Source organism: Primulina eburnea, chromosome 13 (genome assembly GCF_022965805.1).
Source record: "Primulina eburnea isolate SZY01 chromosome 13, ASM2296580v1, whole genome shotgun sequence".
Taxonomy (NCBI): domain Eukaryota; kingdom Viridiplantae; phylum Streptophyta; class Magnoliopsida; order Lamiales; family Gesneriaceae; genus Primulina; species Primulina eburnea.
The window spans coordinates 27956418-28020128 of record NC_133113.1 but is presented as its reverse complement, the minus strand read 5'-3'; the positions used below and the strand labels follow the sequence as shown (position 1 = coordinate 28020128).

General features: G+C 34.9%; 7 protein-coding genes across 8 annotated transcripts; 4 read left to right on the top strand and 3 right to left on the bottom strand.

The window, feature by feature from the left end:
- The first annotated feature begins 17862 nt into the window (after positions 1-17862).
- Positions 17863-19110, top strand: LOC140810758 (uncharacterized). The gene has a single exon (XM_073168639.1). The coding sequence runs from the start codon at positions 18119-18121 to the stop codon at positions 19025-19027; it is 909 nt and encodes a 302-aa protein (XP_073024740.1). The 5' UTR covers positions 17863-18118; the 3' UTR covers positions 19028-19110.
- A 3967-nt stretch (positions 19111-23077) lies between these two features.
- Positions 23078-26814, top strand: LOC140810438 (uncharacterized). Its single transcript, XM_073168297.1, has 4 exons — positions 23078-24876; positions 24967-25819; positions 25892-26371; positions 26653-26814. Exons 1-4 carry the CDS (start codon positions 23078-23080, stop codon positions 26812-26814), a joined length of 3294 nt encoding a protein of 1097 aa, XP_073024398.1.
- A 3802-nt stretch (positions 26815-30616) lies between these two features.
- LOC140809225 (stress-response A/B barrel domain-containing protein At5g22580-like) lies at positions 30617-31352 on the bottom strand. Its single transcript, XM_073166757.1, has 2 exons — positions 31104-31352; positions 30617-30996 (listed from the first exon to the last, which is right to left on the bottom strand). Exons 1-2 carry the CDS (start codon positions 31220-31222, stop codon positions 30798-30800), a joined length of 318 nt encoding a protein of 105 aa, XP_073022858.1. The 5' UTR covers positions 31223-31352; the 3' UTR covers positions 30617-30797.
- A 5018-nt stretch (positions 31353-36370) lies between these two features.
- On the bottom strand, positions 36371-43583 carry LOC140809479 (lysine--tRNA ligase-like). 2 transcript variants are annotated; one of them, XM_073167119.1, is made up of 18 exons: positions 43422-43521; positions 42194-42309; positions 41486-41551; positions 41167-41332; positions 40987-41080; positions 40552-40637; positions 39826-39938; positions 39673-39735; positions 38952-39077; positions 38568-38850; positions 38387-38483; positions 38145-38301; positions 37579-37722; positions 37402-37470; positions 37179-37322; positions 36997-37052; positions 36724-36761; positions 36371-36614 (listed from the first exon to the last, which is right to left on the bottom strand). In XM_073167119.1, the coding sequence occupies exons 2-18, from the start codon at positions 42245-42247 to the stop codon at positions 36586-36588; spliced, it is 1785 nt and encodes a 594-aa protein (XP_073023220.1). In that variant the 5' UTR covers positions 42248-42309; positions 43422-43521; the 3' UTR covers positions 36371-36585. The 2 variants fall into 2 exon arrangements, with proteins under 2 accessions (XP_073023220.1, XP_073023221.1); XM_073167120.1 differs by lacking the exon at positions 42194-42309 and having other exon boundaries at positions 43422-43583.
- Positions 43584-47452: 3869 nt separating this feature from the next.
- On the top strand, positions 47453-47890 carry LOC140810437 (dehydration-responsive element-binding protein 1A-like). Its single transcript, XM_073168296.1, has one exon. It carries the CDS (start codon positions 47453-47455, stop codon positions 47888-47890), a length of 438 nt encoding a protein of 145 aa, XP_073024397.1.
- Positions 47891-50659: 2769 nt separating this feature from the next.
- Positions 50660-58328, bottom strand: LOC140808764 (tRNA dimethylallyltransferase 2). The gene is made up of 12 exons (XM_073166006.1): positions 58121-58328; positions 54592-54829; positions 54361-54415; positions 54166-54245; positions 53724-53792; positions 53514-53586; positions 53261-53385; positions 52531-52605; positions 51792-52169; positions 51618-51693; positions 51368-51528; positions 50660-50935 (listed from the first exon to the last, which is right to left on the bottom strand). Exons 1-12 carry the CDS (start codon positions 58228-58230, stop codon positions 50816-50818), a joined length of 1560 nt encoding a protein of 519 aa, XP_073022107.1. The 5' UTR covers positions 58231-58328; the 3' UTR covers positions 50660-50815.
- Positions 55383-57381, top strand: LOC140808765 (UDP-glucosyltransferase 29-like). The gene has a single exon (XM_073166007.1). The coding sequence runs from the start codon at positions 55739-55741 to the stop codon at positions 57062-57064; it is 1326 nt and encodes a 441-aa protein (XP_073022108.1). The 5' UTR covers positions 55383-55738; the 3' UTR covers positions 57065-57381.
- Positions 58329-63711: the final 5383 nt, after the last annotated feature.

The window sequence follows — 63711 nt, the reverse complement described above, 5'->3', positions numbered from 1 at the left end:
ACATACGATGGACAAATATTTTGTAATAAAAATGTGTAAACTTGGGATGCGCATGGTGGAACTATTGGAGAAGGCAAGTTGTCGTTGACACAGATACGAACGAATTAACAATTTAATGATCGATGAACCCAATAAATAAATATATATTAGTTAATAACACAGAAAAATGACTTTGGCCAGCAACTGAAAGGAAAAAAAAGTCGAATATTTTTGTTCAAAAAATGGTCCTCGAGAAATTCAGAGGGTAGATTTTATTTGTGTGTATTTATTGAATATCTAAATATATAAATCTACGATAAAATGTTAGAAGGGAAGGGGGAACAATCCATACAAACGCTTCTCAGGAACTTGATGTTGTTCTCAACATTTGCAAAATCCATGTCTGCACAGGTTGGAACTTCCAACACTTGTTAATCCATGTTTTAAGAGGTGATAAAGAATTGTATATTTGTTTTTTTATGATCGTCTGTATAAAAAAAAATGAGTCTTAGTTTCGTATTTTTCAATTTTTCGACAGTTTTATTAAATTTTTTGTGTGGAAGTAATGACATGACATTGAGAACCATTAATGAGTATTTCATCGGATATACCAGATGTGTAAAGAATATATATTTTACTATCCATCACAAATAATAAAGTTTGTGGAATCAAAAAATACAAAATTTATTGAGAATGCCTTAATTAGTGGGAGCAATCAACTTCATGATATTGATCATTATAATGCTTATCTATATACACAAGTTATATAATGATTGTTATTTACAATATCACTCAAGTTAAAGTGTGTTGTATAACCAATCATATAAATTTCACAAATTGTGAATCATGGTCACGTGGATTTTAATGCTCGTCAAGATATTGAACATTCAATCGAACAACACGGTTAAGCTTCACTGGAAAGTGTCGATGTAACGTTAAGAAGATTTAATGGAATTGAGAGATCAACTATTACTGCTGATTGTACTATGTATCTTAAATAATCTAACTATTTATTCTTGAGGCAAAAAACGAGATGTTTTCACAAGCCATGAATAGTAAGAAATCTAATTAGTGATATAATGTAATGAAATTTTCTTTGTGTTCATGATATTAATAACTAATTTGATTTAGATTTTGTATTAGAGGGATATGAACGCAAAATTCCTCAATGATAGGAATTGATGATATAGAGTAAGAATGTTAACAAAAACTTGTGTGAGACGGTCTCACGGGTCGTATTTGTGAGACGAATCTCTTATTTGGATTATCCATGAAAAGTATTATTTTTTATGCTAAGAGTATTACTTTTTATTGTAAATATGGGTATGGTTGACCCATATCACATATTAGAATCTGTGAGACGGTCTCACATGAGACTCACTCAAGAATGTTATATCAACAAACATTTAGATTTCTTCTCTAGTGATGGTGAATGTTTGATATTACAATAGTAAATATAGACTGAAAAAAGTTGTATAGATTGAAACAAGTCTCACATTAGTGATATTTAAGATTTCACGATATTATCTCTTTATTAAGTCTTGTTGAGAAAATTGCGGACCATTATGTAAATCAGAAGGTTAGTAGGAGATAATTAGGAAATTATCAGAGTGAACTAAGTATTGACCACTAGAAATTTGCAAAATATTACAAGACACCTTCGTGATACTAAAGTTTTACATGCTTATGTATAAATGAATTGAAAATTTGGAACTAATTTATTAGTTCTATAATGGACCATAAGTCCGGCTCTTATTTTGAAGCATTATTGTATGATATATGGTAAGGAGTTTCATTTTGGGCTTTATAATTGTGAATTTTCTGAACCATTAAGATTAAATATGACAATTTAGTTATAGCTCTTGTGACTAAAGTGACAATCTAATTAAGTATGTCGACATAAAGTATTTTAGTCGTCGCAGAACATGTTAGTCAAAATAAAGTTGTCATTAAATACGTTATCATTGAATTAATTTTCTTCTACCTAGAGTCATGCAAATTAAGATGCTCAAGGATCATGTGGTAATTAATGACGGGCACGGTTCCTAAAAGAATTTATCGCATATATATTTGTTTTTTATTATGAAACTCATTCAATTGTAATATTTCTCATATTCAATTATGTATATATTCAATTATCTTGTGAAAATTCCGATATCCCATTTAGACTTTTAAATCAAATTGGGGTGGGGCTTATTGAAGTTGCCTGGCACATGTTGCATAGATGTCACGTCGCATTTGTTCAATCGATTAATTTAGCATACAGACAACAAAATTTAGTTAGGAAATTCTTTCCCAATTCTCACAATTAATATACATTTCTTAAGTAATATTAGTGTATATATACACTAGTTGAAAATATAAACAGTATGGATCCAAGTGTTTGTACTTTGACAAAATTTATGTGAGACGGTCTCACGGATCGTATTTTGTGAGAGTTGAGACATATATTTTATTTAGGTCATCCATGAAAATGTATTACTTCTATGCTAAGAGTAATACTGTTTATTGTGAATATCGGTAGGGTTGATCCGTCTCACAGATAAAAAATCGTGAGACCGTCTCACAAGAGACCTACTCTTGTACTCAATTCACGGCTCAAAAATATTTCTTTCATAAAAGAAAACTAGCTACTATTTCGTATTTTTAAAAAACGAAATTTCATTTGTAACAAACCTCACCCCTAAACTCAAAAACTCAGAAAATAAAATAGAAAGTCCATATAAGAATAATTCAGAGAAAGTTATGCGACTCTTGTGAACATAATGTCTCTTCTAATATTGATTTGAAAGTCTTCAAGCAGGTTGGATTAAAACTAGTAAGGAGAATTGGCAATCTTTAAACTTAATTAAATAAAATTCGCATCATTCAATAAATTTTATAAGAGTAGCTAGACTAGTTAATAACTAATTTGATTACGAGGCCATAAAATAACTTAATTAACATGGTAATTGAATGCAGAAGATGAATCAGGTGTTATCTCCGACCATTGACCTTGAATATCTTCTAAATATTTGAGAGATTTCTAAGCACTACAAACATCACTATAGATGATGTTGTGCCACTTTTAGATGTGCGCTTAGAGACCCAAAACGCCACAATTTATAGGCAACACATATCATCTTCGAGTTAGTTTGAATTGATTGAAATGTATCTTGATGATAACTATCGGGGATATGACAAATCAAATCTCGAGATATTTATCATCTTAATCCATATGGTATTCTCGATTTATCTTCTTTTAAAACGTCATTAATTATAACAATATGACACTCCTGGAAAGTGGTTTCTTCCGTTTCTCCCAACACTCAAACTCAGAACCTCTGGGCTAAATACTTAGATTGATGAGAGGCATGAATTTAAATATTTATCACGGAGATCTAATGTTCGAGTGTTAGGGGAGACGAAAAGAATATATTTTCCAAAGATGAAGATATTCTATGGGTAATGACATGTGAGAAAGACCGTGAAGGAGAATATCCTGAAGATAGATCGTTTACAAGAAAAGACCCATATGGAGCCCAAGATCAAGATAGATCGTGATATTTATAGTTCATCGATTGAATAAACCGTTAAATTACAAAGTCGAAAGAAAATCGAAACTCATATTTCTCTCTCTGTTCGATATTTCTGTCGATGGAGGTGAAACGAATTCCACCGAATTAACATTTTCTTTTCTTTTTAATATCATATATAATATTTAATCTTGTCAACACTAATATATCCGTTCAGACCAATAAAAAATCATATATATCAAAACTCAAAACACGAAACTTGTATATCTCCGAATTTTCTACTTCTTATCCAAATTTCAAATCATTTGAACTTCATATAAACAAAATATGAAATATTTCATTATTTTAACATCGTTAATTATTTATTTATTTTACAATACTAAATTAAGATAAATTGTTATATTTCTCCGGACATTATACTGAGCCATTTGACACGAATATCTTAGGTAACTTGTTTCTCACTTAAAAGAAAATGTTAATAATCAAATGAATACTTTTTTTAATAATTAATGCCACAAAAAACAATTGTTTAACTACCCATAAACTTTGTTTATTTTATAAGATATTCTAGGAGCATTAATATATTGTTCTTTTAGTTCACATCATTAAAATATGGAAGCCATGTGAGAAGGAAAATGCCAAAAACCAAATGAAGTACCCAATATATATAAAGTGCATTTATTTAATTAAGTATCTAATTTTTTTAAATAATTGTCTGATTTATTGTGTATATTGTTTTTTAAATCAATTACACCCAACAATGAATTAATGTGTAATCAATACAAGGACCCGAAATTGTCTGATGTTTTTTAAGCTCCCAACACAACATTCTTGTCACATGTGTAATTTATTTATATGTTTCAACAATTTGTAATAATTATTCATTTCTGAAATAAATTACTTTTATTCAAATCCCCAATAGATTTGTATTTTTTTTATTATTTATTTCTGTTTTGGTCTCTTTCATATTCATTTATTGGTCATTAATAATCACAGCCCACTCGTTGGCCCTGACTGGCTCGATCACAGCGATCTGCAGACTACATATCGCTTTCGCTGATTAATTTAGGATAATGTCGACTACCCCCAATCGATACGAGTAATTGATGATGAATTTGATGATCTCTAATTAATGAAATAATAAGTCAATGTGATTCAAGTCGACACTAAACCAATCTGAGCATAATATGAACTATTCAGAAATTTAAACTGTATCAAATTTATTAAAATATGATTGAAACATCGATTAAAAATAATTTAGTATAAAATTTGTCAATCGTCACATTGCAATCACGAGTTATTTGTAATCTAGTTAAGTCGAACTTTTTTTAAAAAAAACTTGAATCATAAATAAGAGGTAGAAATATTCTGAGTTACGATCTCTAACGATTAACTGAAATATCAGTACTATTAGATTATTCTAAAATCGAATTTGAAAACAAGGGTTTTCGTGTGAGATTATGAGTCGCTCCATTCGTCGATCTTTGCATATGTTTAAGTGAAATGATAATATAAAACATGAGCAGTGTTTGAATTTCCAAAGCTATCGATCTAGTAAGACCACGATCATCATCCAGATCATTAACTGCACTCGACGGTGCTGGAAGAGCGTTCGAACTATAGTGTTTAAGCTGTTGTACGGTTTAAAATATTTCAGTTGTAATGTTACCACTAGTTATAATGTTCAGTAAAACGACAAGCGTTCGATCTTATAATTGGTATAAGGCCCAAAGTCACATACTCTATTATAATTGATGACAATAAGTGCAATTATTGGTAGGTATGTTGTTTGGTATAATAATTGTCTTTGCTGTTAAATCGATTGAATCGTAGTGTTTGCGTTGTCGAACGATTTAAAATATATATGTTACGTTTTTAATATCAGCCATAGTTTTTGGTAAACCGATAAACGCTCAATTTTATAAATAATCAAAATAACATCTATATATATATATATATATAAAAGTAGAATTTTTCCTAAAAATAGTAATTTTCCGTCAAAATGTCATTTCTAAAAAAAGAAAGATTTATTACTGCAATAAATGATCACTTCAATTATTGTTTGCATTGATTATATCAATTCATTTAATTCAATTTTGAATTTAATTTAATTTTATATTAATTCAAATGTAATTTATGTATTATATGTTTTTTTTATTTTTTTACTCAAATTAAAAATAAACTCTATTGAAAACATAAACTATATTAAAAATTCTGCTATGATTATATCAATCAGTTTAATTAAAAACTGCATAAATAAATTTAAAATACAAATGATTGCAATATTCAGTATCACTCATAGGTAAATCATTCAAAAATAAAATTTTCTATTTTAAGTAATTCATGCCCAAATTACTTATTAAAAAAGAAATATAATATTTAATTAGTTTATTTAATTTTTCTAAAAATAAAATCGGTTTAGTTTTAAAAATTATCACTACAATAAGGTTTTCCAATGAACAATAATTTACTATTTAATAATCATAATTTTTTTTTATCTCAAATACATATTATTTATAAATCTATATATATATATATAAAAGCAGCTTTTTTGCCAAAAATAGTAATTTTCCGCCAAAATGTCATTTCTAAAAAAGGAAAGATTTATTACTGCAATAAATGATCACATCAATTATTGTTTGCATTGATTAGATCAATTCATTTAATTCAATTTTGAATTTAATTTTATTTTATATTAATTCAAATGTAATTTATGTATTATATGTTTTTTTTTATTTTTTTACTCAAATTAAAACTAAACTCTATTGAAAACATAAACTATATTAAAAATTCTGCTATGATTATATCAATCAGTTTAATTAAAAACTGTATAAATAAATTTAAAATACAAATGATTGGAATGTTCAGTATCACTCATGAGGTAAATCATTCAAATTTTTTTTTATATTTTAAGTAATTCCTGCCCAAATTACTTATTAAAAAAGAAATACAATATTTAATTAGTTTATTTAATTTTTCAAAAATAGATCGAGTTTCGTTGATTTATTTAGATTAAATATGCTATGATAGCACAACACACCTAATCTATTGCTACTCATGTACCAATCGTTCATGACAATTACGGATCACTGACTTCATGGATAGCAGTAGAAAATCATACATCGAATTAAATTGTCAGATTAACCAACATACAACTTTCATATAAATAAATAATAAATCAACAAATACTTGAACAAAACACGAATATTAAATTAAATCACAAAAGCCTCACAGTGATAAATTGAAATAGTAAAAATATCCCTTGAATCAAAAAATAAAACTTAGCCTAAAGTTGTAGAGAGAAGTCGGAGAGAAAATCCTTGTCCTTTTTTTTTTCTTCTCTGCGTGAATTGTTGGAGAGGTTGGAGAGGAATCTTCTTTCGCTGCCGCCTCCCTCCTTTGTTTCACGTGAGATTGGTGGTTTTTTTATTTTTTTGGGTCTAAATTATTTAAGCTAAAAAGGCCCACTAATCTATTATTAACCCTAAATCTTAAATATAAAATAATATATAATATCTCATCTAGAATTTCATTAATTCTTTCAAATCTTGCATTTTTTGGCAGCTGAAGTATCGTCATAAGGCGTGGCCACGCCTTATTCCAGGACTTCTTCTGGTTTGGTCATTCACTTTCAACTCTATCTTGGAAACTTCAAATGTGATAAACATCACCTTTTTAGCTCAAATTTGCTCCAAGACTGTAAAAGTTCCTCCAACAATAAAATTACACAAAAATGTATCAATTAAACATATTGGAGGTTAAAATAACGGGAAATATGAAAATAAAATATTAACTATTACTAGCCTATCAAAATCTCCCACACCTAAACGATGCTTGTCCTCAAGCATAAAATAGATCAACTCATTATCTCAATTTTTCGTCATCCTTCCGCTTCCTTTACTTATCTAAAACATTTTTCATGCAACAAAAATTTTAATTTCAGAGTATATCTCAAAATAACATCATGAACAATCACTGCAATCAGATTGTGTAGATATTAAAATGCATGGGATTTAACAACTCCTCACAAGGTTCGCTCATTCCGCTCATTAGTGTCTAGGATATATATATCAACAAACTCTCACGTCAAACGCATTGAAAAGTTTTACCATAGGCTTGCAAATATATCACATCCTTCCACTAAATGAATGAATTAAAATACACAAACAAAAAGGGCTATAAATGGGTTGTAACGTGACTTGGGGTAAGGTAGGATAAAAGGGAACAATGAGCTATGGAATTGGAGAAATCATATGCACTTTTCACAAAAACAATTGCATCCAAATAATAACATCTTCAACCTCATTATAACATCAAGAGCAATTTTTTATCACTTCGTCTACTTCTCTTCTTTCTCTTTTTTTTCTTTGCTTCTTCTTTTTTTTTTTTTGTTTTTTTTTCTTTTTCTTTTGTAGACAGTGACTATAAGGATTCGAGATTGAATGAATTCCAACAATTCACACTATTTTGGATTGACTGATGCTATTTGTGAAAAGTTTACATGATTATCCAATTCAAGGTTCAAAAAACAGGGGTTAACCAACAAAAAAGGATTTATCACGGCTTGTAATGTGGTTATTTTTATTCAAAGAAAAAGACCGAGGCTCAAACTTGGTTAACTAGGGGTCTAAGAATCAGGGTAGGCTCAACGAACGGCTCAGATGATGCGAAAGAAAATGGTTTTAACTTAATACCCTTATCATGTTGTCTATGCACCCAATTCACCACAAAGTGTTGACAAAGACATGTATAACAATGCAAGTTCTAGAAAAAATTAACAATGCAATGACAACACACAATCAAAGAAAATGGAGCAAGATATCATGATTGCTCATAAGCTCAAAGCTCACCAAAGAAAAAAAATATAGCAATTGTGTTAAATCCCACACACTTGTCCTCTCTAACAATCATCAAGAACAACTTATTCATAATGCAAAAGTGAGAATGCAAAAAAAATTGCACGCGAAGAAAACATCATTTTTTTTTATTCGCAACGGAGGCAATCAAGATTCAGAAGAAAAAGATAACAAATGAACTAGATGCTAGGAACTAACAACGTCACTATTTTTTTTTTTACTTTTATGCAAAAAATGAGAAGAAAAAAGAAATTAAAACGAGAAATAAGGCAATATACCCTCCCACACCTAAATGTGGCAATGTCCTCAATGACACAAAATTATATGCACAACATAGACAGTAAAAGCAAGCAAGGGAAGTTAGAGAACTCCCCTGAAAATTGTTGGGCATCATAGAGCAAGGTGTCCTATTGCTGTGGTGGACGCTGCTGTGAAAATGAGGGAAATTTTTTTTTATTAATTTTTTTTTTTGGAAAAGGAAAAAAAAGAATCTCCCAGCAGTAGAGGTATTTGAATAAGGCGTGGCCACGCCTTATGTGAAAACCTCTACTGAATTTTTTTTTAAAAAAAAAAATCAGTAGAGGTGTTTCAACAAGGCGTGGCCACGCCTTGTGAGAAAACCTCTACTGGAATTTTTGTTTTTTTGTTTTTTTTTTTTGAAAAAAATCAGTAGAGGTGTTTCAACAAGGCGTGGCCACGCCTTGTGCGAAAACCTCTACTGGAATTTTTTTTTTTTTTTTTTTTGCGCAGAAGTGCTATTCTTATAAGGCGTGGTCACGCCTTGTTAGAAGACATCTTCTGCACAAAAGTAATAAAAATTGTACTATGTGAAAAAAATAAAAATAAAAATAAAAGAAATTAAAAGTAATAATGAAGGGAAAAAAAATTGGGGTTGCCTCCCAAAAGCGCTTGATTTTTAGTCGTCGGCTTGACCCTCAAAAGCACTCATTCAAAGAGCGGCTGCCGCCCAAAGTACGTGTCATATGACACCATATATGGGTCTTGGTTCCATGTGCCCTCAAGTTTGGCTTGATGTATGCAATGTAAGCTCGTCTGCTCAACAAAACGTGACTTTGAATAATAGGTATGAGATGAGAGTATCATCGTTGGCTCTTGAAGAACAAAATCTGTTGAAATCGGCAATGGAGAAAGACGAGGATCTCCTAGATGTATGTATGATAATATTATCGACGAGCTCAAATCGATAGTCTCAGGAGCTTGTTCATCTCTCAACTTCATTGGTGTCTCATCTTCGTGTGATATTTCTTCCAAAACTTCTTCAGACTGAGGTTCAACAGTTTCCTCATTCAATGCCACACGCTTGTTTACGATATCATTCAATCGACTTATGATTATTTCAAGACTATATCCCTCATCTTCTTGATGCTCGAAAGGTTGGTCTGTAAAATCAGATTGGCTAATTTCTGGAGGATATTGGTGGCTCCAACTCTGCAGCGAAGGATTCCAATATTGATGGTAGTCAAAGTCGGCCATATCATTCAGCAAATATATCACACCGTCTTCATGTCGACTAAGTAATGGACTACCAGTTGTCAGTGCCCCGTAAAATACCCATCTTCGTGTAACTGTATCCAAACCTTTAAGGAAAAGTCGAATAAGAACATAGTTAGAAAAATCATGATTCCTGAATGTTGTTATTAAATTATTGAATCTCTCCCATGCTGCGTAGAATGGCTCTCCGTTTTGTTGAGCAAAAGTTGGGAATACTTGTCGATGAAACATCTCGGAGTATTTCACAACAAAAAATTCTAAAATTCTTCTTCTCTTGATGAATCACCTGTAAGAGAAGAACCAAGCATAAAACAAAAAACAAAACAAAACTCGAAAAAAATTAACCTTGCACCGTTCCCCGGCAACGGCGCCAAAATTTGGTGTGCTATCGTTGACCCACCAAAATTAAATTTCTACTCTGTAAATAAAATTAGTGTAATGGTGAGCATGGTCGAATCCACAGGGAACAGGAGATTTATTTCTTTCGAGTAAAATGCAAATAAAGGGGGGATTTGTTTGATAAAAACTAATAAAATACTAGAACTAATTTAACATGCAAGAAGAAATAACAAAATCAAGATGAATAACTAATTAAATGTAAATTAATATTACCAAGCTCGATTCAAGGGATTTCTACTATTCAATTGTATCACTGTTCATCGGCTAACATATATTTATTCATGCAATTACAAGCAATTAACTTTAGAATTATAGGGATAGCCGCTAAAATTCTTGTGTTTTCCTAAAATAATTGACCAAACCCAGCATCCGGTCAAAACTTATTAATAATTAACTGGGCACGATAACGTTCCATATTAATTAAAAATAGCATTTTCGTTTTGTTAAAACAGTTAATCCTAAATATAACAACCGAGATAGCTGCAATTGATAGATCGAGTTTCGTTGATTTATTTAGATTAAATATGCTATGATAGCACAACACACCTAATCTATTGCTACTCATGTACCAATCGTTCATGACAATTACGGATCACTGACTTCATGGATAGCAGTAGAAAATCATACATCGAATTAAATTGTCAGATTAACCAACATATAACTTTCATATAAATAAATAATAAATCAACAAATACTTGAACAAAACACGAATATTAAATTAAATCACAAAAGCCTCACAGTGATAAATTGAAATAGAAAAAATATCCCTTGAATCAAAAAATAAAACTTAGCCTAAAGTTGTAGAGAGAAGTCGGAGAGAAAATCCTTGTCCTTTTTTTTTTCTTCTCTGCGTGAATTGTTGGAGAGGTTGGAGAGGAATCTTCTTTCGCTGCCGCCTCCCTCCTTTGTTTCACGTGAGATTGGTGGTTTTTTTATTTTTTTGGGTCTAAATTATTTAAGCTAAAAAGGCCCACTAATCTATTATTAACCCTAAATCTTAAATATAAAATAATATATAATATCTCATCTAGAATTTCATTAATTCTTTCAAATCTTGCATTTTTTGGCAGCTGAAGTATCGTCATAAGGCGTTGACACGTCTTATTCCAGGACTTCTTCTGGTTTGGTCATTCACTTTCAACTCTATCTTGGAAACTTCAAATGTGATAAACATCACCTTTTTAGCTCAAATTTGCTCCAAGACCGTAAAAGTTCCTCCTACAATAAAATTACACAAAAATGTATCAATTAAACATATCGGAGGTTAAAATAACGGGAAATATGAAAATAAAATATTAACTATTACTAGCCTATCACAAATACATATTATTTATAAATTATCTTAATTTGAAAGAATTAGTTCGTTGTAGTTTTCTTCTAAAACCATATGTTTTTTATATATCTTGAATTGTCTTCTTAAAAATTCAATAAGAGTGCACAAAAAATTAAAAGAGTTAGAATTCAAAAGAGTTTCAAATGGACATTAAATTACTCTCAATAAACTTGTATATTACTTTCAATAATCAGAAATATTTGACACCCAACATGCAATTCGAGATTTCTATAATTTGAAAGAGTTAATGTATGATATAATTCTGTCAAAAACATCCAATGTATAATTTCTGTCTCTTGGGATGTCTTATTTGAATTTAAAATTATAAATAATACAATATTGCATATTATATTAGAAACCAATTTTATTCTATTTATCTTACAAAATTTATTTACTCCAAAATTGAATTCTGAAATGACTTCTCTTTCAGCACCATATATGAGTTGAATCCTTCCAAGATGTAATGTTCATTTAAATTTAGATTTATTCGTTGTTATGAACTACCTACATATGGAAACAATGAGAACAATAAGACACTTTGAAACCTGTCTTTCATTATCGAGAAGTAAAAAATATTATTCATCTATTTGTACAAAATTTTAATTATTATGTATTACTATTGTGATAATTTTCTTCTATATAACAAAGTTCACGGATACATGATAGTATAAAATTTCCAGTAATGGATATGATTAACCAATTCTAAAGAAAGTAAGCATCTTATTAGAAGACACCTTATAAAATTTATTGACATTGTTTTGGAATTCACATAATAAATGTTAATTAAATAACTTTTCTGATTTATATATCATTTACTTATGATCACATGTTCCATTTTTCTTTCGAAATAATAGGCTGTTGTGTATATTATGAAGAGATTTTGTAAATAAATCACAACCTATTTGGATAAAGATATTGATGAAACAATTATTGTTATCATTCAAATGTGTTAGACACGTGTCATGTCCCAAAATTTTTTGTGAATGTGGATTTAGATGAAATTATTGAATTTTTTTAAAAATATTTCTCAATAATTTTATTGAATGTGATTTAAAAATATTTTTTTATCATATGTTAAAAAATAATAATATGTAACTTCTCGAAAATTAAAGAAATTAAATATGTATTAAGGTTGGTGGCCGACATCTATACATTAAACACGATAAGCTTCATTTCATTGTATTAGGCTAGCACAATCTAAAATTTTGAGATATGATAGTGACTATTAGCTACAAAATTAATCGACATGCGTTGTATTTAAGAAATTTTTTTAAAATTAGCGAAAAAATGGTTTTTATTGTTATTTTTTATAATTATATTATTTTTTCAATTTAAATAACTATTTATTTTCACTAATTTTTAATAATATCATCCCGTGCATCGCACGGGTTAAATACTAGTTACAACTAATAAATAAACAATAAAAAACATACATTCGAAATTGACTTAAAACGAGGGCTTGAGTCACTCAAATTAAAGTCAAATTTAATATTTTATACAAAACATTCAAGATAGTTCAATTTATTTACATTTCACTATTTCAAAAGATGGGCGTGGCCGTGTCCACCCTTTGGGGTTCAATGTTTTGCAGCAATTAAGTGCTTATTCATCTGTATCCAATTAATACAAGCAACATTAAAAATAAAAAAAAAAATTACCTATAAAATAAACCAAATTCTTTGTCTTGGTATAAAATGTAAATAAAAAAGGACCTCATTGACATTAAAGATAAATTTATTTTTCTCCCAACTAACTGTAAATCATTCCAAGCCATAATTGTCTACGCGTTTGGGCAACTCTTGCCGATATAGAAAGGATAACTGTGGAATGAAAGGAAAAAACAAGGGCCCGTGAGAAAGTGGAAAAGGGCACACTCAATTAGAAAGTAGATTATTTTAGTTAAAAAGTTGGAATATTGTACATAAATTATTTTGTCTAAGAAATTAATTGAATTATTCTAAAAAATATATCATTATTATCCACTTCTTTGTGCAATGTCAATTGGATTTTAGTGTCATTTTGGGACTATATTTTTGTATTATCGGGGTTTTTATAAATCATTATATATAATAGATATCTAGTTTGATATTCATATTACTATTACCCCAATATATTAATAGGATTTAAAATACGAACTAGACTTTGAAAGGCAGTTGTTAAGTAAGCACATAACATGATACACTTCCAAAAAGCATTCTACCATCAATCACAACAAGGACCACAATATATAATTGTTGGGTTCATGGTTTTTTCGTGTCCAAATCGGTTTAGATTTTTTTATTTTATTTTGACAATTCAAAATATTTGGACATTCATATAATTTAAATTAAATAAACATACTTAGAATGTTTAGTAATATACTTTTAGTGAATTTTCACTTGGCTCCAACTACGTCGGTATAAGGGAACGTAGATATTGTTGTATATACCTACGTACGTTCTTCAAATCTCCTTTCGTCAATCTTCCAATTCGGTCCACGAATAGAAGATTAGTCCATCTTCTAAATATATAGCATTAGAATATTTAGAAGAAGTTTTCGTTGAGATCAAAAACTCGAGAGGTGGCTTAAAACCCTAAACTTTCTTTTGAGGTGGCCGAATTCTTGGAGGAGAGTGGAGGAGTTTTCGAAAATTTGGAATTGTGGAGGCTAGGGTTTCAAGTCTCCTACTTAAATCATGTCTTCATGACCTAATTTTCATAATATAAGATTTAAGTTCCATAATTAACTTTAATGGCTTGTGGAGTACAAGTCAAACATATTAAATAAATAAAGTTCTTAATGGTGATTTGAATAATTTGAATTTAGTTCCTCCATACTAATTGGACTAATTTGAATTTATTCTCTCAAAATTTAATTATCATAAATTCAAATCCTTGAATTTACTATATCATAATTTTATATAAATTCAACTCGTTGAATTTATTCTCCCAACGAGAACAAAATGATCAAGTGCTTGTGTGACCCTCAATAGTTCAGGGATATAGCTAGCCGTAAGTTCACAACTCTTTGTGATTCAAGACGTTTTCCTTTTTTCGGGCTTACCCCAATTTTCCCCATTTCATGCACCAACATTTGGTCATGAGAATGTCAGAAACGATTTTCTGATTAAACCCATCGAATCATGGTAAGAGCGTCTAGTAGTATTGGCCCATGATTCCCTACGTATACGTGATAGTGCCTGCAGGAACCAGTCAGTTATGATTAACGTACAACACGGTCCCTTCATCTCATATATCTCGATAGAATCTGCAACCATTGGTTCATCGAGGGTTACGTATTAGATTCGATAGCTATGCGATACGTTCATGAAATATTCATAGTATCATCGCATGCACAACTAGAGAACTCCTTCCCTAATGTACATCTCACACTATGGCCAGAGATTTCATGTACTATTATCTCGTTAGATTACATATGATATCCACACTTGTAGCTGAGAGGTTAATTCCCGACTACAATGTATTGGCTCCTACACATTTCGCAATTGCACCCAACCTCGCCACCTAGTGATCTTCACGGAGTCATTAAACGAGTCAAAGTACAATCCTAGTATGTAGAACCTTAGTGTTGTCTCGGATCGTAAGGACTAATCACATACAATCACAACCACATACTTTTCCTCTCGATGAATAGGGATGTTCGGTACAATCATCGTATGATTAGGGATGTTCAGAAACGAAAGAATATACATGCTTTTTGATATTAAAATTTACCGAACCGACGATACCGAAGCGGAGACGGAGTGAGGGTTGATCCGGGATGAACGTGGCGCTAAAATCCTTGAAGAAAACACACGAAAATTTGTTGGAATTGCTGAGGAAATAGGGCGGCTGCACTAGACACCAAGAACCCTAGTTTTCTCTCTCAAAAATATTAAAAAATCTGAAAATAGAGCGTGAAGGAATTGTGTGTGTGTTTGTACGTGAGTGTGTGTGTATGTGTGAAAATAGGTGTGCGCGTGAGTTTGGGTAGTGGGGAGGGGATTAGGGATGTTAATTAGGAAAATAAATTGCTTAATTAGTAATTTAAAACTAATTAAAATGCTAATCCACCTCTAACTTTAACAAAATCCCTTAAATTAAAATAAAATGCACATGTAATAAATCTTTAAAAGTTTTAAAATTCTAAAATCACTAAATAAATAATCAAGCTTTAAAATGCTAAAACTTAATAAATTATTTAAAATGTCCCATCCTTAACTTAAAATAATATACCACATTTAAAAATTGCCAAAATCGTCACCAGTCTCTTTTCCTCGATCTCGCTTCGAATAATCGTCTGAAACATTAAACTCAAGAAAATATTTTAACGTACATCACATAAACATAAATAATTTAAAATAATGCATTTAAATAATTCACGCATCGTTAAAACTCATTTTAAAATTAAATAAATAATTTAACAATTAAATAAATGCATGGGGTATACGTGTACTGATTTTGGGTACTACAACTTGTGTGACCCGCAATGGTTCAGGGATACAGCTAGCCGTGAGTTCACAAATCTTTGTGGTTCAGGACATTTTCCTTTATTCAGGCATACCCCAATTTGCCTCATTTCATGCACCAACATTTGGTCATGAGAATGTCAGAAATCATTTTTCTGATTAAACCCATCGAATCATGGTAAGAGCGTTTAGTAGTATCACCTCATAATTTCCTAGGTATCAGTGATAGTACTTACAAGAACTAGTCGGTTATGATTAACGTACAATATAATCCCTTCACATCATATATCCCGATCGAATATGCAACTATTGGTTCATCGAGGGTTGCATATTAGATTCAATAGCTATGTGATACAATCATGAAATATTCATAGCGGCATCGCATGCACAACTAGAGAACTCCTTCTCTAATGTACATCTCATACTCTGGCCAGAAATTTCATGCATTATTATTTCGTTAGATCACATAGGATATCTATACCCATAGGTGAGAGGTGAATTCTCGACTACAATGCCCTGGCTCCTACACATTTCGCAATGGCACCCGACTTCGCCACCTTGTGATCCTTACGGAGTCGGTAAACGAGTCAAAGCACAATCCTAGTATGTAGAGTCTCAGTGTTGTCTCGGGTCGTGAGGAGTACTAATCACGTACAATCACAACCACAAACATTTCCTCTCGATGAATGATAACCACTTGGAAAGTCCGAGGGAGAGATGTTCAGTACAATCATCGTATGATTATCCATCTGCATGATTTGACATCTCTATGCTCTTATCACGAAACATGGTACACAACATCACAGATGCTAGTCTTAACCTCAATCGGCCTATATTCTTATTTTTAGGCGGCTGAATTAACTAGGAAAGAATTTAGAACACAATATTTACAAATGAGTTTCACGATCAAATTACGATTCATTCATATTAAAGTATAATCAAAGACTTTATCTATGCTGATTGCATGAGTATTCTGATAAAGCAAAATGAAACCATAAAAATTTAAATTATATTTAAATAAAGATTGTTTATTACACTCGATTCAATAAATTCTCTAGCCAACCATTGACTTGACGACATTTACTCTAATAATAATCTCTTTCGAAATTTGAATTTCAAATATCTATAAACCCACTATAATTTATTTGGAACATGATCTTAACCAAAAATACGTGCGTGTGTAATAAATAAGATAAATTATCATTCTACAATTTCACAAAAGTTTATTTGAGATGGTGACACATTTCAATTTGTGAGATGAATCTTTAATCTAATCGAAATCTTGAAAAATTATTATTTTTTATACTATAAATATTACTTTTCACTTTAATTAAGAATCAAGTTGACCAATTTCACGAAAAAAATCAATGAGACTGTCTCACAAGAGACATATTCCTATTATTTTGTATAACTATATTATGACAAAATATTAAGGAGTGCCTATTAGTTATATACTTTGAATGACTTTTATGGAGTTTAAAAGTCAAGTGATAAAATTCCACAAAATTCGGTGAAAATCTTTAGAAATACATAAGTTTTTGCAAAAGACAATAAAAATTTGTAAATCCATAAAATCTTTTATTTAAAAAAAAAAATCAACAAATATCTAGTACGAATACAACATAAGTAGGATGGTTGGTCCTAAATTGACCATTTTTCTCCAAAGTATACTCGCTTATTTACCATGTTTCTTTTTCGACTTTATGTTTTATGATTTCTAGTTACGACCACTGACTAATGACCGATTCTTAAGAATACCTAAAAAAACAGTTAAAGTAACATTATTTATATATCTGTATAAATAAAAAACAAAGCAACGCTAGCTGCCATTTTCATTACACTGCTGCATTAAATACATTCTGTCCATATTCCTTATATTTATGCATCGACAGTTTTTATTCATTTTTCATAACATTTTATCTGTCTCTAATGAAACGATGAGAAATCAAGCAGCAAAATTAGAGATTTTCTATTCCAAAATTGTACTATGTCCCTTCGTTCCTCTTCCTTGAATTCCCTTTCTCCAAAACATCTGATTCCAAAAGTTAGAAGATCTTTAATATCTCCCCGGGAAACATGATAAATTTTGCGTCCTGTTTAACTGAATATGCAGTCCAAGTCACTGAAACTTCTTGTTCTGCTTACTCAAACAGCTCTTGTATTTCTACAAATTTAACTCCTTCAATTCAAAATGCTGTCACTTGTATATATAGGATAGTTCTCTCCACTCAAAAACAGATTTTAGTTACACTCACATGGTGCAAGAACAGTTTATTTCAAGGCCTGAATGTATTCTTTGGCATAGATCCATCAAGCTCTATCAAACTCAACACGAATTCGCGGTTGTTTCGAAGGTTGAAAGGCAGCAAATCGATTGAATTTGATAGCTGTAAAATTGAGCTTTTCTGGGATCTTTCAACCGCCAGGTACCTAACAGGGCCCGAACCCGTGGATGGCTATTATGTCTTCATCACAGTTGATTCAGAACTAGGCCTGATTCTTGGTGACAAGGTGGAAGAAGCTACAAGAAAGAAGATGAAGACTTCCTGCAACAAAATGGCTAAATTCTCATTGATCACGCGTCAAGAGCATTATTCAGGCAACACCCTTTATTCGACCAAGGTTCGGTTCTGCGAGACTGGATCTTCTCATGAGATTTCGATACGCTGCAGCGGGGAAGATGAAAGATTTAAGTACCCGGCGCTGTCTGTTTCCATTGATAAAAAGATGGTGACTCATGTGAAGAGACTGCAATGGAATTTCCGGGGGAATCAAACGATTTTCTTGGACGGATTGCTCATTGATTTGATGTGGGATGTTCATGATTGGTTCTACAATCCAGGATCGGGGTGTGGGGTGTTCATGTTCAGGACTCGAACTGGGTTCGACAACAGCCGATTGTGGCTGGAAGAGAAGATGGCGCACAAGGACGAAGATAAAGTAGAGTTTTCGTTAATGATCTATGCCTGCAAGAAAATCATTTAGTACGAAAATTTAAAGTTTCTGCTTATCTTAATTCACATGTGAATGCTTCTATATATATATATATATATATATATATATATATATATATATATATATTTCAGATTAGCTAGAAAATTTAATGATAAAAAGTACATGGTATGAGATTCATTCTGATTTTTTAAGAATAATATCGAATTCCATCACGTTAATTTTTTTTCCTAGAACTGTGAAAATTGTAGAATTCAGTACTCCTGTTTGCAAGTACACAAAAAACTACTCAGTGGCGGAAGGGAGGTGAATAAATATTTACCAATTACCACAAATTTCTATTATCATTAATGAGAGATGTGACAGGGCACGGGCATCCCAACATAGAACTTGGTATTGACTATTGATTTCGAGATTTCGAGTTGTAATCTTCCACCCCAAAAATATCATAAATAAATAAATTTGAAAGGACGAGGTCACAATGGCACCAGGTCCCAAATATAAGACGAAGTGTCGGAGTTCGAGACTCCGTGTTGCAAATCTTCTCCTCAAAAATATAAATAAATAAATAAATAAATTTGAAGGAGTTGACAGATGAACATTCCCATCTGCATAACCTTGGTCCACAAGTCACGGGTCCATCGAATTTTGATCTGGAAGACTCTTCCGGCTACACAGCTGGTAGTTTTCGATACAGTAAACGGATGTAACCCATTATTTCTTATGTGTTTTTAATGTTCATCTATCCCAATCTTGACAGACATACACTTCTTGTTTATACATGGTGATAACTTGGAAAGAGCTCGGGTCATTTTTAGACTCGCGCGGAAAAAAAAAACTTAACCAAGCCAAATTTTCATTTGCTGCAAATAGTAGAGCATAAATAAAATTTAGATAGGGTACTCTAGCCCGGACATAATACTTTCGCACGATCAGGGTCCAGAGGCGGAGCCACATGGTTCTTTACCCTAGCCCAATTTTTTTTTTTAAATGTCTATGTAAATTTTGTATAATTTTGGAATAATATGATATTAGCCCGGATATATCAATTTAAAATATTAAAATATTTTAAAGTTTAAAATTACAGCTCGGACGGAGCCATATTTCTGGCTCTGCCATTACCAGGGTCCTTTAGCACGGACATGATACTTTAGCCCGAACATGGTACTCTAGCTCGGCCAGTGTGAGGACCGGATTTTATCCACATTATAATTAAATAATTGTAAGAAAATGTTAGCATGAGATTTTATTTTGTGCATGGGAGAATATTTTATGGGATATGTAGAGATACTATTGGACATGCAATATTATAGTGATATATTGTGATTAAGCATACAATTTTCGAAAATTAGGAAGGAGATTTTCTTGCAAGAGTTGAATATTACATAAGTTGAAGAATTAAGGTATAATATGATACAAGAATTTCGAAAATTTCCCTAGGATAAATGCCAAGATTGGTGAGGATTATATGCTTGGTTAACTTGGACAAGAATCATCAAGACATTGCACCACAGCCGTTGAATCGGGTAACCTAGATTTTTCGAATTTATCTAGACCATTGGATTAGAGTGTGAATCTCCTAACTTAAGTAGATATATTTTCGAAATATGGAAGATGAATCAACATCTATGGCAAGGGAATGAGAGTCAAATATTGAGAGATTATGCAAATTATGGTATGATTTGAACACCATATTTAACACCCTTCCCTCCACCTATAAATACCCCATCACCCCACTCATTCCCCACCCTTCAAATTCTCGAAATTTGAGCTGAAAACCAAGGCGAAACCCTGCTGAAAAATCGTCTCTAAACCGTCCAAAAATTTAAGCCGAGGCACCGCCCGATCGAAGAACGAGTAGCGATCCAAATCCTGAAGCCGAGTACCCACGTTTTAGCAATCAATATATACTGTAAGTGGGCTATTTTCAAACTTTAAAATTTCAGATTCGAGTATGCATGTTTTCAATTTTAAAAGAAAATAAATAGTCGAGTACAATCTTCTTTCTACCTTTCTTGCATTGTCATACGATTTTAAACGCACTGTGAGGAGTCAACCGTATATGGGTGGGAATCCCAACCATGACGTACCCTTACGCGGTGGGGGATATAACCGCTATACGGCCTCGCCCCCTTAGAGGAGTAAAAATTAGGGACTGATATCAGTAAACCATAGAAGGTCGATAAATTGCAGTGCTTGATATATGTTTATGCATGTGGTACGAAAATGTTATGCAAGTCATATGATTAATTCGAAATTTTACATGTTGATTTATATTGTGCTCGATATCCCCCACTTGCTGAGTATTCCCAAATACTCACCCCTTACAACCTTCCCAGATAAGTCGTCCGAAGAACAGGTTGAGGACGAAGAGTCCGAACAGTTTTGGGGATGGTGATCCACGCGACCCGTACTAGTAGTAGTATAGTTCGAATTTATGATTTAATAAGTTGTAAGACGTTTTCGCACTTAATTCTGTCATTTGTTGATTTTCGGATGTAAAAGACAATTGTTTATTTCGTTTGAATTTATGATATAAACTGGTTCGGTTTATACTGTGCTGCGAGAAGGCTTGTTGTTTCAATTGGGTGATTGTAAACGACGCCGGTGTCAAGTCCCGAGTTTCGGGGCGTGACATTTAAGTGGTATCAGAGCCGCCAGGTTCATAGTCCGGTTGGGAAAAATCGATTTTCAAAAAAAAAAAAAAAACCCTAAAATTTTCGGTGGAATTTTAACTCGAGGCCGATGGTATCCCCTCCGAAACGGCCCAACGATCAAGACTCCCGACCCTAATCGGGAGCCCCAGCGAAAAATCGCGAAATTCCTTCGTTTAGGCCTCCGAAACCTCGATTTTGCCGTTTTAGGAAAGTTTTGTAACCCCTAGGACTTTTCGTAGGAAACTCCAAATTCGATTCCGTCAACTGTTCTGGAATCCTCTCGACATATGCTTCGAACCCATATGTCTAATTCCAAACTTTCCATTTTTGGAAAAAAAAAAAAAAAAAAATTTATATATTCATTTAAATTTCGAAAATTTCATATGTATTGCATATTTTCACTTGTTATATACTGTCTATTTCGGATTCTGAGCATTTCCGTTTTTGATTTCAGGAAATGGCTCCATCTACTCCCCTGCGACCCCGTACTCGTTTCCAAGCTGCCCTTCGTCTGAAGGAGCTTGCCCTTCACTACCAGTCACGCCAGATTCGGCGACTTAGAGCCCGATTAAGCGAGAGGAGGAGTGAGGTCGAAGCCTTAACCGCCGAGAAAGAAGAGATTCAAGTCCACCTTAATCAGTCTATCTATCAGGGGGAACTAGTTAGGGGAGATAACATGGACCTACGGGATGTCATAGAACAGTGTAAGTATCAAAATGGGAAGCTACAAGAGGATGCGGATCGCTATCGCAAGGAACTTGAAGAGGAGAAGCAGCAGAATGCCAGAGGTAAGAGAAGGCTAGAAAATTCTTGTGAGGCCATGAACAGTCTAGCATATGTGAACCAGCGCTTGGTCCAGCAAGCTGAAGCTCTAAAGAATAAGATCAAGGAAAATAAGGAGGGTTACGAGCTACGCTACCAGAGTACCGTAGATCTGTTGGACGAGGCAGAGGCAAATGCTCATGAGTGGAAGATGCAGGTGGCCCAGCTCAACGCAGCAAACGCACAGCTCAGTACAGAAAACGCCAATCTTACTCACATGGTTGAGGTACTGCAGGAGGAAGAGCCGGAGGAAGAGCCAGAAGAAGAGGAGCCTATTGAGATAGATGAGCCGATAGCTGCAGTAGGAGATGGAGAGTTAGACGATTAGATCATCTTAGTGACTTTTCCTTATTACTAGGAGTTTATCCTTCCATTGTTGCTATTTTATTTTCAGTCAGCAATACTTATTTCCATTCAGTACAATTTGTTCAGTCAGTTGTTTCTTCGAATTCAAAAATTAATAAAGTATGATTATTATTTATCTCAGTCGTGCATTGATATTCAAATTATGTTTGCTTATTTACTCAGTTGTTCCAGCATAACTTATCTATTCAATCTTGTTGATTTATACAACAAATTCTTAGAAGCGTTTAACTTGTAGGAAATGGCCGGTAGACCACCGAGACAGAACCGCAACCCCCGTTATGCTAACAACAACAACAACAACGACGACACTAATGAAGAAGGCAACGGGCCTCCACCCCAGTTCAACCTCAACCAGGCAGACTTAATGGCTATAGCCACGATCGTGGCAACTACACTTCAGGGGTTGGTGAACCCCAATGCTAATCAGCAGCCCCCACCTCCACCACAGCATGGGGTCAAGTTTCATTACGAGTCTTTGCGCAAGAATAGGTGCCCAACTTTCAGTGGCGCTGCCGATCCTGAAGTTAGCCAGAACTGGCTAAAGAGTGTGGAAACTCAGTTAAGACTATTGGAAGTCCCAGATGCCCTAAAGGTGGACGTGGTAGTACCTTTCCTGGAAGACAAGGCAGCTAAATGGTGGGAAGCAGTCTCGCCAGCCATGACCGCTGCGGGGCCAATCACATGGCGTATCTTCCGAGAAACATTTCTGAAACAGTACTACCCGGCAGAAGTCAGACTGCAGAAGTTAAGTGAGTTTGAGAATCTCAGTCAGGCCCCAGATATGTCAGTAGTGGAATACACCTCTCAGTTCAATGCCCTGGGTTCTTATGCTCCTGCAATTATGGCGGATGAAGTTCTGAAATTACACCGATTTAAGAAGGGGTTGAACAGCAGAATCCAATCCGCTCTGGCAGTCTACCAACCTACCAACTTTTCAGACTTGATGGGGGCGGCTATCCGAGCCGAAGCTGATATTCGTCGGAGAGAAGGGGAAAACAGGAACAAGCGACCCCCTGTCAGCCAGCCTTCCCAGGGAAAACCAGTGTTCAAGAGGCCCAATCAGTCAGGTGGACCTCCCTCAGGGAAATTCCCCGCCAATAACTACCAAGGACTCAAGCCATGCTCAACATGTGGCTTCAAGCACTCGGGGGAATGCCGAAGGGCAAGTGGTGTGTGTTTTGGATGTGGGAAAGCGGGGCACCGAATTGCAGAATGTCCTACCGCTGCCAACCGACCAGCAGGGCCAAACAGAGGAACTGGGCCAAATCCGGGAGCAGGCCCTAGTAAACCAAAAGAGGATAAACCCAATGCTAGGATCTTTGCCATGACTCAGGAAGAGGCTGATGACGCAACTGAAGTCGTGTCAGGTACCATTCTAATTCAATCAGTACCTGCCTATGCATTATTTGACTGCGGTGCTACCCATTCCTTTATGTCTAAGAGATTTGCTAAGAAGTTAGGACGTAGGCCTGATAAGCTAACCGAACCATTCCGAATAGCCACACCTACGAGTAGAGCTATAGAAACTGAGGAGATTTACAGAGATTGTGAGATCAGTATTAATAATCAGACTTTTAGCGTCGACTTGATACAGTTGATCATGGTCGATTTCGACATCATCTTAGGGATGGATTGGTTAGCGAGAAACAGTGCAATAGTAGATTGTAAGGGAAAGGAAGTCAAACTCCGAACCCCAAATCAGGAAGAAGTCGTGTTTCACGGTAAATCCAAGGGACGTAAATCACTATTGTCAGCCTCTCAAGCTTGGAAAGCCATGAAATCCGGAGAAGATATCTACCTAGCAATGATCAGTGAGGTAACAGAAGAAGTCGAGCTGAAACTGGAAGACATCCCGATAGTGAGAGAGTTCCCCGATGTTTTTCCAGAAGAACTCTCAGGGACAGTCCCGGACCGCGAGGTGGAGTTCGAGATCAACCTGGTTCCCGGTGCGGCACCAATCTCTAAGGCACCATACAGAATGGCACCAGCCGAACTCAAGGAGCTGAAGGAACAACTCCAAGAATTGCTAGATAAAAGGCAGATTCGACCAAGTGTGTCCCCGTGGGGAGCTCCAGTACTCTTCGTAAAGAAGAAGGACGGTAGTATGAGATTATGCATCGACTACAGGGAATTGAACAAGATCACAATCAAGAACAGGTACCCTCTACCTCGGATAGACGATCTGTTCGATCAGCTTAAAGGAGCCGCCGTCTTTTCTAAACTGGACCTGAGGACCGGTTATCATCAGTTAAAGGTCAGGGCTGAAGATATTCCCAAGACAGCCTTTCGAACCAGATACGGGCACTACGAATTCACAGTGATGCCCTTTGGTCTGACCAACGCACCAGCAGCATTCATGGACCTTATGAACAGAGTATTCAAGCCATTTCTTGATCAGTTCATAGTGGTATTCATCGACGACATTCTCGTCTATTCTCCTGACGAGGCAAGCCACGAAGAGCACCTTCACCTTGCTCTGCAAATCTTAAGAGAGAATAAGCTCTATGCTAAGTTTAGCAAGTGTGAATTCTGGCTAAGAAGTATGTCATTTCTAGGACACGTGATCTCGAGAACAGGAGTGTCAGTAGATCCAAGGAAAGTAGAGGCAATTACAGAGTGGCCGAGACCGAAGAACGCCACTGATATCAGAAGCTTTCTTGGATTGGCAGGATATTACCGAAAATTCGTCGAAGGGTTCTCCTCGATAGCCGTGCCACTGACGAAGCTCACACAGAAAAATTCAAAATTCACCTGGAGTGAGGATTGCGAGAAAAGTTTCCAGACGCTGAAAGAGAAACTCGCGTCCACACCAGTGCTGATCTTGCCCGCAGAGAATAAGGATTTCACGATTTACAGTGACGCCTCTAAGGACGGTCTAGGATGCGTACTAATGCAAGAAGGAAGAGTGATCGCCTATGCGTCTAGACAGTTGAAACCGCACGAGCAGAATTATCCTACTCATGACCTGGAACTAGCAGCGGTTGTCTTCGCCTTAAAGATTTGGAGGCACTATCTCTATGGTGCTAAATGTGAAATCTTCACAGACCATCAGAGCCTCAAGTACTTGTTCACCCAAAAGGAACTTAATATGAGGCAAAGGCGATGGATCGAACTTCTGAAAGATTATGACTTGACCATAAGTTACCATCCGGGTAAAGCAAACAAAGTGGCTGATGCGCTAAGTCGGAAGGGCCCAGGAAAAATGACTCTAGCTTCCCTCTCGGCCTGGCCATGTCTGCAGGAGACCGTCAAGTTAAACAAAGATCAAGACCCGGTACTGACTAAAATTAAGGAACAGGTCAGAGAAGGGAAGTCTCAGGATCATCAAATTGATGACAAGGGAATCTTATGGATGAAAGGAAGACTGTGTGTGCCAGACAGTGATAACCATCGCCGAGAGATAATGACAGAAGCGCACAAGTCAAAATTCTCAGTCCATCCAGGCAGTACGAAGATGTACATGGATCTCAAGAATAGCTTCTGGTGGAATGGCATGAAGAGAGATGTAGCTGAATTCGTCTCTAGATGTCAGGTATGCCAGCAGGTCAAAGCAGAACATCAGCGACCTGGAGGATTACTGCAACCTTTGGAAATCCCCGAGTGGAAATGGGAGCATATCTCCATGGATTTCGTGGTAGGATTGCCAAAGTCTAGGCAAAGCCACGACGGTATATGGGTAATCGTGGACAGACTCACCAAGACTGCACACTTCCTACCCGTCCGCATGAATTACAATCTCGACAAGTTGGCTTCACTGTACATGGACAACATTGTCAGACTTCATGGAGTACCAGTGAGCATCTTATCTGATAGAGATCCGAGGTTCGTCTCGCGCTTTTGGAAGAGCTTTCAAGAGGCCATGGGGACGAAAGTAACCCTAAGTACTGCCTATCACCCCCAAACCGATGGGCAAACGGAGAGGACCATACAAACTTTAGAGGATATGCTGCGAGCATGCGCTCTGGAATTCAATAGCAACTGGAGCACTCATTTACCCCTAATTGAGTTTGCTTACAACAACAGCTATCACAGCAGCATCGGAATGGCTCCATACGAAGCCCTGTATGGCAGAAAATGTCGATCACCACTTTACTGGGATGAAGTGGGAGAGAAAGCTATAGTGGGACCCGAGCTAGTACAGATGACAGTAGACAAGGTTAAGATTGTCCGAGAGAAACTCAAAGCAGCTCAGGACCGACAAAAGAGCTGGGCAGATCTGAAAAGAAGGCCGGTAGAGTTCAACGTGGGCGAGAAGGCGTATGTGAAAGTCTCGCCTATGAGAGGAGTTGTCCGATTCAGTAAGGCCGGAAAACTGAACCCTCGCTATGTTGGACCCTTTGAAATCTTGGAAAAAGTGGGCACACTAACATGCAGACTGGCATTGCCACCGAACATGTCAAGGATCCACAACGTATTCCATGTTTCTCAACTAAGGAGATACGTCCCAGACCCAAGCCACATCCTGGAAGTAGAACCACTCATAATGGAAGGAAACTTGGGAAAAGAACTGAAATACGAAGAAGTTCCTATCAGAATTGTGGACACCAAGGAACAAGTGCTTAGACGACGTATCATTCCCTACGTCAAAGTGCAGTGGTCTAACCACACAGAGAGAGAAGCAACTTGGGAAGTTGAAGAGAAGATGCGAAAGGAATATCCTTATCTGTTTGGAGACCAAGCCGACTCAAGTTTCGAGGACGAAACTTCTCATAAGGAGGGAGGGATGTGAGGACCGGATTTTATCCACATTATAATTAAATAATTGTAAGAAAATGTTAGCATGAGATTTTATTTTGTGCATGGGAGAATATTTTATGGGATATGTAGAGATACTATTGGACATGCAATATTATAGTGATATATTGTGATTAAGCATACAATTTTCGAAAATTAGGAAGGAGATTTTCTTGCAAGAGTTGAATATTACATAAGTTGAAGAATTAAGGTATAATATGATACAAGAATTTCGAAAATTTCCCTAGGATAAATGCCAAGATTGGTGAGGATTATATGCTTGGTTAACTTGGACAAGAATCATCAAGACATTGCACCACAGCCGTTGAATCGGGTAACCTAGATTTTTCGAATTTATCTAGACCATTGGATTAGAGTGTGAATCTCCTAACTTAAGTAGATATATTTTCGAAATATGGAAGATGAATCAACATCTATGGCAAGGGAATGAGAGTCAAATATTGAGAGATTATGCAAATTATGGTATGATTTGAACACCATATTTAACACCCTTCCCTCCACCTATAAATACCCCATCACCCCACTCATTCCCCACCCTTCAAATTCTCGAAATTTGAGCTGAAAACCAAGGCGAAACCCTGCTGAAAAATCGTCTCTAAACCGTCCAAAAATTTAAGCCGAGGCACCGCCCGATCGAAGAACGAGTAGCGATCCAAATCCTGAAGCCGAGTACCCACGTTTTAGCAATCAATATATACTGTAAGTGGGCTATTTTCAAACTTTAAAATTTCAGATTCGAGTATGCATGTTTTCAATTTTAAAAGAAAATAAATAGTCGAGTACAATCTTCTTTCTACCTTTCTTGCATTGTCATACGATTTTAAACGCACTGTGAGGAGTCAACCGTATATGGGTGGGAATCCCAACCATGACGTACCCTTACGCGGTGGGGGATATAACCGCTATACGGCCTCGCCCCCTTAGAGGAGTAAAAATTAGGGACTGATATCAGTAAACCATAGAAGGTCGATAAATTGCAGTGCTTGATATATGTTTATGCATGTGGTACGAAAATGTTATGCAAGTCATATGATTAATTCGAAATTTTACATGTTGATTTATATTGTGCTCGATATCCCCCACTTGCTGAGTATTCCCAAATACTCACCCCTTACAACCTTCTCAGATAAGTCGTCCGAAGAACAGGTTGAGGACGAAGAGTCCGAACAGTTTTGGGGATGGTGATCCACGCGACCCGTACTAGTAGTAGTATAGTTCGAATTTATGATTTAATAAGTTGTAAGACGTTTTCGCACTTAATTCTGTCATTTGTTGATTTTCGGATGTAAAAGACAATTGTTTATTTCGTTTGAATTTATGATATAAACTGGTTCGGTTTACACTGTGCTGCGAGAAGGCTTGTTGTTTCAATTGGGTGATTGTAAACGACGCCGGTGTCAAGTCCCGAGTTTCGAGGCGTGACAGCCAGGGTCCTCTCATCTAGACAGGGTCCTCTCGTCTGACCAATGTCCTCACTCCTGACTAGGGTTCAGGTCACTTAATCACCAGTTTGGGCCTACCAGTATGGGTCACCATACCTAATGACAAAAGACATGGCATGGACAGTCGTCAAAGGACAGGGCATGAGCATATGTCTAATCATGAATAGTGTACATGCATTGTAATCGATGCATATTAACCCCTATTAATACACATGTATGCTCATTTGAGAGACATGAAAATTTACTGTATTAAATAAATTCTCTCTCTACTTGGTAAACTGTATGCTAACTTTAGTGTCGGAGTGGCTACGTCAGGAAACCCTTCTGGCGTCCCACTGACATTATCTTGTTGAATGTGTGTAGATTGTCTGATCTGAGGTCATCCCACCAAGGCAGGCCAGAGCACCTTGGAGATCAGGGCCATACCACTCTGGAGACCATGTCAGATCACCTGGGCAAACCAGGACAGGCCATACCACCTGGGAGACCAAGCTTGATCACCGGGGAAGACCAGGACAGACCACCCAGGGTCATTCCATCAAGGCATGCCATACCACTCGGCAGACCAGGCCAGATCACTTGAACAGACTAGGCCAGACCATCCGGGCTCATCCCATCATGTCAGGTCAGACTCATTCTATCAGGTCAAAATCTTCACAAAGATAGTATACATCTTTGCTCGATAGATTGACCATCCAAGCTCACCTAATCTACCAGAGCATCATCAGTGCACAATCTTCTCCTAATTGTACGAGAGGACAATGTTCTTGGTGTCCCCTTCCATAAAATAAATAAAAATTCGCCACTAAATTTTTTTATGATTGTAATATTACAAAAAAGGTCTTGTTTAATTTGGTCTAAACATCGTGTTGTAGTTTTCGTTATTAAGGTTTTCGTAAGACCACCATGGGCAAGGATCTTGTCTTAAGCTGCGCCTTAAAATTTTTGCCTTAAAAAATTGTGTATGAATCTCATATACTTTTTTGTACAAGGGCTTAATGTTTCACCCTCCCCTCATTTAATGAAAAATAAAATAAAATAAAATAAAAGTGTATGTGATATTATGTAAAATTCAAAATTTCGAATCCTCTTGACTATAGTTAGGCTTTTATTACACTGTTTTCTTTGGGAAGAAAATCTCTATTCTACCTCGACAAGAAAAAATAATTTTAAAAAATCCAAATTAGCACCAGTGGTCGAGCATTTGAACTATATAATGCAGTTTCTTCAAAAAAAAAAACTGGTCAAGAAGTACATTTTAACATATTGATATTGATTTTGAAAGTGTGTGTATAAAAATATACCAAGTTTTGTTTGATAAAGAATCATTTCAGATACTTAAATTTCATCAAGTCCGTCCGTCTCTCTTCCAAATATGTCCACTAAATTTCATGATTGCAAACCCTATTTTGAAAACAAAGCAATGGTTGGGAGAAAGAAAGAGTTCCTTTGCCCGTTTGAGATCAGTGAACTTAGAACATTTATCTCAGGGATACAAGACAAAATATCAGAAGTGCACACACGTGGGAAAGAAATGTAACTTATTATTGGCAAATGCATCACAACTTGGTCGAGCCACAGAGACAAAAACCAGATGCAAATTTAAAATCTGGTAATACCAAAATACGTTGTCATGTCATACTAATGAAAAACAAACTCTCCACGAAATCACGCACAAAAGACACACTTGATATCATATAACATATGTAGCAGTACAAGTAGTAGTAGTCCAACAAGCTAATTAGGTTGTCGATCGGGTAGCTAGGCAGGAGATTTGACTGTGACAACCGGGAAATCAAGCAGCACAGCCTTTTCGATCACGGTCGAGAATTTTGCGGAGAACTCGACGTGATTCGGGTGGCTGGCAAATGCAGTGAAATCATCCTTCTTCTCAAATGTCATCAAGAAAGCATGTGTGAATCCTTGTCTCAGCATTTCCAGGCTTTCTATGTCTTGTCCCCTGTAATACCAAAACTTACAGTTTGAATACTCTTCCTTCTTTTCCTTTTTTTTTTTTGTAGATGGAATCAAAATATATACATACAGCCATCAATTAGGAAAACTCACCACACAAAGGACTTGACAATGTCCATCTCAGAAACAAGCTTCTCCATTTCTTTTAGAACATCTTCCACCACCACTTCTTCTTTGAACTTCACCAGCACCAAATGCTTGAACTCAGCCATCCCCAAAGTTGCTCACGACAACCACTCAATATATACACGCAAATCAATTTCTGTGTCAACTTCAACAGTCAAATTTGTCGCACACCACACCCTTTCATTGTACCATGAAACTCAGTCTCTTCTTTACATGACAGTATCTGAGCTACGATATTAAAGGTCAAATTTTGTGGGACCGAAGTACCACTAGCCCAGCTGCATTACCATTTTTTTTTCAAAGGAATTGTGTTGCCTAGATAGCTAGTTCCACGCCCTTCCTCAAAACTTTTTGCAGTTAGAAAGCCACTAACTATTATTGTCCAACGTAAATCTTTAATGTAAAGTTTAAATGGATGAAGAAAGGAAACCAGGAACTAGACCCATAGGATCCACCATCTTTCCTAATTTTATTCGTGTTAACTGTCCGGCTTAAATGTAAGGTACTACGTTTTGATTAATGTAAATAATTATTGCTCTCTCATAAATTAGTCGCAAGACATATGAAAAAACAATATGTTTATCTATTATTAAATAATCATACATAGAATTTGTTGGAACTGTGTTTGTTGGAAATAGTTAGTGATAACTATATAAAAAATTGGAAAAAAAAAAAAAGGGAATGAAATGCTCATAAGTGGAAATACATGAAACATGTCGTATTTGAGTGTTGATTAGCACGTAGAGAAATCTCCATGGTTATATTTAATAGTCAAGTATAAGAACTTGAGTTCAGATTTCTTGTTTGAGTACTTAATTAAACCGAGCCCGAACCCGACTATGAACTATCCATAAAACTCTCAAACCGATCCCGAACCGACTGATTATCCCGATTTTGATTTTTTTTCAATTTTTTTTAAATAATTAAAAAAAGTTCAGTTTTTAAAATTTAACACACAAAACCTCGTTATATATGATTTAAATTTAAAAATCTAATTGTAGAATATTAAAAGTATATTAACCAAATCAAATAAACAAGTAAACAACTGTTTAAAAAATTAAAAAAAATACAAAAGAAATGTTAAACGATGGAAATTGATGATATAAATATATAATAATTTTTTTTCCAAACATACAAGATATAAAAATGTAGACAATATTTATTAATTATATATTTTAAAAAAAAATTTCTAGTCAATCCGATTACTTTTTTCGGTTAAACATCGGATTAAATCGGATTTGACTGAACCCGAAAACCCCAATCAAGACTGATTTTCTCGGATCGAACTGAATCGGGTCAGAATTTGACATCTCTGCTTTTCGTTTCTGCAAATACTCTGAATTGGAACACTATTTTGAGTACTTGAGGACTTGTCCGCACAATGTGCTGAAAAGTCTGAAGTACTACAAACGTAAACAAAATTCATGATATAACATCACTTGCCAGTCGCTAAGTCATGAATGTTTTTCCTTTCAAGAAGAAAAAAAGATCGTGGGGGGCAGAGGGGGGGGAGATGAAGTGACTGAACCAAACATTTAAATATATATTTTGAAATATTTCAATTCAGAAATCCTATAATGTCACCATTGGACATCATAATATTCTATTATGTATTTGCAACCTCTAAATATAAGTGCTTCTTTATTTTTTATTTTAGAAATTGGTTTTTTGTGTTACTTAATCCGAAATTATGATTCTTCTTTTAAAATGATTATAATATGTAAATAAATGACACTTTTTCTAAACATTCTTACCATAATATTTTTGTATAATCCAATATTACACTTTACAATACACAATCAAATTATATCTTTTGCAAACATTTCAATAAGAGTATTTTTGGTATTTTATTAAAAAAACTAGTATTGAAATAATTTATTTACCATATACTCTACTTTGAAAAAATATCAGTTTTTATGTTTGGATCAAGCACTTATCACTAGATCAAAAATTATATATGTTAGCAGACGCTCAACTTTATCCCCAAACAGAAATAACTCTTATCCATTAAGATCTGATGTCACTCTTTTACGGCTCAATCAGACAATCAAATCATATAGAACAAGGTCAACAACTTGATGCATGAGATCTTCCTCATGAAATCACTCATCATAGTACTTCTCTCCATATGCAATACACAATCTTAACCTAACATTTTCACTTTTATTTTCAAACACCACCAACTTCTTATTTTGTTTTCAAACGTTATTAAACACTCCTTATCTTAGTTAGAATTTGTTTGAAAGTTGAAATAATAATTAACTAAAATAGGGGAACTGTACATAGTAAATATGTGAAAGTTGAATGGAGTGGAGACAAGTTGTTTGCTTGAAGAATAGGCCAACCCCTCAACGTGCACATTCGTGGGTATGTGACCAACCACTCTGCATATTTAGAAATAATTTAACCAACATTTCCAAAAGTTGGTGGTTTTTAAAAAGAAAAAAAGAGGACAGTGAAAGGGAAGTGTCATTGGCATAGCCCCAAAATAATTCATGTGATGCACATTATTTGACCCGGGATAGACACTATAACCAGAACATAATCTGGTCAAAAAAGAAATTATGATATCTTTAGAATGATATTAATTATTATTTTTTTAAAAAAAAATTCAAAGGTACACCTTTGTTTCATCTCTTCACTCTCAATATTTAATTGGTAGAGTTTCAAGATTTATTTAGTTACCTCAAATCCTTCAAGAATTGAATTCATTATCAAACACAACTGGCTTATACGATTCGTTAGTAATTATTGATGTCGTGAAGCGATTGAAATCTATGATTTATTCGATTCGGTGTATGAAATAATTGTTACGGATTGTTTTTTTCCTCTTCGTTAGGTGTTCTTTGGAAATTATTGGGAGGCCAACATCCAAATCAATTATCATCAAAATTTTAAGCCAGAAAATGACTACACACTTTCCTTGCGGAAATCATTTTCAACTTGTCCCATTGCTTTTGCTTCATGTCAAGACTTCTTTTCTTTTCTTTTTTTTTTTTTTTTAAATGAACTTAAATAATTGTATTTGCACCATTTTTTGTAATACAAAGAAATTTACGATTGATGGGTAATGATTATTCAATTCATTATTGATGTTCAAATTAATTATAAAGGCATTAGCCCGCTACGTACTCCGAAAAAATCTATGAATAGGAGAGGATTCTCATTATTTTGGGAGAGATGATTTTACGCTTAAATCTTTTAGCTCTCAATTAATATCTTTAAATTGTTTTCTAACTTAAGCAAACTCTTAATTGTTCCAAACTTAATTTTTAGTAAAATAACAAAAATAACATATATAATAATTTTTTTGATTATCTAAATTTTGATTCACACCGTCTACAATATATTTATATAATTAAATTATATTTCGATTATTTTGTATTAAAATTAATTTTATAACATGAATGCGTGAAAATTATATAAGAAAAAAATAATTATAAATGCACATAATTATATAAAAATGCATATTTTTTAAAAAAATTAATGTTTGTAATAAAATACTATTGGAATTTTATGAATTTTATTAGAAACTCTTAAAAACGCAGACATAAATAAAATTGAACATTTTAAAAAATCTCCAAAAGCATTTATAAAAAAAGAAGAGCAATTGTAGAATACGATGAATTTTTTAAAGATACAAATTTAAAATTGTAACTTTAAAATATTAATAAAAAAATAGAAACAGGAGAAAAACATTTCAAACTTGCTTCTAGCTTTTAATTAAAAATCATAGAAATCGAAACAAAATATTCACAAACACCCCAAAACATTTCGAACCGTTTTGAAGCCAAAAAGTGAATCCTAGACGATCTCCGAAACACTCCATGAGTATACGTCTGCAAAGAATTTTCGGACGTCGGAGAGCCCTAATCCATCATCATCTAAGACAAGAGAATTAACCCACGTGGAAGAAACTTGTCTGATTGATAGTAATCAGGTTAATGATGCCAATTACATTAATTTGTAGGGATAATAATAATTTATATATATTTTATTCCTTAGTTTTTAGATTTTATTAGATAAATATTTTATTCGTATTCGAACTTATCGAATTTGAACCGAACTCGAACATGTTCGAATTTTTTTTATATCCAAACTCGAGTTTAAATTATTTTATTCGATAGTTCGCAAACCACTCGTTGTTTTTAATATTTTATTAATATAATATTATTATATATTAAATATATATACATTTCGAGCTTTTCACAAGTTTCGAACTTTCGAAGCTTCATTCTCGAACATTAATGTCCGAGCAATAGTCTAAATAGCTTCATTCTCGAACACTAATGTTCGAGCAGTAGTCTAAATAAGCTCGCGAATAGGTCAAACATTTCTTGTCGAATCCTAATTTTTTGGCTTCGAAACGATCTCGCACTCGAATATACTTAATGCAAACCTTAAATTTTTACTAATATTCAGTTCGATTCGTTTACACCCTCTAGTTTGGATTGAAAAATTTGGATTAATTGAAAGAAAGATTTGAAATGACTTTATATTATGATGAATTTGAAATTCACCACAATAAATCAAAAATAACTAAATGAAATTTGAAATCCATTATCAAGTTAATTACACAAAGAAACCAATGAAACTTGTTATACATTTGAAATTTTTAGTTTCAAATTCATCAATTCAAATGTAACTTCACGTTCACATATTTAGTGAAAGAAAACTTTGTAAATCCGAGGAAAAATGTCTGACGTTGAGTTTACTTGAAATGCATTTGTGTATACTATTCCACCTACGCAGTAAAGTGTTTTTTTTAAATAATTAATTTGATTTATATTCAAATATAATTAATATCATAATTGTGAAAAAATAATAATAAATCATGTTACAATTTGAAATAATAAAATGAAAAAAAAAAGGATAAAAAAGGGACCAAACATATTCTTAATATTAATAGATGTGGAGAAGATAAAATAACGAAGAAGCATCGTTGGTTGTCAATTATCGAGACTTTTCTCCTCGAATAGTGCAAGCACCTCAAATTACGACCTCGGCTGCAAATTCATTATCACGGTAGGTATCATTCTAAATCCAAAGGATAGTTTGTGCCTCCATTTTTTTCTCTTCTTTCTTTTACATAATCATCCATGCAACGTTCTAACAGTTTTCGTTTTAGGTCTGGTCCAATCATCATACATAAAAGTTGCCCAGATCTTGAATAATTTTATAAATTAACAAGTCAATGAACAAAATCAACACTTAACTTATACATAAAGGTAGGATTTCAGGAAAAGTGAATTAAATTTCATTCTTTCATCATCTGGTATCCCCTGGACATGGAATGCATGCACAAGGACTTTCAAATAAATATCGGAATCACCGAAAAATGAGTATGTATATAACATAAAATTTATCCAAAAAGTAACCTTTTTAGAACACAAATTTAATACAGCAGCCCCTTTCACAAAACTTTGAATCGTGTTTTGTCTGGTCGTTCTTAAGATAGAGCGACGATCTTTTCAAGTGCTGCGTTTGTGCAAATAAATTAGGTTATATGAATTCTTTCGGGAAACTCAAATTTCATCGCTTTTGGCTTTCATTAAAGAATATTACAAATCATAAATAGATTCCATACCTTCAGAAAGAAGAGGCCCAGCCTGTGCTTTTGCGTTGCTGGCAAAGAAAATTGTAGAAATTACAGATTGTTGATATAATTAAAAATAGAATGCTTAATGCAGGCTTTTACATGAATATTACTTGACCAGGTGTATATTAAATTACAGCTGAAGGACAAAAAGTAGGCATCAAGTTCTGGTGTAGTGAGGCAGGATCAAAGTGGAGATGACAAACAGAATTAGAGAATAATATACAGATGCAATAAGACAAACTCAGAGAGCTAAATTTGTACCTTTCTTTGGTCAAAGGTTCATCTTGTGGTTTCATTGCTGGGAAAAGTAAAACTTCCTGTTCATAGTGATCAAGTAAACAATTTATAAAGGCAGGCCAGAGTATACGGAGATGAGTAATAAGTTAAAGATGAGGAAGTCAAATAACAAATTATTGTTCTGGAAAATAGGTGGTGTCACTAACCTTAATATTCTGTGAGTCGGTCAACAACATTGTGAGTCGGTCAATACCCAATCCCCAACCACCAGTGGGAGGTAAACCATATTCAAGAGCAGTACAAAATGTTTCATCTAAGGCCATTGCTTCATCATCACCCGATTGGCGATCCTAGTTAAGGAGTAGAAACTCTTTCAGAATCCTACTATAGCCAATTTTACATAACTTTGAGGGTTCATCATTATCATACCTTGAGCTGATCAGCAAAACGCTGCCGTTGTACGACAGGATCATTCAACTCAGTATATGCATTGCAAAGCTGTCAAGTTGATGATCGAGATACAGTAATACAAGCAAGTCAGAAATGCAACACTAAAATAGAAAAGAAGAAACGGATGAATGAGATATCTCTGATTATATCACTTACTTCATGCTTGTTGATGAACAATTCAAATCTCTCAGTTAGGCCTGGTTTTGACCTATGCCATTTTGCCAATGGACTCATGATCTCGGGATGATTTATAATAAAAGTGGGGTTCGTACATGTCTCCTCAAGAAAATGACCCACAAGCTGTATTTTTATAAAAGCTTAAGACAGTTAATGAGGGAGAAAGAGAGGCAAGTAAGCTGTAAGGCAGTGATGGACATAATAGAAGAGCACATCCATGGATATTCGCAAGCCCAACATTATGGTCTGCATATTTGCTCAAATATTCAGTGACGAATGTAATTCAAATTTTACTTGAACGGAGTAATATGAAAATAATAACAATGCCAAACTTAAAATCACATGTCATGGTCTCACAGGAGAAGGAACTGACAGGCCCTAGAGAAAGCAGGTGCATACGAAGACTTTCAAGTTTACACCAGGCATGACCCATCAAGAATATTTTTGGCCTCAACAAGGCCATTGTGCTAGGGTGTGAGATAATAGTTATGTTTTTCTCATCTTGTAAATTCAAAGAAAAGAAAAAAGAAAAGAGAATATCTTACTTTGTCCAACAGCCTAGTAGTTGTTTGCGGAGGGGGGCATTTGATGTCGAATTTTGAACATGCATCAACTAAATATTTATTGGCTTCTTCACTGGAGAGGTCCTTGGGTATGCTAAGGTTTGCCACCTTTTCTAACTCATCTATCATATCAATTCTCCTGTAGAGGTAAAAAAAATATAGCAAGTTAAATGTAAGTGATATTGAAAGGAAAGGTATGTAATTGAACAACCAAATCAAGAAACCTGAAAGGAGGAGTGAAGTCAATCTCAATGGGATCCACATCCAACCCATTAGCATGATATTTAATTTTATAGCTACCGGTAACTTCCTTGATCATTCCTGTTGCAGAGAATTTGTTCATCAGACTCCAAGACAGAAGCAACATCTTCTGTGAGTCATTTATAACCTATATTTGGCACTAACCGCTGAGCATTTCTTCTGTCAGCTTCATCAAGTCGTTGTAATCCGCAAACGCCATATAAAACTCACAAGTAGTAAATTCAGGATTGTGAGTTAAGTCGATCCCCTCATTCCTAAATTGTTTGCCAATTTCGTATACACGGTCTAAGCCACCGACAACCAACTCCTTGAGATAAAGTTCAGGTGCAATACGCATATAAAGTTTCATGTTAAGATCATTGTGATGGGTCACAAATGGTCTGGCAGCAGCCCCCCCAGCAATCATGTTCATCATGGGTGTTTCAACCTTAAAGAAAACAGACAAGAAAAATTTATAATTAAAGTGTATAGGCAAGCTGCTGACAGAACATCATTTTATGCTAAAGGCAATAATGAATTGAAGTATACCTCCAAAAAATCTTGTTTATCAAGAAAACTTCTGATGTAAGAAATAATTTTTGACCTGGTCTTGAATATTTCCCGAACCTCCATGTTTAGCATCAAATCCAAGTAGCGCTGCCTATATCGTGTTTCCTGGTACGAAATGTTCCACTACTCATAAACAGATCTCACATAGATGGAGACATGATCAAATACATTTGAATTACACACAAATCTCTAAACGGAAGGATAGAAAAATTAAACAGGCCAAAAGAGGTAGTGAATTGTAAAGATAAAGTGTAAAAGCAATTTAAAAACAAACATGGGGTAAGGTATCCCCATTGAACAATAAAGAAAATCCCAAGAATTATTGTTATTATGCTTAGTTTTGGAACATCCTTTTCCATTGACCTTACGACGCGGTCCTATGAAGTGATGACTGGAAAATAACGTTATTATCACCACCCACATATTTCTTGCTCTGACATGCAGTTAAAGAGAAACAAGCAACGTTATAAAACTATCCAATAGGTCATCATGCAAAGGCAATATACTAACTTATCTACATAGACACTCATAGGCCCTAGCAAGAATACATTGCAGTCAACCAATTAGACCATGGGTGCATTAATTGGTTTCCAAAGACTTGGTCTCTGGATTCAAGTCACATAAGGTGGGGTGAATGTGTGGGTGAAATTTAAAAACCAAGTATATGAATGTCCAAAATATCGATAGCTTTGTTCAATACCTGGTCCTTCAATGTATAGGCCTCAAGATTCCTACCAATTCCTGGGACCCAAACATCAGTTACCTGTCCAGAGTAATTCAATGTCAATGAAGTCTACATTATTGATTCATCAAATTGGTCAACAACTGAAAAAAAGACAAAAAACAGTGTCACCTTAGCATTGTCAGAACCTGGACCAATTTTTGGCCGTGGCATCATGTGTAGACAATGAGAAAGAACTACAAATGTTTTTGGAAAAATACTCAACTCTCCCCTTTTACTTTTGCCTACAAAATTACCATAAAAGGAAGAAGAATTACCTTAAGAATCTGGAAAAGTGGCATCCAAAAGTAGGATAATTAATCACTTCACAACAAACTACACAATCATACCACTAAATACCAAACACTCTTCCTTCAATTACATCAAACAGATCATACCCAAGAAAAACAAATAGTTGCCAGCAAATTATCCTTCGATACAAGCATCACATGCTATACAAACCAACACAAACCTTAAGTTCAATACCTACAAGTTTAAATAAACTAAGCACCCTCTCTCACAGAGTAAACAACACATCTAAAAAATGCAGTAGCTATCGAAATGTCTCCAATTACACACCTGAAGTAGAATTCCAAAAAAGGTAAATTTTGTAACTACCAAGTGCATTCTGATAAAGTCATAAAACTTAGGTATATATTTCAAGATACAATTTTTTTATCAAATCTCTTGAAGGTGATCATTTTATTTTAACGACTACATCAAGAAATACATAGTTTAGAGATTAATGTCTTTTTTCCTCAACACATTTACATTTATTAGAGAAGTATGCAGAGTTACAAGAAAAATTAGCAAATTGTTTTGCATTACATAGATCACATTCATGAGAATGACACAAACCTGGGAACCCAACGATACCAACAATATCACCTCGCTTGACAGAAGAGTGAAATCTAGAAAACTCTTCCTCATCCAATTCGGATCTCCTAAAGGGACAATTTTGATGACAGTAAGAGACTGTATACATGCCACGAATAAAAAATAAGGACATTCCAGCTAAGAAAACATAGTATGGTTGATCTATCTCTCCAACATTATTGGCATAGCATCCCCTAGCAAGACCAGTATTACCTTACTGAAAGTTACACCATCTTTTACTTAGGAGAGCAAATTGGAACCCAGAATAATGAAATATGGAAAACAACATAATCAATAAATGACAATAATAACTAATAAGAAATCAATTCAATATAGGGCAGAGAGTTTGGGCTTCAACAAAAGGGGTCCATATACACAACACTGCAGCTGTAAGCAAAAAATAAGATATGCAACTACCTTGCATCAGCCATAACTTGAACTTTAGCACCACCACCATGCAAATCATAAAAGAATAGCTTTGATGATGATGAGCGTTTGTTCATAAGCCGCCCTTCCAAAAGAAACATCTATAACATTAATCAAAAGTAGCGCACTATTATCACACTAAGAATAAATCACATATACAATCACTAGTACCAGCTATTCTTTCTTCAACATCCTCTAGATGATCTCCACTATTTAAACTCTCATATCTCTTTACATATTCAGGGATAGTCGATTTAGCTTCAAATTTGTGGGGATATGGATTGCTTCCAGATTCCTTCTGAGCAGCAAGAAATCTCAGTCTATTTTCATAATATTGCTGCATGTATGATTATAACATTGCATCAGTGAAACATTCTAGATAGCCTTGCTAGAGGAACAAAATAACCCACCCGATCCAATATAGATTACAAGGAAGAGGAAGAAGGAAAAAAACCACGACAGTAAGAGGAAACCAATATAACAGGCCTACCGTTGGATCCATGCCCTCATCTTCTGCAGCGGTTTTCTTGGCCGGCTGCCTTGGCTTGGCAGAGGCCTGAATTTAATACCACCAGTGATTATAATGACAAGATAAAAATATAAAAAATATTCACTGGAAGGCAACAGATTAAATTATGGAGTTCAATTAAGCAAAAAAAAATGGTTTTTCTTCGACTATGAAACAATCACTGAATAACTATGTTGCATGGATACGGGTACGAGTATCGTATCGAATACGATACGGATACGGCGATACGTCAATTTTTGAAAATATAAGACACGATACGGCTAGGATACGACAATCATTAAAATATATATAAATATTTTATATATTTATACTTCATATAGATTTAGTATTGAAAAGTAAAAATCATAGAGATAGATGTAATATGCGGCGACGGCGGCAGCGACGGCGGTGGCGGCAGCAATAGCAGTGGCAGAAATAGAGAAGAAGGGGGACGCGATATCACGAAAGAGAAAGAAAGAGACGACAAATGTATATTGGAATTTAAAAGCCCAGCCCAATATATGTTAAAGTATTTTCCTTTTAGTCCTTAGCAATTTTAATTTTTTTAATTAATCCATAAAACTTCTAAAAATTTACAATTTGAATAATAGGAGGAAATATAAAGTAAATATACAAGTCATTAAATACATTATCACGAAACCAACTTTCATAAATACTGGATTGACAAACCTCATGAGAGGATACCAAGGCACTCTTTTTCTTCAAGGGTAATATGCTCTCCATGGTGTTTCAAAACACTTACAGATATATGCACATACAATAACGTGCAAAACCCATTAGATAACCTATCAAATTAATACAAAAGTTTTATAAGACCCACTTATCAAGTAAATCTAACCATCTTTGTCAAAGGCGATCGCCTCTCGCCTGGCGAGGACCCTGTGCCTGCGGTCATCACAGGCACATCGATTCACTAAGGCGAGCTCAGACGCTCGCCTAGAGTAGCCATGGAAGTTCATTTAAGTGCGCCTTTTTTCTAATTACTTGTTTAAAACAAATGGCCAAACCAAACAAATGGCCAAACCAAACCCTAGCGTCTCAACGCCAGAATCATAAATAGAAAGCACTTAACATAAGAACGAGATTAGGGCATCTACATCCAAAACAACCAGAAAACGACCAATATCGCGTCGTTTAGATTAAGAGGGAAAAGAAATTGATGTTGATCAAGAAAATGACGAAGTCCACGAAGAATATATGTCCGAAAGTTCTGGGGACTCTGATGATTCGATGGAAGAAAATGAACTTGATTTGGAACATTAAGAATTTTAATCATGTTATCTGATTACTATGAACTTATTAATTATTTTTTGGTTTGTGTGACATTGTTACTTAATTATTTCATATTTTAATATATTTATTATAAGATATGTATATTTTTTTAAAATTAAAAATGTGTGTCTTGCTACAGTAAGACACGCCCCTCATTTTGCGCCTTGCACCTCAGGCTCCATGACCTTTGTGCGTCTCGGTGCACTTTATGTCCTTGAAAAATATGATCTAAACATGCAAATACAAAGAAAAATATGTGAATGCGCCTTCTAGCTTACAATAGATTTGTCACCAAATCCAAGCATTTATACTTTTCTCCATTAACAGAACTTTTTCCACCATGTGCAGTTTCACATGTACCGATGCGTTGATTCTGCTATATATTTTGCAGTAATTAGATATTGATATCCTTTTAACAAAATTCTACCTCGCATAAAACAATATAAACATACATTAAAATCCTAGGACAAAAGATTTATAGTCTTAAATTCGAAAGCGCCAAAACCAAACCGAAATGAGACATTAAACAACTCAAGGAATTGGCATTCAAACAGAAAGATGAGCAACCGATAAAAACACACACAAAAGTTGTCTACATATGATTGTGTAATAGAATCGAAGTTACCATGTCGGAAGTTCGGGAATGGAGAAGTGCGATGCTCACACGCTGGTCAATTAAAGTTAAAACCCTAGTCTCAGGGGAAGATAAAAACCTGGGGGCTCCAACATTTCTCTTTGATGCTTATATATTTCTTAGCACTGGGCTCATTTACTGTTGTTTCCGGGAGGGATTGGATTTGATTGGGCTTTAGTGAGATTCGGACAAGGGCATTTTGTAGCCCAAAAAAAATTTTGATTGCACATAATATGTATATATATATATATATATATATATATATATATATATATATTAGAGAGAATGGTAGTTTAGGTAATTCTAAAATTATATCATGAGCTCAAATAGTTATTCTAGGGTGCTCAAGTATTATAATAGAGTAGTAAAAGATGCATATGCGTTGCATATGTTATTGTTATTTTTAATTTGATCAAATAATATTAAACAATTAACACGAAATTATTTTCAATTTAGAATAGTTGTTCGATTTAAAAGGGAAGTTTGGTTTAGATTTTTTTCTATGTAAAATATGAAGTGACTTAAGAAGATTTGTAAAAAGGATAATTATGAAATTAAATATTTTGGTGTCCTCAAATATACACTAAAAAAAATTCACGGCGATTTTTGCGACGGATAAATCGTCGCTAATTACATTAGCGACGGTTTTAGCGACTGTTTGCCGCAACGTCGCTAAACTCATCGTTGTTAAATATTGCGACGATTTCTCAAAACTTGTCGTTAATTAGCGACGGTTTTGAAAATTAAACCTTAAGCCGTCGCTAAATTAGCGAGGGTTTCGAGAACAACCGTTGCTACTTAGTTGATATATTTTGGAGTTCACATGGGTAATTACTCTTTTAAATAATAAAAATTATGATTTTCTTAAAAAAATGATTGTTATACCTATGGGTGCAAAGAAATCGAATCGAAGCGAATAATAGTAAAAAACCAAGGCTCGAAAATTTCAAACATTTTGGATCGATCTTGGCTCGTAATGAAGTTCGAATTCGGTTTGAAATATTGGAACATATTCTTGAACTATTCGAATTACTGATCGGATGAGAACTTTTGTCGAAAGCTTGAAATATCCGAAAGGTTCGAGATGTATATATATTTATTATATCATTATATTATATTAACAAAATATTAAAGCTCGCGAACTATCGAACAAAATAATTTTGTTTCGAGTTTGGCTCGAAAAATATTGAACATGTTCAATACGAATCAAATATTTATTTCTCACAAATAAGAAAATCAGACAGTGTAAATAAAAAATATTCTGTAAATCATTTTTAATTCTTTGAAAATAATGACATTTGACTTAACATGTAATTTTATATTAGACAAGAAAAATTACATTTTTAGTTCGCATCTCGTCCTCCAAATTTGGCAAGCGTCGTCTGATTAAGTTTCCTTTTGTGTTCATTTTTTTCCAGTTGAAATAGAAAATGTTATTTATTTTGATTTGAAAAAATTAAATACTGTCCTTTCTTTCTTTCTTTCTTATACTTTTCCATCACATGCATGTTGGGATTCCGTTAAAGGATTTGAATGTCAAGGATTTTGGATTATTTTCGATTTCCCAAAAGAAGCAGTTTTTGGCTCAATTCTTAATTCAAATTTTGGTTAATTAGCCTATCATTTGACAGTGTCTGTGTAATTTATAATTATGATATATAAGAAAAGTTTATGTTATCTCAAAATTGATTTCTCGATCTCAAAACTTTCAAAATATTTTTACGTCGCACTTGGATTGATGAATTTGGAGTCAAGGATTTCAAATATACATAACAAATCCGTTGGTATGTTTTAAGTGAGTCCAGTTAACAATGAATTTTAAATCATTGTATAGCTATTTTTTGAGTAATTGGAATAGATTTAAAATTCATCTGAGTCATTTCAAATCATTTTGTGAAATAAATTTCTTATATCCAAATCATACCGTCCAAATGCAACCTCCAGGTGCGCTTCGAGTCTCATTCCAAATTTACGCTTTTTTAGTTTCAAGAATTTTTTTAAAATCAATACACAAAGTATTGATTTTTTTTAGCTAAGAAACTAGTTGAATGAACTTACTCATATTCACGTGTTTATCATAATATTTGTGGTTCATTTATTTCAATATTTGTATGTTGCAAAGAAAATTAAAATCAAAATATTCTTAATTTTTCAACCAAAAAATGCAAAAGAACATCAAATTTAGATATTATAACAAAAAGAAGCGATTAAAATTTTGAAAACCTGATATCTGAAATTATTGATTCACAAGTCATCGATATTTGAGACTACATAATTTGAAGTCATTCATGTTCATAGTCATGAACACATCTTCAAATTACAAACAAAAAACGGATAACAATTCAGATTCATCTTAATATTGTTGGTGTAGATTCTCCAAGAACACCTTAATTGGATTTGCAACATGGTAACGGGATAAGACAATCATCTCAATTTTTGATAATAACACTACAAATTACAAGTTGAAAAGAAAGAAGAAGAAGTTCAAAACTAATTTAAATGTTCTTCTTTTGTTTGATCCTCTCAAAATTGATGTTATATTATTTCTCATGGTTCATGGTGTTAATTCATTGATATAGATTGATATTTAATTCATAAATCTCGAAAATATGATAAAGAGACACATTTTACTATAAAGATCCATGAAAATTCGCAACTATTGGTAAACAGCGTTGTTCAGACAACTCAGTGCCTCCTCTTACGTATGAAACTATTTTTCAAGTTTCATAGACTTCTTACCTTAATTTCCATTCATAAAATTTAAAATGTATTCAACAAATGTTATATGAAAGTTATAATAATTATTTTAATGGTTAGTATGATCTTGGTCAATGATCACAATTTGTAGGATGATACGTTTGATAAAATATTTTCGAGTGTCCCAAAAATTAATTACTATTTTTCTTATTTCAAATTTACTATGGACCATTCATACCGTAGATCCAACTATCAATGTGCAGGCGCTATCGTTTCCCACCATAGGAAAATTTGACTTTATACTTAATTACGTCTCAATATCCCTAATCCTCAATGCAATACTACATCGTGTCTTATGACAAATATTAAATATTAAAAGATAATTATTGCTGACTAAAATTTTCCCCATTTATAATATTTTGATTCGATATAATTATAAATCAGATAATGTTGATAGAGACCTCATAGATGTCGCAAGATGTTCATGCGAACATATCTTAGAACGTCACATCGGTTGTCCTCTCACATACTGCTGCATTAAATGATTTGACAATGTTCCTCATGCACATCTTATCACTTCCGCTTTTACAATTTTTTTTTTTACGTTTAAGAAGATGTTCACGCGAATATCATCAAAGCATTTAAATTTTAACACAACAATGTGAGGGAAAAACCGATGCAGACGCCCATGAATTGCATGGCCACAAACATGAGGGTTAGCATATTAAAATTTAGTTTATTATGTAAAAATGAATAATTTTGATTAATCTAATTAGATAAATTGAATTAATATAATATTTAATGATGTGATTTAATCAACAATCCAATAAATTAATTAGTATATATATATATGTGTGTGTGTGTGTGTGTGTGTGTGTGTGTGTGTGTATATATGTCCCTGTTATTGTGAAGTGAATTGAAGTCAACATCAGCGTGTGAGATTTTCAAAAAAAAAAAAAACCCAATCCGAGTTATGTAAACCACAAAACCGACTTTTTGCAGTATCCCCATACCTTCTTACACTATTATTTTTCACATGAAAAACGTGTTTTTTTTTTTACATTTTTTATTAAAAAATTATTTATATTTGTTAATATATTCTTTCCCCATGTCAACTCGGTGAACAAGCATGGGACGACGAAGACTCCTGATTTTCTTCGCATAAAAAATATTAATTTATAGACGCTGCTCATGTCTACAACAGATATATATATATATAGGTTATATATACACACACATACACACACAGAGGCAAACGCAATATATCTAAATAAGTTGCATAAATATCATCACCTGAACATTTTGCAGCAGTGATCAAACGTAGTATGAAAAACAAGAAGATATTAGGAAGAAAAATGATCAAGGAAACAAGCCGTCGTGGTTACAGAGGCATGCGGCGGAGAAATGAGAGTGCAGAATCGGTGTCTGAAGTGGGTCGATGTAACGAGAAGTCAAGGACATTTACGGGAACAGGGGTTTCTTTTCCCAACTCCGATATGGTGGCCTTGGCTTCGTGTGGTGAGAACGCGCCACCGCAGCTGAACTTTCCGGATCCCACAAAGTGTCTCCCTCAAGCCCAGTTGACCTCACTGCGTGATATGGCGCCAAGAGCTGCTCACCTTGCTGCGAATAATTTTCAGGCATCGATTCTCGATGCATGGAGCCCTAATTCTTCATCATCATTTAATACAAGAGAAATTCAAGTGGAAGAAACTAGTCTGATTGATTTTCAAATAAGGAGGTGTCGTCCATGGATTTCTTGATCGGATTGATAGACGAAGAGGAGATGTTTAACATGCCAGGCTTGGTAAATAGCATGGCGGAGGGAATGCTTCTGACTCCGCCAGCTATGAAGAGAGGATTCAAATGGAGCCATGATAGTGATCAGGTTGATGATGTCGATTACATCAATTTGTGGGGACAATAATAATTTATGTATATAAACTGGCATTTGACGTGATTCTATCGTTGTCCTTCAATTCAATATATATAAAATTTGAATCGATCTAACTTCTGTATATATATAGTTTTGATATGTTAAACACTCATCGTACATACTTCGTCTATTAGATATACAATTTTTTTTATGTTTTGTATCTAATAGACGATTGTCACCTCATCATTTCTCTGATAGATGAGGTGTTTGTTGCGCGCACGTTTATGAGCTTTTTAAAGATTTATTCCAAAAACGTGTTACTGACATGATTTAGTGCATGAAATAAGATCCAAGAACAACTTATATGGTATTGGGATTGAAATAATTTTACACAAATATTTTATGAGATCACAATAGTATGAATCAATTTTGTGTTATGAATCTCCTATTTAATTTGGGTCACCTTTTGAAAATATATTATTTTTTTATGTCGAAAGTAATATTTATTATTGTAAATATGTTAAGGTTGACACGTCTCATAGATTTATCTGTGATACCATTTCACAAAAAACATATTAATACTTTTATTGTCGAGAATTGTGCGTATTCAAAACAACAAAAAGTATTAGTTAAAGATCGATATTATATTTAGAGGCTGTTATCAAATCAACATACATTACTATGATGCATGCAAACACATGATGTGTTCGTCTTTGTAGTAATATATGTTATGAAATTTTAATTTTAATTCAGTGTTGTTCTAATTGGAAATTTTAAAACATGGAGCTCATGTTAGGATGATAAATGTAGTGTTTCATCAACATTTGTTGGTGAAAAATAATTTGAATTTTTTTTAAAAAAATATTAAAAAATAAAATTTAAATTTGAAAACATAACTTACAAATTAATTAATGTCCAAAGATCAAGCGCTCATACAAGAAACGTGATGTTTGGTTTTATTTTGTATGTTTTTAGAAAAAAAAGGTTTGAGAACTAATTGTACGTTTTTGAAGATAAACGAAGTCTACCGGGTAGTATTTTTGAAAAAAAATATATTTTTTTATTGTGTATATCCTATCATATAAGATTTTTTTGCTGTTGATAAAATAGCATATTATTATATTTGAATTGATAATTTTGTGGATGATGATTAATGTTTGAAACGAAGTTGATAGTAACGTGAACAAAGTTTTCGGAAAGGTTGCTAAATTCAACAAAATTCTTGGACAACAACTTTTTTTGAAAACACGAAAGTAACTCTCTTTCCTTGTTTGAAGTCAACAGAATTTTGCTGGCAAATGGTTGTTCGAAGATGGACGGAAATCAGTCTTAGAGAATGGACATCACCTTCCTAACCGAGCTTGGACAGATTTTAACTCAGAATTGGCAGCACTTTTTCTCAAATATGTTGATGTAGGGAAACTCGAAAATAGAGGCTAAAATGGGAAGAGATCCGAAGGATTTTCAGCCTGTAATAATCATCATATTAATAGCCTTAAACATCCATTATTTGACTGTTATATGTTGACCATGATGATGTTGAAAATTCAGATTTTAAGAGTCATAAGTAATTGTTAATGATGGTCAAATTGTGCTTCAAATTTTCGAAATGAAGCTCGATGATGCTGCATGTTTGTTTGTTGTGTTTGGGCTGTCAATGTGAGTAATTATTTGGCTGAAAATGTGAGGCATCCATAAGTTTAAAGATTGCAAGTTTTTTGAGCTTTAAGTTGGTCTTATCTTGAAAATCTAATTTGAATGGTTTTCACAAAAAGATTAAATTTCTTTTTTATAAGTCCGCTTCTTTTAATAAATAATAGGTATAGATTTTTTCTCTTGGCACTAAAAAAATTCACGAACTTTAATCTTGAAAATCAAATCATTTGATTCTACATGTTGAACACGGGAAAAAAATTCCCCCAATTTTTTATATATATTTTATCAATTTTTCATATATTATAGTATTAAGGGCAAATAAATATGGCCGGTGAGACGACAAAATCAGCATATCGTAGTTCACTTTCAATCAAACAATCAATTAATAAAAAAAGTTGTCCAAAATAAATATGCATCACAAGGTTTCTCTAGAACAATGTCAGGAACATATATATTACTTTGTTTAAAGTCAACACACTCAGACTCTCTAGTTCCCACTTAACAAATATCTGGGGCCAATAATCCAATAAGGACAGGGACGTGAGGTATGCTATTGTGGTATCTCGAGTGTTGGGATTTTTTTTTCTTTGTTTTACTAGAACATTAAAGTAATTTTTAAACGTTTTTTCGCAAGCGATTTCGAATATGTATGTGAATGCGTATGTATACATTAAATCTTACAATTTTATAAAGGAAATCTTATGTTTGTTTACTAACATTTGATGTATTTAGCTGATATTTCAAAAATAAATCTCAGTACAAGAAAAATAATATGAAGTTCATTATCTTGTTGTAACTTTTTATATATCTTTAAACTTCTCAGAGTTCTTGTAATTTCAACTCCAGTTATCCTTCCAAGTAGTTTAACTTTCAGTGATTTTTTTAAATTATAACTTATTAAAATTTTATCATAAGGAAACAATTTTAGTAATAAATGGATTAAGAACGTTTTACGCATTTTAGTAATACACACGCTGAGTATTCAATTTTTGGGCTGGTGTTAAATTTTAAATTTGAGATGAATGCCATATGTTGTATCCCATTACAAGTGCTAGCTCGTGAGAGAAAACATACACGCTGTCAAAACAAACTAAGTTCGACAATAAAAGTTGGTGAAAAGTAAAAAAGCAGCAGCAAAACAAGGTTAGAACAAGCTCTATCTTTTTGGCAAATCTACGGAGGACATCCTCAGCCGAGACACTCGTTTTCGATGCCCCTTCCCTTGTCTATGCTGTTCCCATTCGTGGGTACCTCGAAGCTCCTTATTCCCACATGCCTAACAAGAAACCGAGCCACGGGTGATGGCCATACACCGAAATATTATCACCAACAGTTACATAAAAATAATAGATGAAAAGATCTTTTTCGGGGTTGGTGATGCAAGGTGAGTTTTAATTCGGAAAAACTCATCCATTCATAAAGTATTGTATAACCAAGGTTTTTAAATATATTTTTCAAGCAAAACGAAACAAGAGTCTCATGTTTAATATATGATTGTCAAAAAAGACAACATTATTTTTTCCAGGTGAATTTGAAGTACTGGTAGTAGTAGTAAAAACAATATGCTTTGGCTCGGTGATTTCTGCTTTTTCAAGTACTTCCCAAAATAAAAATAGCAAACCAAACATCTCTGTTAAATCTAAAATGTTTTTTCATTCTCTAAATAAGCCTTTTTACTCGGACGCAGTCATAGTGCACTTTAACTAACCTGACAAACGTATCGAGTCCAAAGGTCTCTATGAGGCAGATTAACTGTTCCTTCACAACCTTGTCCTGCATCGTCTGAACTAGCAATGCTTTCAAGGAAAGATTCAATAATTCTAAGAGATGGTTCAACCACATTAACCACCCATGAATCGTTCAAAGAACCTAAAAAATGGTCACCTCCATTCAAACTCATGCATAATTTCTAAGTAATGTATTCATCAAGTCAGTCCGCGAGAAAGAGAAGGACTTACTTGATATACAACTTGTGACATCGAGATAATGTATCTTCCATCCAAAAAGCATTTGAAGTTGATTTAGCCTTCTCTTCTGTGAAAAGAACTCAAGTTTGCACCGAGGATATAGCGTGACAGTAGATTGTGGCATGTTATTCAGAAATAAACCAAATATATCAATAGTTAACTTACCTGACGACGAACAAGTCTTCTGGTGTTCAATTTCACTTTGTCAATAGCTTCTTTTAACATAAAATTAGATTGGTCTCCACAGGAGGAGTTGATAGACTTACACAAATTGTCTTTATGAATCTTAGGATACAGGAGAGTCTTTTGACAATCAGAGTTCCGATATCTAAGAAAATCCTCGAATTCTCGGACACCAATTGCCTGTCGTAGACCTCGAGTATAATCCGAATCTGACTTGTGAATGTCACAAACTTCTTCAACTAGACCCACTTCAATCATGTGATCGACTCTTTGATTTACATATTGATCCAATGCTTGCAGAGATGCATCCACGCATATAAAACAACAATTATATCTTAAATTATCAACTCGACCCCAGTTCTGCCCTGCCAAATTTGTAATGACGATGATTAATCAAAGATTATATCACAGTCCATTAAGAGCCGAAGTAGCTTTATTCAAAAGAGCTCTTCGTAAAATTTGGATCCTAGAAAGCTCATCCAAGCAATAACAATTGAAATGTACTCATTTGACTTGCAGGAACTGGTACCCTAACCGTAAAACAAAATTAATAATTTGGTGCGATTGCGATCTTGTTTATAATTGAAATTTCAAAGCTGCATATTTTCCTCAAAAGACAATTTTCAACAATCTGCATTATTATTTCGTAACAGATAAACCATTCCAGTACTCAATATGAAGGTACTATGATGTTGCAGAGAAGCCAAGCAGTATAACAAACCTCCATGGTGTTGCCCTGGAAAAGCTTGCTTGGGAGTACACCCCAACGTTCATATAAATTTAGGTATTGCCTGATCTGTGATTGTCAAGAAAAAATATCAAGAACCAAAATAAAAAATAGAAAAGGACGCAGGCAATATAATCTACCATAGCTTGACCAAATTACTTTCTTCATAGATGCCATGATTGTGATAGGGAAAGCATATACATATACTAAATCATATTTCCGCAGTTACAGTTCAAGTTAGACCACATCATCCTTGAATTCTGAATGAAAAGTTAAGGTAAATACGAAGCTGGGAAAATGTGACAATTAACATAAAACCATGGTTTTCTAGTCATCAACAAGTGGAGAGAAGACATGTCAAAATTTGACAGAAAGTTAAAGCAGAAATTATATGAACCTATATAAACTGCTCGGTCAAGAAAACCTAACAAAATTACAAGTTCGGTTCCCACTCAAACTGTTGATCAACAAATTATAAAATAATATAATAAGAAAAGGAGAAAATGTTTAGGAGAAAGGACTATTCCAATTATCTAATCAATCATATGCCATGACCGTCATATGTCAATGTTGGTCTACATCAAAGTTCAAGCACAAACTCATTTATGCTAATAATAATAATTTATGGTGTTAATTTTTTGAGACACACAAAGTACAAATACGTAATATCGCAGGCCAAAAATCCAACCTCATATACCAGTATATGATTATAAAATATTCTCACCTTCCTGTGATCATTTGGATGGATTCTGTTTGATGCAACCGGGTCAAGGATTTTAAGACGGCTGTGAGTATAATCACAAGCTGCACTTATGGGTTCAAGCTCACAATCTAGTTTTTTGTTATCTCCTACAAAAAGCAGGACACTGTTATTCTCGCAGTTGATTCCCTGGGTACCGGTTTGTAATACTAATCAAAACGTGAAAGTCTAGCTCATAAAGTTATATTAACTATAGCAGCAAAAATGTATAGCGAACCTGGAAGATCCAGTGAGCAATTTGCTTCCAGGTCATCTGCAAAATCGTTTAACAAGTACTGGCTCACAAGAGCCTGAAGATAAACGAAGTAATTATCTGATTAGAAACAAATATTTAAATAACTAAATATGAAATGGTCCAGAATATTCAAAGGTGATGACAAATGAAATAGTATAAGTTACGAAAGATATGTATTATATAGCAACTAACCTGGATATAGTAATTTGTTCCACCCACTATAACAGGCAAGCAATTGCGTGACCATATCTCATCAATGAGCTAAAATCAAATCAAATGCCAAAAGATGAGAACAAGACATCGAAAAGAACAAATCTATGCTTACACAGATTGTAACTTTACCAATATAAAATATAGCTCATAGAGGAGTAGCGTTAAGTAGCACAAAATATCTATAAAGGAAATATTGCACGGACAAATCATGCTCAAACAAACATTCGGGAAGCTCTGGCCACTTTTCTTTCCAACGTGTTTGTTTTAAAATTAGCAGAAGTAAATATGGAAGCAGCCCACCAGACGAGCCAACCAAACCACCTTCACAGATATTCTCACAGGAAAACATGAAGCAAAAAAGATATTTTTTTTAGAAAAGGATAGAACATCATCACTAAAACAAACAATGAATTCATCTAACCGGAATAGCATGTTCCCGAAAATCTTTAGCGGTGAATTCAATATCTGGACTGATAGTCCCAAGCAGATGATGCGGCACTCCTGCCCAAAAGGAGGAACATATTAGCAACCATAACACCAAAAAACCAACTTAAGCCTCTCAATCATCACAAAAAGCTAATATAAGCGAAATGCATCAAGGAAAGAAAGTAATAACCTTTCCGCTCTTGCACCGGAACCTTATTAGTAAGAACATCCAACCCTTGATAAACCTACGAATATAATTAGTTAGACTGGTTTTCAGTACACCAAAGCTAGCGGAGACAAATTTGGATTTTTCAAAAGAAAACATAAGAAAATTTTATAATTTCTTTCGGGTCTATCCAGTCCTGCAAAATAATCGATCACAAAAGACGTGGGAACTCATAAACATCGAAAAAGGTGGTACCTGCATGGAGTCAGCGTTGATAATTTCGATGGGGAAGTGGGAAGCAAGATCTATGGCAAGCTTGGATTTTCCTGATCCCGACGCTCCCATTATCACCACTATTTTCGGTTTCGAAATCGATTTAGGAGTAAAAATCTCGGCTGTATCCGGATCTAGATCCATTTTCGGCTCTGTGTACGTAGTTCCAGTTTCCATTGTTGTGCACTCGCTCCGTTGCAGCAGAAGAACCCGGCGAGGACTGTGAATTGAAAGGAAGATGGAGAACAGGTAAACGGGCCTTCGAAAACTTTTCTTTTACCAGACTGGGCCGTGACACAGAAATTAGGATCTCCCAGTATTGTTATCTTAGTCAACTTGATATATTGAAAATGATATTTAAAATCTGAAATAAATTTTAATCAAATCAAACCGAGATTGCATCAGAAATAAAGTTTGAATTCTATTTCCTACATTTATTCGTATAAATAAATTAATGACATGCTTTCGTCATATTTACGATAACATTTAATGTCTCTCTAGAACAGTAACTTCTGAAAAATAGATAATTTTTAGGGGGAAAAAACAATATTTAGTTCACTTTGGACAATAAGCTCACGACCGGAAAGGTTGCCTCCTTTGTTCTAAACATATGTTCGTAAATTTTAAATTTGTTCTATAATTTAGCCCATTTTCACGACCGCATATGGGATATCAATAACATAGTGAAAACTTCATCAGGTATTTATATATATGATAAAAAAATGTCTTATAGAGATTCTTTATAGTTAGTTTGAACAAATTATAAAGTTTTTCTGAATGATGATAATTTGTATGATTCAAGCTCCCTGACCATATAAATTGGTTGTTCGTGTATTTGAACCGGACACATGCCTTAATATCATACATGTACGTATTATTATAACAATGAAATAAAATTCCAAGGGTTTCCGTTTCAAATAATTTGAATCGTGTCACGAAGTAAACAGTGTAATTTTGACGTGTAATTGACACGTCTAGCACAGTGGATCATCAAAGAACACACTGGTTCCAACTTCCCCATCTTCCATAAATACCCAAATCTTACGGTATCGAAATCACATAAAACCTTATTCATACAAAAAAAAAAGTCCTTACTCCGTATTTTTGACCGAAGAGAAAACCAATCATCATGTCGTGTGAGCAGCAGCGTTACAAAATCTTTTTGTTTCCATGGTTAGCTCACGGCCATATATCCCCCTTCGCAGAGCTGGCCAAGAGGCTCATTCACAGAAATTTTCATGTATTTTTTTGTTCGACTCCGGTGAATTTAGAGCCTTTTAGAAAGTCCATCAACGACCCTTCATTAGAATTCGTGGATCTTCACGTTTCTTCCACAGAACTTCCCGAAAAATACCATACTACCAAGAACCTGCCAACCCATTTGATGTCAACCCTCAAAACTGCAATAATTGAATCCAAAGAAACTTTTCGAAACATTCTTAAAACCATCAAACCGGACATTTTAGTATATGACTTCATGCATCCATGGGCATCAGAGATGGCTTCTGAAGAGGGAATAAGTTCCATTATTTTCTACCCTTGTGGTGCAGCATCTACTTCTTGCAGATTCCACTATACCATTCAACCTGATATGGAGTTCCCTTTTGAGTCACTCAGATTTTCAGAGACTGAGCAAGAGAAATCGGAGATTATAAATACTGGAACAAATAGTGATGACAGTAAGGTTGAATTCCTAAGATACTTTGGATGGCCATCGACTTCATTTATAATGATAAACTCTTCGAATAAGATCGAAGGTAAATACATTAGTTACTTGTCGGAACAAGTGAAAAAAGAGGTTGTCCCAGTTGGGTTTCTTATTCAAGAACCCGTTGCAAAATCCGACGATTCCGTCTTCTTGGATTGGCTAAGTAAGAAAAATACCAAGTCCGTGGTGTTTGTCTCCTTCGGAAGTGAGTATTTTCTGACAAAAGAAGAGACAGAAGAGGTTGCTCTAGGGTTGGAAATAAGTGGAGTGTCTTTTATTTGGGTTGTTAGGTTTCCCGTGGGAGAAAAAGTGGACCTGGATGATGCATTGCCACAGGGGTTTCAAAATAGAGTTGGAGATAGAGGCATGATAGTTGAAGGGTGGGCACCACAAGCTAAAATTTTGATGCATTCGAGTGTAGGAGGCTTCCTGAGTCATTGTGGTTGGAATTCGATTCTGGAGGCGGTAACGTGTCGAGTACCTGTTATTGCCATGCCAAAGCAACTTGATCAGCCGATGAATTCGAGGTTGGTCGCCGAACTTGAGATCGGGATTGAGGTTCGGAGAGATGGGGAGGAGTTTTCTAGAGAAGAGATCGCCAATGCAATCAAGAAAGTAGTTGTGGAAGAAGACGGAAAACAGATGGCAAGGAATGTGGATAAGTTGAGTAGTGAGGTCAGAGGGAACCGTGATGATGAAATGAATACAACTGTATCAAGGCTTGTGCAGCTTGCAAAAGGTGGATAGAGTGGCAATTTTAGTTCTTTGGCAGGGCCAAATCCAGTGGAGTAGGCTAATGTGTGAAATAGCTTCCTCCGTATACTTTCCCCTGATTCAGTATAGGGATGAAATACTCACCCTTCCATGTATGAAATAATATCGTTGTATCTTCTACGTGCTTGTTAAAAGATCCAAGTAATCCTAAATCGGTACTCCGATGGGCTCGTAAACGGGTGCTGATAGTCGCAGCATAGACGAATGGCGTGGACGATTGACGTAGGTGAGTGATGCAGATGGATCCTTGTTGCTCTAGACCAGTTAGTAGTGAATTTTGTGGGTCGTCACTTGCGCCACAAACAAACGTTAAATGCATCAAGGTTGCTTAACGTAGATACTCCGATGCTCAAATCAGTAAACAATCACGTGTATAATGTGAAAGTTGGAGAGTTCAAATAGAAAAAACGAGATAGTACGTGTTTCTTTCGAACGAAGGTGATTTCTACTTCCAGGTTTTTTAAGTGTGTTTAATGAACTTGAGTTTTGTAGGCAAAGTGGGCCAAATAATGAAATTGAGGATATAACTCGTCAAATGTATTATATCACATTCAAGTGTTCCAAAAGTAGATATTATTCAGCTTAAATATCTGAAATCGCCTCAACATGAGTAGCGGTAAGTAGTGCAAAATATGTGTATAAATATTGCATCGATAAATTACATAGCTCCAGCTACTTTTCTTTTCCTAAGCATTCGTTTCACAAAATTAGTAGCCAGTAATTAAATACGGAAATCATCCGCTTGGATTATGCATCAGAATAGACTAATTGACAGCATTCATGAACGAAACACAAAACAAACCGACGAACATTATTATAAATCTCCCAAAACTCATACTTTCTCAAAAACCGAAAGGACACCAAATATGAAGGGGGGATAGGATACTTCACTTTGATTATTCAAAAAGACTACTGGAAACCAGTCCAACTAATTCTATTCATAGGGCCAAACATAAGAAATTTTTTCTGGTCGATCTATCCAGTCTCGCAAAAGATGTGGGAATTTATACACATCGAAAAAGGCTGTACCTGCATGGAGTCAGCGTTGATAATTTAGCTCGGAAAGTGGGAAGCGAGATCCTCAGTTTCGAATTCCTGTTTGGAGTTAAATTCTCGCCTTTACCGGGATCTAGATCCATTTTCGAATCCGTGTATGCAGTTCCAGTTTCAAATTTTTGTGCCGCTGCTGCGAAGAAACCAATGATGGAGTAAACGTAAATGGGCCTCGAAAGGATCCAAAAAATTGGGCGGATCCAAGATGTGAATCTTTCCGTCTTATCAAATGGGCATCAAGTATTAGTTATTAGAGGTGGGCTTAGTGTCGTTGCGTCATGAAATGCTTCGATAAAATTTGCGATGCTGATATTTTACGGGAGCATTAATAATTAATCATACTTCATTCAATTATTTTATTCTATTATTTTATAAAATTACAGTTCTTTGTGGACTTCAAAATCATAGTCGAAAAATAAAGCCGGGATGTATAAAATTTGGATTAGATCCATTTTAAAGTCAATGTCACTCGACTCTTGAAATTTTTTATAGATAACTCAAATTCATAATATTTTGAGAAAGTTACATTACTCAAATACAAATTCATCGTTAACAGAATTGAAATTGAAAAAAAATATATATGCCAGTGTTTGGGCTAAAAATAATTATATTATGAAAGCCCGATTTAATATAAAAGCTCAAATGAAATTAGGGAGGCCCAATCAAATTATATAGGCCCATCAAGTGTATCAGATTAATTCTCATCGATTCAAACCGATCACAAAGCGTTGCAAATAGAGGGAGATCGTGGAATGGTGGGCGGAAGAACGTGGCTCATGGGGGAGTGGGAGGAACCGCACAGTTTGCAGAAGAAAAAGAGGACATCGGCAAACAGAAAGAACTCTACGACACACAGACAACTCTACAGACAAATCTGCAAAAATACTCTCTGCAAAATTTTCAATCTTCAAGCATTAGTTTCAAGCGTTTCAGTATATTTCTAGCATTTTACGTCTTCTCATTCTAGATTTCAGCAACAATTTATTATATTTTTCATGTCATTAATGAATTCCTACAGTTTTGTAAATTCAAAATCATGTCAGAGATTTATTTGCATCAATTTCCAATAGTTTTCTTTATTTTTGGCATTGCATTTGTTTTAGGAGACTATAACTGACGGTCGAATTTAGAATTCACGTCGCTTGAATATTTAGAAGTTAGATTTTATCATTTTCACACAAATCGGTGCATTTTCGCACCTGGCACGCCCGCAACACCAAATATTGTGCAAACATATTTTTGGCACGCCCAATGGGACACACACTATGGCGCCAAGGAGAAAAGAAAACGTCAACCAGGAGAGTGGAGAGTCTCTGGCTAATCAAGAGGGAACTCAGGTTCCACAGCCAGAGCAACCTACTGTTGAACCACATGCTGAAGAAGTAGATCTGCAGATTCCTACTACATACGATCAAGTTTCAAACAAGGTGATGGAAGAGTTAACTGCTATAAAGATTGAGGAAATATCACTGGCCCTGTCCAAGGCAATGGCCGACTGTTTGAAGACTCTACTGAGTAGACCGAATCAATCTACCAGAGGGGAGCAAAATACCACCGTTAAAGAGACTGGTCAGGGAAGCGACCAAGTCCATGAATTCGACCAGGGAGTTGGAAACTCAAGGGCTGGCGATCCTCGCCGCCCGGAGTTCACTCTTCCGAATCAGCCAGAAAGAAGGTATACACCACCTCACAAGAGAGAAGAAACCTTAGGAGGGAGGGCTCAGCCATATCCACATTCTCATGGAGTGGGGAGCTCAAAGAAAACTCAAGTGTATAGCGTGACGAATCCTCTATACCAACCAGAAGCTTATGATGACATATCGCACATGGATTATCAAGGAATGGATGGGGGCTTCCCAGGAGGTAATATTGGTTTAAATGCAGGGTTTCAAGCTCGGGGGGCAAATCACTACCATCACTCACTCCCAGCTCGGAACATTCACGTGGTTGATCCAGAAATGGTGAGAGAGGCTGTTCAAGAGCTATATGGGCCGGCCTTGAGGCAGATAGGCCGCCCAGAATTCCACAAGCCCTATCCAGAACACATAGACGTGAATAACCCATATCCAAGGGGTTATAGAGTTCATGATTTCAGCCTGTTCGGTGGGGAGGACGGCCAATCGAGCATGGAACATATAGCCAGATTCACCATACAGTGCGGGGAATTAGCCAACTTGGAGAACTTCAACAATCTAAAGTTGCGGCTATTCCCGAATTCCCTCACTGGGACTGCATTCGCTTGGTATGCCTCACTCCCCAGAAATTCAGTGATGACTTGGCATGAGATGGAAAGACAATTTCACATCCAATTTTATAGAACAGAGACAGAAGTGTGCATTGCCGACTTATCCAGGGTCACTCAAAAGAAAGGGGAGTCTGTGGAATATTTCATAGACAGATTCAAGAAGATGAAGAATAGATGCAAGGTGTTCCTACCTGAAACCGAGTTCGTGAAGATGGCACAAAAGGGGCTGGATTTTGAATTAAGGAAGAAATTTCAAGGCATGGAGTTCAGGGATTTCTTTGAGCTAGCTGCCAAAGTGGCTGAATATGAAGAACTACTGCGGGAAGAGTCTTATAAGAAAAAAACTGCTATGGGGTCTTATTATCAGGAGGTGGAAGATATGTCATTGGCAAAGATTCGATCAGCTGGTTCTTGCACAGTTCCCCAACTAAAAAAGAAGCCAGCAGAACCTGAAAAGAAGAACAACTCCCAACTCCCCAAAGACATGCAATATACATTTGATGTGTCAAAGACCGAGAAAGTTTTTGATTTCTTGGTAAAAGAAAAATTCATCACATTCCCACCTGATCATAGGATTCCACCCACTGAAGAGTTGAAGGGACGAGAGTATTGTAAGTACCACAACTCCTACAATCATGCTACAAAGTCTTGTTGGGCGTTCAAAAACATCTTGCAAGACAGAATTAACAAGGGAGTAGTGAAGTTCCCTAACAAACAGGAGTCTATGGCGGTGGATGATGATCTTTTTCCCCCTGTGGCTTTGGTCAATGTGAATGTGACAGATTTGAGAGATCTTCTCAATGAGAAAAGAAGCCGATCCTTTACAGTAAAAGACCGAGTAATCAAGAAATACTGGATTCCAAAGGGTCAATTGTTTGAAGCTCATGGAAGACATAATGCCGATCAAATACGAACAGTTCAACAGCGTTTCCCCAGAAATGTTGGTGAATCCGCGGCCTATAGGCCGAGGAACCAACACTTCCTTGAAAGACCAGTACGTGAGAATCAAAAGTTCAGAGGAGAATCATTTCGTGATCAGCACCAAAGGTCGGACACGAGAAATACATATGAAGTTAAGTCACGAAGGGTGGAAACCAGGAAAGTATCAGGTGATCAAGGCAGAGAGCGTCGTGCATATGAAATCTCAAACAGAAAAATGTTTGAGAATAGGAGAGCAAGGCCCAGATATGTCCTTCCAGCTAGAGGGGAGTTCAGTGAGTCTTGGAGAGTGACCCAACACAAAAAGTTCCCTAGGCCACCAACTAGGACTCAAAAGAGACGGCTACTGAGGATAAATTTGTGGAAGATGATGATGATTTGTTAAGCGAAGAGGATGATCAAGCAAGAAAAACAATTAATTTTTGTGTTGGAGAGTTTCACATCATTGTGGATTGTGCCACTGGAGTGGTGATACTACCAGAGAAATTTAAGATGATGGAAGAAGAGGATGGGGAGTTGATGTCCCAAGAATCAGTGCAAAAGAAAGAGCATGCAAATAAACTCCCTGAAGGGAGTTCAAGAGTGATTATCAAGCAGGGCCACCCAAATAAGCCCCAACAGGTGATACTTGAGAAGCCTACACCGGCAATGACCAAGCACATCAGGCCATTGTACATCAAGGCCCATGTCAATGGGAAACCAGTGTCTAGGGTCTTTATTGACAATGGCTCAGCTGTGAATGTTCTTCCGGTAAGAATGTTGAAAAGTCTCGGCAAAAATGAAGAAGACTTGATTCCTTCGGAAGTTTCGGTTGCTGCATTTACAGGGGAAACTACCAAAACCATTGGGGTATTCCCCGCTGATGTTTCTGTGGGGAGTATGTCATCTTTATGTGCATTTTTCGTGGTAAACTCCTCCGCCAACTTCCAAGCGTTGTTAGGCAGAGATTGGATCCATGCAAACCAGTGCATACCATCCTCAATGCACCAGCTTTTGTTATTTTGGAAAGGGGATGACGTGGAGGTCGTAGAAGCGGATGGACAGCCCTTTCAAACAATTGCAAGTGCAGTGGAGGCCAGATATTACAATGGGGATTTTGGGCCTATCAAAATTCGTAGCAACAGCAAGAAAGAAAATCCGTTGTACATGCAAACACCAACTCCAAGCTCGGTGTTGGAAAGAATCCTCAAACCTACTGTTATCGTGCCGTCTAGGCCGATAATTCAGCCGCTGATTGAGGAGATTGATGGTTGATTTGAAACAGAAAGAAAGAGAGGTAGCTGCAACCTCTATATGGAAGGCGCATGTGCAGCAAGTACTGGACAAAGTAGTGGGAGAGGAAGCATGGGACACCTATGGAACCGAGGTTGTCCACGAAGAGGAATACGAGGAGGATGAACTCCAAGTTGATGAATTGTTGATGGCGCCATCTCAAATGGAAGATGGCCAACACGAAGTGCAAGACCCGTTGGAAGAGATCAACTTAAGAGAATTTGATGATCCTAAGATGGTATATGTGAGCACATTGCTGGAAGAAGGAATTAAGCAAGATTTGATCAGCTTGTTAAGGGAGTGAGTAAAGAGAACAGAAAGGCTAATATCCAGCGGGGAGTTGGCATTTGAGGCCACTTTGGCATTGTTTCGAATAATTAAAATCCGAGTTCTTAGTAGCTTTCATTCTGGTTGGAAGGAAATTACATGGGATGAGATTTCATACCACCAAAACATGGCTGGAAAGAGTTCCGGAGAATGAGGAGTTAAAGCTCACCAAACGAGACAACAACGATAAATGAAGAAATAAAAGAGCAGAACGAGAACACTGTGCAAACAACAGAAGAGTATGGAAGTTTTGCTTTAATATAAGAGTAGGCTTACTGGCCACTTTTGTATACGTGTAGTTCGTTATTTCGAGACGTCATATGATGTGAGCCTCGGGGCCACTGATGTAAATATCCATCGTTTATGATTCAATAAAGAAACTGATAAAATGAAATCGTCCAGCAGACCACTTTCATCATTTTGGAGGTATCTTGTTTCATTAGGGAGTCAGGTGAGGAAATAAAAGCAAGTAGAGAGGCTGATCTTCAGTGGGGAGTTGGTTTTCTTCAGTGGGGAGTTGGCCTTCGGGGCCACTTTTGTATACATTAAGTTCCTTATTTCAAGATGTAACGTGATGTAGGCCTTAGGGCCACTGAAATAAATATATGTTGTTTATGATTCAACAATAAAATTGATCGGAGAGAGTGGCACAGTAAGCCACTTTCATTCATTATTTTGAAGGCCATTTGTTTCATTAGGGAGTCGGCCTTATGGCCACTTATTTTCAATGTTTTTATGGTACCAAAAATCATGGAGAAATATACCATACCGCCATTATAAATTG

What these genes read in the sequence shown, in the direction of transcription:
- LOC140810438 (XM_073168297.1), top strand. Translation starts at nt 23,078, where the DNA reads ATGGCCGGTAGACCACCGAGACAGAACCGCAACCCCCGTTATGCTAAC. An exon ending in CAAGAATTGCTAGATAAAAG is followed by an intron (nt 24,877 to 24,966) that starts GCAGATTCGACC and finishes CATCGACTACAG; the next exon opens with GGAATTGAACAAGATCACAA. An exon ending in ATGACCTGGAACTAGCAGCG is followed by an intron (nt 25,820 to 25,891) that starts GTTGTCTTCGCC and finishes ACAGACCATCAG; the next exon opens with AGCCTCAAGTACTTGTTCAC.
- LOC140810437 (XM_073168296.1), top strand. Translation starts at nt 47,453, where the DNA reads ATGAAAAACAAGAAGATATTAGGAAGAAAAATGATCAAGGAAACAAGC.
- LOC140808765 (XM_073166007.1), top strand. Translation starts at nt 55,739, where the DNA reads ATGTCGTGTGAGCAGCAGCGTTACAAAATCTTTTTGTTTCCATGGTTA.
- LOC140808764 (XM_073166006.1), bottom strand. Translation starts at nt 58,230, where the DNA reads ATGGATCTAGATCCCGGTAAAGGCGAGAATTTAACTCCAAACAGGAAT. An exon ending in TCCAGGGCAACACCATGGAG is followed by an intron (nt 52,170 to 52,530) that starts GTTTGTTATACT and finishes TTGGCAGGGCAG; the next exon opens with AACTGGGGTCGAGTTGATAA. An exon ending in GGACTCGATACGTTTGTCAG is followed by an intron (nt 50,936 to 51,367) that starts GTTAGTTAAAGT and finishes GTTTCTTGTTAG; the next exon opens with GCATGTGGGAATAAGGAGCT.
- LOC140809479 (XM_073167119.1), bottom strand. Translation starts at nt 42,247, where the DNA reads ATGGAGAGCATATTACCCTTGAAGAAAAAGAGTGCCTTGGTATCCTCT. An exon ending in TGTTGAAGAAAGAATAGCTG is followed by an intron (nt 41,081 to 41,166) that starts GTACTAGTGATT and finishes TTCTTTTGGAAG; the next exon opens with GGCGGCTTATGAACAAACGC. An exon ending in CTACTAGGCTGTTGGACAAA is followed by an intron (nt 37,723 to 38,144) that starts GTAAGATATTCT and finishes ATAAAAATACAG; the next exon opens with CTTGTGGGTCATTTTCTTGA.
- LOC140810758 (XM_073168639.1), top strand. Translation starts at nt 18,119, where the DNA reads ATGATAAATTTTGCGTCCTGTTTAACTGAATATGCAGTCCAAGTCACT.
- LOC140809225 (XM_073166757.1), bottom strand. Translation starts at nt 31,222, where the DNA reads ATGGCTGAGTTCAAGCATTTGGTGCTGGTGAAGTTCAAAGAAGAAGTG. An exon ending in ATTGTCAAGTCCTTTGTGTG is followed by an intron (nt 30,997 to 31,103) that starts GTGAGTTTTCCT and finishes TTGGTATTACAG; the next exon opens with GGGACAAGACATAGAAAGCC.